The 71,250-nt window shown below is 33.6% G+C and overlaps 6 protein-coding genes and 2 long non-coding RNA genes across 15 annotated transcripts in view; 3 read left to right on the plus strand and 5 right to left on the minus strand.

The window, feature by feature from the left end:
- Positions 1-12,589: 12,589 nt before the first annotated feature.
- On the minus strand, positions 12,590-15,634 carry LOC130970044 (uncharacterized). The gene is made up of 4 exons (XR_009081989.1): positions 15,462-15,634; positions 15,320-15,376; positions 15,176-15,235; positions 12,590-13,088 (listed from the first exon to the last, which is right to left on the minus strand). It is a non-coding gene; the product is annotated as an uncharacterized LOC130970044 (long non-coding RNA).
- Positions 15,635-28,558: 12,924 nt separating this feature from the next.
- LOC130969585 (uncharacterized) lies at positions 28,559-32,645 on the plus strand. Its single transcript, XM_057895368.1, has 7 exons — positions 28,559-29,216; positions 29,309-29,361; positions 29,556-29,648; positions 29,879-30,102; positions 30,710-30,776; positions 31,863-31,973; positions 32,112-32,645. Exons 1-7 carry the CDS (start codon positions 28,808-28,810, stop codon positions 32,133-32,135), a joined length of 981 nt encoding a protein of 326 aa, XP_057751351.1. The 5' UTR covers positions 28,559-28,807; the 3' UTR covers positions 32,136-32,645.
- Positions 32,646-32,707: 62 nt separating this feature from the next.
- Positions 32,708-42,907, minus strand: LOC130969586 (DEAD-box ATP-dependent RNA helicase FANCM). Its single transcript, XM_057895370.1, has 23 exons — positions 42,768-42,907; positions 42,392-42,662; positions 41,964-42,107; positions 41,661-41,743; positions 41,474-41,588; positions 41,268-41,359; positions 41,137-41,191; positions 40,922-41,043; positions 40,733-40,846; positions 39,692-39,885; positions 39,312-39,442; positions 38,607-38,667; positions 38,446-38,516; positions 38,027-38,076; positions 37,799-37,964; positions 37,541-37,668; positions 37,097-37,429; positions 36,903-36,957; positions 35,967-36,350; positions 35,427-35,849; positions 35,237-35,288; positions 34,558-34,698; positions 32,708-33,925 (listed from the first exon to the last, which is right to left on the minus strand). The coding sequence occupies exons 1-23, from the start codon at positions 42,810-42,812 to the stop codon at positions 33,445-33,447; spliced, it is 3,711 nt and encodes a 1,236-aa protein (XP_057751353.1). The 5' UTR covers positions 42,813-42,907; the 3' UTR covers positions 32,708-33,444.
- Positions 42,908-44,668: 1,761 nt separating this feature from the next.
- Positions 44,669-46,236, plus strand: LOC130969587 (uncharacterized). Its single transcript, XR_009081882.1, has 2 exons — positions 44,669-45,073; positions 45,446-46,236. It is a non-coding gene; the product is annotated as an uncharacterized LOC130969587 (long non-coding RNA).
- A 387-nt stretch (positions 46,237-46,623) lies between these two features.
- On the minus strand, positions 46,624-52,128 carry LOC130969588 (uncharacterized). Of its 7 annotated transcripts, none has more exons than XM_057895372.1 (7): positions 51,896-52,128; positions 50,472-50,614; positions 50,167-50,236; positions 49,582-49,838; positions 48,990-49,106; positions 47,307-47,364; positions 46,624-47,153 (listed from the first exon to the last, which is right to left on the minus strand). In XM_057895372.1, the coding sequence occupies exons 2-7, from the start codon at positions 50,571-50,573 to the stop codon at positions 46,696-46,698; spliced, it is 1,062 nt and encodes a 353-aa protein (XP_057751355.1). In that variant the 5' UTR covers positions 50,574-50,614; positions 51,896-52,128; the 3' UTR covers positions 46,624-46,695. The 7 variants fall into 7 exon arrangements, with proteins under 7 accessions (XP_057751355.1, XP_057751356.1, XP_057751360.1 ...); XM_057895373.1 differs by having other exon boundaries at positions 50,472-50,826; XM_057895377.1 differs by lacking the exon at positions 50,472-50,614.
- Positions 52,129-59,205: 7,077 nt separating this feature from the next.
- Positions 59,206-59,715, minus strand: LOC130965548 (uncharacterized). The gene is made up of 2 exons (XM_057890308.1): positions 59,496-59,715; positions 59,206-59,414 (listed from the first exon to the last, which is right to left on the minus strand). Exons 1-2 carry the CDS (start codon positions 59,713-59,715, stop codon positions 59,206-59,208), a joined length of 429 nt encoding a protein of 142 aa, XP_057746291.1.
- A 3,438-nt stretch (positions 59,716-63,153) lies between these two features.
- On the plus strand, positions 63,154-65,704 carry LOC130969784 (uncharacterized). Its single transcript, XM_057895671.1, has 4 exons — positions 63,154-63,389; positions 64,346-64,426; positions 65,080-65,184; positions 65,281-65,704. Exons 2-4 carry the CDS (start codon positions 64,382-64,384, stop codon positions 65,377-65,379), a joined length of 249 nt encoding a protein of 82 aa, XP_057751654.1. The 5' UTR covers positions 63,154-63,389; positions 64,346-64,381; the 3' UTR covers positions 65,380-65,704.
- Positions 65,705-65,825: 121 nt separating this feature from the next.
- Positions 65,826-71,250, minus strand: part of LOC130967826 (uncharacterized protein At5g08430-like) — a 7,046-nt gene continuing 1,621 nt past the window's right edge. The window contains exons 4-11 of one of the 2 annotated variants that reach the window (XM_057892851.1): positions 71,024-71,229; positions 69,314-70,205; positions 68,771-68,880; positions 68,424-68,483; positions 68,087-68,137; positions 67,590-67,661; positions 66,921-67,314; positions 65,826-66,620 (exon numbers count right to left, since the gene is read on the minus strand). In XM_057892851.1, the coding sequence (XP_057748834.1) occupies positions 66,187-66,620; positions 66,921-67,314; positions 67,590-67,661; positions 68,087-68,137; positions 68,424-68,483; positions 68,771-68,880; positions 69,314-70,205; positions 71,024-71,229 (2,219 nt within the window). In that variant the 3' untranslated portion in view covers positions 65,826-66,186. The remainder of the gene's footprint in view (positions 66,621-66,920; positions 67,315-67,589; positions 67,662-68,086; positions 68,138-68,423; positions 68,484-68,770; positions 68,881-69,313; positions 70,206-71,023; positions 71,230-71,250) is intronic. The other variant, XM_057892853.1, reaches the window with a different exon arrangement.

The raw sequence follows: 71,250 nt of genomic DNA on the forward strand, positions 1-71,250 counted from the left end.
AGGGTGATGACCCTCCACAACCTGGACCTTGAAAAAGAAGTTCTTTAAATCGTGGAAGGACTCATCAAAAATAGAAAATACTTTCCGGCCTTGAATAGCTCAAAAAGACACCCACTGTTGTTTATTTTATTTATTCGAAGCGCTGAAAGGCTTGGTCAAGTGGAAGAGGTAGAAAAAGATTTGTAAAGAAGTCGGGAAGTCAAGTTCACGGCTAACAAGTTGGTATATCTTCAAGAAACTCCAAGAATTGGGGTGAAGTTGAGTAGGGGCTACTCGACAATGAGATAAAACCTCCATCTCAAAATCGAAAAAAGAAAAAATAACCCCCAAGCGGGTGAAAAGGCAATCATACATGAAAAGGAAGTGGGGTCAGAAACATTAACCCTCCCACAACAAACTCGATCTTCAGGGTCCGGAGCCACCAGTGCATATTTTGGTTCATCAGCATCAAGACTATAGATCCTATGATGTTTTCGAAGTTTGGTTATAAAAACATTATCCATTATAGAATTTTCAGAAAAAATAGATGCATCTACCCATCTCAAGAGAGTCTCAAGGATACAAGAAGAGATTTTTCAGTAATATAAGATATAAGAAGATATACCTACATGGCACAAACAAGAAGGGGCAACATCAAAAGCCAATCCAAAACACAAAGTCTTCTCAAACAATAGAAAGGAAAAAACAACCGTCACAACCAAAAATGGACTTCCACTAAGAAAAAAGTGCAGAACTTTAATTTTTCCACTACGAATAGTAGGGATACCGCAAGAAAATCTCACTCTCAAAACATACAGTATATTGGGCAGGAATAGAACATATTGAAAAAGAAAATAAGAGAACGAAGCTTTGTGAAGAAGAAGAAGACGAAGAAAAGATCCCAAATGTGATGATGGCAGAATACCGAAGAGAAAAAGCCCAAGGGTTTGAGTAAGAAAACGAGAGAGCCAGGAAGAAGAAACTTCAAAGAGAAGACAAAAGAAAGAAAAGAAAGATGAGGGAAAGGTATTTATAAGGAACTAGGGTCATTCTCGTCAAAGCGCCCCCTCGTTAAGAAAAGTGCATCATTATCAACTAACCTCCCTCACTCATAAATGCGAAAATCAAAGTGACGCGACGGTTGATAAGACGCAATGATTGACAATTCAAAAAGCACGTCGGTTTCCGGTGTGATTGCAAAAGATCAACCTCGGTACCCCCGAGCTCTATCCATACCTGAATCCAACCTTTAGCTAAGAGATCGAATTCGAGTAGGGGCACTGTTCATACCTTGGCTCAATGCAATGACCAGACCCAATTGAGCCAACGAGGTCATTAATCCACCCGACCTCCTGAAGAGGTCGAATTCGACACGGGCTGGCAGATTCAAATAAATAACCGCCTCCTCAAATCTCTCACCCACTTTTGGAAGAGATATCTCAACAACCCTAAGATAAAGGGACGATTATTCACCATCAGAAGTGGAACTACTTCAACGGTGGTTATTGGTTCATCACCTATAATACATTGACACACTCAGATAAAACTAAGTTCCAATACTGTAAACTTGCTTACCCTCTTTGCTAATTTAGGCATCGAAGTGTCTTTACAGGTACCACACCCCATTCCTCAAAACATACAGCTCGGACGGAGAGGCCCAAGCAGTAACAGTTTGGAGACTACCTTCTTTTAACGTTTGAACCTTTTATTTGAGCTCAATCATCCGGTTCTAGATAAACTCCAGAATAAATTATATACAAGGATTTTGAGTGTGTTGTACAAGTGACACATATGATATAAATTTAAAATTTAGAATTTAATATAGTGTTTAAAATTTATAATTTATAATTTATTATTTTTATTCAGACTGTATTTTACTTAAATTTTAATTTTTAGGAAGATTGGTTTTGTGCTTTAGATATATAACAGGTAGAAAGTATGAGACGTTAAATTTAATGATGTATTTATTGCATTTATTTAAACTGATTTTAATAGTCATTTGATTGAATAAAGGATATATTTTAAGTTTAAATTAGGCGCAGTCGATTTTACGCGAAGTTGATAATTGAAAGTCGTTAGATGAAAATTTAGTCAAATCAGTCAAATCATCTAATGACTCTCAGTTATCAACTTCAGTTAGTCAAATCCACTATGTTACTAACATCTCACTGAATAATAAAATTGCAATTAAAGATCTACTAATAATTATAATAATTTAAAAATTTTAAATACTAAGAGTAAGTTTGAATAGGCAACTTAAAATTCTTTGAAAAAAAAATTTAAGGATTTATATTAAAAGTAACTTACAAAAAATTATTTTGTATTTAATTTTTCAGTTATAAAAATATTTATTTTAAAAGAAGAGTGATAATAACTTTTTAAAATATTTTGAATAATTCTAAAAGGTTCTAGAATGTCCTGAAAAGTTTTGAAAGATTCTAAAATATTTTAAAAGAATCTGAAATGTCATAAAATACTTAAAAGAGTATATGTAATAAGTAAAAATTGGCTTAATAACCCAATTAAAAAATTATCACTATTAGCATAAGTTAAAAATTTCTCATAATATTCATTAATAGTATCAGATTGATTTCTAATTAAGTCCAATAAACTTCCATGAAAATAGAAAATGGTGGCCAATGAAAACATCATTATAAGAAGAAAGATTTAAGAGCTAGAGATAGAATAATAAATTTCCCAATGAAGGGCCAATAAAGAATAGAGAGAATCTCAATTAGGGCCAAAGAGGAAGAAAATCAATCATTAAAAATCATTCATTACAATTACATTCTTACTATATCTATTTATAGTAGATCAATTACTAATAAAACTATTTTAATATGGTCTTTTGACCACTTTTTATTCCCTATACTATAGATATATATAGATAGAAATATAAAGGATGGTGCAAAATATTCTATTCTTGTAGCCGCCACCGCTTAAAATCTGGCACCTTTGCAATTTTTGGCCCATATTTTGGGTGTGCCATGAGAGAATATTTCCGCAATAATGAAATACACGCTTTAATAATCTATGATGATTTTAGTAAACATGTTGTAGCAAGAATCCAATTTTTTTTTGCTTATTCCGACCTTTTGGATTTTGAGATATGTGATTTATTATATAGTTTTAGTGAAAGTACTGGATGCTCAACCTAAATCATTGATTAAATTAAATTCTAACCGTCCGTTTAAAAAGTGAAAGATTATAAATAATGGTAAAAAAATTTTATTTTGAATGAAGGGGTTAAGGACCCAAAAACAAGAAAAAACAAAAATAACAAACAAAAATTAGTCTCTTCTCAATCTAAAAGTGACAGAATGATTTCAACTCAAAGCTTGCATAATGTCTAGAGGGGGACGGTCAAACAAATGAAGACTAGCTAGGAGTTGTTGTCCCTTTTTAGCAAGAAGATCAACAACACTATTTGCTTCACACAAGGCATTTGTTTCACGCAAGACATGGTGCCAGTCGACAATCATCAGCCTATTCACCAGATTTTCAATGTCAATTAGAAGAGGTTTGCATGGATGGATTATAGGACATTCTCTCTAATAAGATGGATGGCCAGCTAAGAATCTGACTCCATCACAAGGTGTCGAAAGTTGTGTGCACATGCCACTTGAAAGCCTTTTACAATACCCCAAAGTTTTACATGTAAGATTGAACAACTTCCCAAATTACAAGAGAATTCAGTCATATATCTCCCAAGATGATTTCGAAAAACTCTACCACAAGCAGCACTATTAGAATGGGATAAAAGGAGAACCATCAACATTCAACTTGGTAATATCCTCCGCAGAAAAAATCCATCGAATCAACCGAGCTTCCTCCCCCAAGAATCTGTTGGGAAGAATATTACTTCTTATAACATTCAGAATTTCAATACTGCAAGCTTTAGCGGACTTAGAGACTATAACTGGGAGAATACTTTAAAAATAAAGCAGTTTCTGTGGTACCAAAGAAAAGAGATTGTTACCTCAGAAAGAATTGGTCCAATCATGATTACTAGATAAATTATTTATCAACCAATCTCTTAGGTCTAAACTAAAGAAGTCGCGAATTGCTTCAGGGAGCCTCGTGAATTGCCAAACATGTTTTGCAAAAGAACAATCACGAATGACATGACGAGTAGTTTTATCATGTTCAGTGCATCTTGGGCAAGTAGCAGAATTTGATAGATGTCTTCTTCTATCAACATCTGTAAGAATAACTTCATGCGCAACAAGCCAAATGAAAGCTTTGATCCTTTTCGGGACTTTTCACTTCCACGCAAGTTTAAAGACTTGATCAAGAGGTTCATAATCACCAAGCAAGGATTGGTAGACTGTTTTAAGGCAAAAAGTACCATTTTGCATTCGGCTCCAAGCCACTTGGTCAGGCCCTTTCCAAAGTGATGGAGGCGACATAGCTATAATTCTCCTGGTAGTAGCTTCCGAAAGAATTTGTTTAAGTTTTTCCTCATCCCACTCACTTGAAATATTAAGAAAATCCGTAAGGTTTGAATATAAATAAGAATATGACAATACCTATGTCGCATGATCAGAAGTTTTCTAAGATTTGACACTCAATTGTGATCCCAAAAATTAATTTGATGACCATCACCAATGCGCCAAATAATATTTTTTTTCCACATTATTCCACAAGAGTAGATTTCTCTCTAAAGATTAGAGTTGCTGCCTCTCCTAACAACCTTTGGCAAGATATCATTTTCGCAATTATACTTAGTGCGGAGAACTCTGACCCAAAAGAAATCTTTTTTTCTCAATAAGTCCCCATCCTATTTTCATCATGAAGGTGGGGTTAACATCTTTAGCATGTCTTATTCCTAGGCCACCATTTTACTTTGGCTTGCTAACTTCTCTCTAATTCAAGAGATGAATCTTCTTGGATTGTTTAGATCCTCTAAAAAGAAAATTTCTGCATTTGCGATCAATCATATTACTAGTAGAAGTAGGTAACAAAACAGTTTGCATAGTATAACTAGGAATTAGATGATAGAACAGATTTCACCAGGGTAATTCTACCAGCAAGGGATATCGAAGAGGTTTTCCAATTGTTAAGTCTGAAGTTCATCTTGTTGATGATGCTGCTGCAAGTATCACTAGACACTTTAGAATGGTAGAGAGGGATTTCAAGGTACTTTCCAAGATTATCAGTTCTGGTAAAGAGCAAAAAGTTGCTAATTTCACTTCTCACATGATTCCCCACATTCTTAGAAAAGAAAATGCAGGTCTTCTCAATGCTGACTTTCTAACCAGAGCTCTTACAAAAAGTATCAAGGATCCAGTTGATAACATCAGCTTGATCCGTACTAGCCTCTACAAAGAGAATGAGGTCATCAACAAAGTAAAGATGAGAGAGTTCAAGAGCATCCTTCATGAGCCAAATTGGCTTCCAGAATCCATGATCAATTGTGGCACTTATAAGTTGGGACAACCTTTCAATATAGAGAACAAAGATGTACGGAGAGACAGGGTCTCCTTGCCGGATACCACGAGATGGAGTGAACTCTAACAAAGCTTTTCCATTCCACAAAACCCTCATTTCAGCAGTGGATATACAGCTACTAACAAGATGAATAAAGTGGGGAGGTAGGCCAATATCCCTCAAGGTGTCTTTAATAAAACTCCATTTCAATCTGTCATATGCTTTTTTTAAATTAATTTTAATCGCTGTCTAACCTTTTTTTTGTTTCTCATTGAGTGTACCACTTCTTGGACGATGATAATATTATCAAAGCTATGATGCCCTGGCACAAAGCAGCACTGCATAGGTTTAATCAATTTCTCCATTACTCTTCTTAAGCGCATGGCAAGAATTTTGTTAACCACTTTATAAGACATATTGTATAAGCTGATCGGCCTCATCTACTTTAAGTTAGTGGTAGGCTCCACTTTGAGAATCAGAGTAACAAGGGTTTCATTGATCTCTTCAATATTGTGGGACTCACAAAAATATTCTCCACCAATCTGCACAAATCAACCCCAACCACGTCCCATTTATTCTGGTAGAAGACAGCTTGAATACCATTTTTTTCGGTGCCATGAGGCTGCTCATACTGAATAAAGAATCTTTGACCTCTTGCCAAGAAATGCCTCCTTAAATAAGACTCAAATCTGAAGCACTTAACATAGGAAAGATCCCTTTAAGGACAAATTGCTCTTAGGAAGATCATCATGATACAACTTGGTATAAAACTCAGTTGTCATGGCTTCTAGCATAGCGCCATTCGAGATCGAATTACCCTCTTCATCCTATAAGAAGACCACTTTATTTCTTCTTTTTCTAGCTATGTTGGTGCCATGAAAGTACTTAGTGTTTCTATCACCATATTATATCTAATTGCATCTAAATTTTTAAAGCCACAACATCTCTTCCTGGGACAACAGTTCTTCATATTCTTTCCATAAATTCTTTTGAATTTTTTCCAAGAAGGAATTATTATTCATGCTCAGACATTTAGATATGCCATGAAGTCTTCTCAAGATTTTGCTCTTTCTCCTAAAATTATTACCAAACACGGTAGCATTCCAGGACTTAAGGGAATCCTAAAACTTAACCATGCATTGAGACCATGAGCTAGATATCTTCCAATTGTTGTTTACTAAATTTCCAAAATCTTGTTCACCGAATTTTCAAAATCAATATGAGTAAGCCATGAAGTGAAAAAGTGGAGCGCTTTCTCCTTCTATTGGATGGAGGCATGTTGAAAAGCTAAAGATAAAGGGAGAGAGTGATCAGACTTTAACATAGGTAAGTGTTTAATCTTGACTTCAGAAACCTTATCTGCCAATCAATATTACTTAGATCCCTAGCACCAAGGGATTAAAATCCCCATCAAGCACCAAGGGAGATCCATATTTGTACTAATGGACCTGAGATTATTCCAAAGTTCTCTTCTAGCAATTTTCTGGGGACTACCGTAGATGGAAGTAAAAATCCAAGGCTAAGAATTTCTTCCCGTCGCTCTCAAATTAAAAAATTGGGGGTGATTATCAAAAACATCAAATCCCTAATAATTTGATTTTCAGATACACCAAATGCCTCCGGAATAACCTCTGGCTTTCTCAACAAAACAGCCATCAAAATACAATTTATCTCTGATTTTACTCCCCCGATCCCTACTAATATGGATTTCAAGAAGAATAATGAAATTAGCATCATATTCTCTACACAAATCTTTATTCAGAGAAGGAAAAGTACTTCTCCTCCCCCACCATACCACGGAAATTCTAAACTATGAAATTCATTAAAAACATGAAACAAAAGTAAAACGATCACCAAAAACCAACCTCAAATTTTGGCAACATCCTTAGCACCCAAATTGAGTTTAACCTTCATGACACTATGATCCCCACTGCTAGACATTCCCAGGTCTATCATAACTTCATCAGGCGGACGGTGGTGCTGGATTCCGCCTTCTCAACCCATTTCATCGACTTCCATCAAAACAGATTCGGAAGAGGGATTTTGCTTTCGATACAGGGGATTATTGCTAATCATTTGAGTCCTTGGTACATTTTTCATGGCTTTCTCTACTTCAAAAGCCTCCTATTGTTCGCGTTGCATTATCCTCATTCTTTCCATAATCTCATGCTTTATTTTGTTCCTCTCCAAATTCTACGAAGAAGCGTTTACTGAGTCTTTCTTTGGTGATTGTTGTTTATGATTCGGGTCCATAGGAGCTCCAGTAAGTGGTGGAAAAGTGATAGGATTCTTACCTTTATACTTATTTATTCTTGCTTGACTATTAAGCCCAAGCTTGGAATTGATGCCATTCTTTTTAAAACTTTGGATATTTTTTCCAGCCCCAGGTTTTAAGACCTCTTTGACAATTTGATTTATAACTTCTTTTTTTATTTTGGGATTCCACACTAATAGGGGAAATCGACCCATCATGCATGGTTCCATATTGGCTCTTCATGCACATTATTGTCTTGGTACAAAATATTTCCATCCTCATTTAACACTTTAAACCTCGTCACAGTCTCATTAATATTATTTTCTTCCAAATTTGCGTTGGATATATTCCTATGATTTGTTTCCTTCTTTTCGGTGTGTACCTCTTCCTGATTTGTCTCCTAACCATCATCTAAAGTCCAAAATTAGGAGGATCTTGGTTATTCTTGCTTGATACAAAAATTCCTTAATTGGCGTTATTGGCTTGATTGCCAACGATAGTCTCTGTCATTTCTACTTCACCACAGTCGATAGCAATTAGTTCCACTTGACCTCCACTTTTTTCTGATGCCTCCATACATATATCGGATCGGTGACCATATTTGCCACAAGAAAAACAAACAAGATGCAATCCTTCATACTCCGTGTTAAGGACGTTTCTCAGAACTGAGGTACGAGGCACCAGCTTCTTTGACAAGTCTAACTTAACACAAATCTTAGCAAAACGCCCCCAAAAATGAATGGAGGTAGTCCGATCAACTTTTAACACAATACCAATAGTAGACCCAACTTTACATAAGAAGCGATGATTATACAATCCAATCGGCAAGTTAGGAATACGGATCCAAGCAGCAATCTTTTTAACTTCATTCTCAGACAAGAAAAAGAAAGGTCTCCATCATTGCACAATCAGATAATGTCTTGCCACCATCCATGGTCCTCCAAGAAGAGCATTAGAATAATCTTCTTTATTTTAAAAGTGAACCAAAAAATAGTCACAATACATATCGATCACATTTATCTTACCTTTCTTAACCTAGTCTCTATTCAATCGTTGTTCCATGTAGCCCAAATCCACTCTCTTTCCTAAGACTTTGACAATGAGCACGACATGCTATGGTTTACACCATTCCTTGAACTCATCTTTTCTGATCGGTATAGTTGGGGCACGGGTCAAAGAGTTTATTCTCTTTGGAGAGATCATCATCCTCTTTGTATCATCAATTCTCAGGATCAGAATCGTCCTCTGCAACACTCTCTCAAGGGTCAGTAGGGATCTCCTTCCATGTTCCTGGCATGGTCAACGGTGATTTCTTATAAGAAATCTTAGACACAACATTCTTGTCAATATTCTCTTCAGCTTGGATCTTCATGCATTCAATCGATTTCTTCAAATCAACTTTATCTCTTATTTTGACTTTTTTCGTACTTCGTTGCATTTAGTTAATCACTTAAGTAGAAGCCCTCGAAAAAATGTTCATGAATTTTTTCTTTCATGATGGCTCGATTCTTAAATAAAGGTAAAAGTTGAATTGTGAATGTGAGAATTATTTGTAATAAGAAATAAGTGTTAATAAAGAGTATTTTTACCAAAATTTTATTTTTCGTTTTTTATTCTTAATTTTTTTATTAATAGACTGAGTTGATCTTAATTCTTAAGTCTTAATAAATGATTATTAATGCGTGTCTAAGACCACGACATTATTTTTGGTTAGTTTGAAACTTGCTATTTTAAATTATTTTATTAGAAAAAGAAAAAAGTTATTGAGTTATCGATTATTATTTAGAGTCTTGCTGGGGAGTCAATGAGATATTTGTATAATGTGTACAATCAGCTGTTTATTTGCCTTAATATGAGTTGAAAATGAAAATTACCCACGAAATAATAAATTTAAAAACTCTTATTTATTTATTTCACATCAAATTTTAAATTTCAAATTTTTAAAAAATCTAGTTAGTTATTTCAGAAAAATAATCATCTGAAATCCTCTAATACTCTCTTCTTTTTCAACCGGCGGCCACCCCACCTTCATCAATAATCATCCCATTTCACCATCGCTACTTGGCTTGCCACATGCCACTCACCCTTAATAAAAATAACCATTCACTTAAGGATAAAAATAATCATCCGCATACTTAATGAATTGAACATCTAACATATTTTAATGAGGAAATTATTGTAAAGGACCGTTAGGAAGATTTAATTATTAAAAAGGACCTTTAATATTAAAATTATTAAAAAGGACCAAATCTTCTTATAATATTTAAGAAGAAGAACCAAATCTTTTTATAAAGAGACAAATATATCTTTAATTATTTTTTATTTATTTTTTATAATTTTCCCTTAAATAATAAAAATTATTAAAATAATAATAAAAAATAAAATTTTAATAACAGTTTTACTAAATATTATTTTCTAAAAGTGGTCATCTAAAATTTTAAATTAATAATTATTCTTCAGATACTTACACAATAATACTTATTTCGTGTTATGTATTATAGTAAATTGAGTTTATGAACTGATTCAATTTATCATGTATTTTCTATAATAATAAATTAAATTGGATTGATTAGATTTATTAAAGAATTTAGTACAGATATAATTTTTCACTTGTTTTAATAAATTGAAATGGCCTAATTCGATTTATTTAGATATTTTATCTTATTAATAATTAAATTTATCTAATTTAATTTATATAGATATATTTAAAACAGATGTGTAATCAAATAATTTTATGTAGGACATCTGTCTAACTTTAATCTCTATTTATTAACGTAAATTATCTTTGAATTTATATCATGTTTTATTATTATAATTCAATGGCTAAATTAACATGAATGCTTTTTTTTTTCCAAAGATAGAAGACTCGAATCCGTGACCTCTTAATTGAATATGGGGAGACCTCTTAAAAAAAATTAACATGAATGCTATACCCCAAAGAAAATATAAAATGCAGGGTCTCTAAAAATTATAATCTTTATGTTGATAAATTTTATTTTTCTTAAAATTTTAATAATTTTTATTTATTTTTTTAATTTTGTGATCTTTACCCAACAAGAAAAATAAAGCTAAAAAATCAGAAAAGTAAAAAAATACATAAATAAATAATAAAAATTACTAAAATTTTAGAAAAAAATTTGTTAATACAAAAATTATAAAAAATAAATAAAAAATAATTAAAGATATATTTGTCTCTTTATAGAAAAATTTGGTTCTTCTTCTTAAATATTATAAAAAGATTTGGTCCTTCTTAATAATTTTAATATCAAAGGTCCATTTTAATAATTAAATTTTCTTAACGGTCCTTTACAATAATTTTCCCTTAAATTAATCCTTATAATTAAAATAAAAGGTCTGAATTTGAACTAATTTATCCACAGTTTATTATCTTAAAAAGTTTTTTTGGTAATTTTTTTAGAGACTAATATGTCTAAAATGTAAATTTTTAAAAGTTTTTTTATTATTTTATTTTTTATATGAAAAAAGTAATTGTGATTTATGTTAATATTATTATATTTTTGTATAATATACTAATATAAGAAATAATTGGTATAAGTAGAAATCTTAAGTATTAACTTTAAATAGGATAAACAATTAAATAAAAATCGTAGGTGATAATTCTCAAAAAATAAAATTATCTTTAAAAAAATTGTGACTAACGATTTTTATTGAGATGAATATTAAAAAAGTATATGGATATCAATAATTTCTTTTTAGAAGAATATCAAAATATTTAAATAATAAAAATAAAATATTATTCTAACATAGTTAGTAACTATTAGCAATTCATTTTTCATTTTTAATTTAGTACTTGTTTGGGCGTTATTATCTTGATAAAAAAAGATTTGAGATTTTTTTTATTTTTTAGCGTGTTTAGCAAATTTTTAGTAATAAAAGTAAAAGTATTAGAAAAATAAAAAAAAATATCTTTTTTGAGAAGTTGTAATTTACATCTTTTTTTAAAAGATATTTTTCCTTAAAAAAGGTATTTTTTATATAATAAATAAATAAAAAAGTACTTTTATATTGTTATACTCAAACATAATTGACTGATAAAAATATCTTTTTGTATGAGATATCCAAATATAAAATTACTTTTATTTTTTCATAAGATCTTTTAAAAAAATATAACTCGAAAAAAGATCTTTTTTTAGAATCTCACCCAAACAAGCCCTTAGAGTGGTCATACAACGCATGTTTTTTTTTCTATATATCTTTTTCTCTTGGTATTACCTTTCTAAACCATGACAGAAAGTGGAGAGAATTTAACTGATTTCGTTTCTTTGAGTAATAAAGAGAGTGACGATATAAGAAGAGGATATAAAGGGGCTATTCACAACTGCAATAATAGTTTGGTTGAAAGACTTTTTGCTGATAAATCATTTATAACCGGAACTATGGATGGGGGACTCAAAACAATCTGGGGAGAGACCAATAGGGTTTTAAGTAAAGGAGATTTATCACAATCAATTTCAATTTTTCTTCGATAACGAGTAGGATGTTATGAGAATTGAGAGAGACTCCCCATGCCTTTTCAAGGACTATGCTCTGTATGGCCAGCGCTGGAAAGAGGGGTGTGCATTGGAAAATAACTAATAAATGAGATACCAATATGGGCCCAAATTTGGGAGTTCCCGAAATATTTAAGATGCTGGATGTAACGACCCAATTTCTTGTACGTCATGATCATACTAGAAACTGAGCGCTACCAACTTGTCTTCCTAATTATTATCTATTATTTATCATATGAGCCTGATTCGTTGTTAAAAACGTAGTTAATTTGCGAGGTACTTTTTTTTTTGAAAACATTTGGATTAATAAACAGAATCATTCATAAGCAATTCACAAATAATAATAGATAAAATAGTTATAAACAACCACACATAAATACATCTCAAGCAGTTGATAATATTCCGTGATCCAGCTTTATTAGAACATAGACCGTTAGTTAAAACACCCCTAGATATAGCTAAATAATAACTATATACATATATATACATACAACATCCTAGGCCCTGACCTGTTCAAGAAGTCCCTAAGCTGGCGCCCAGGCTAGCCTAGACTCTATACTCATCTAGTCCCTCTAACCTACCAAAGCGAGGAAAAATACGTTCTAGGTATTCTAAACTCAAGTCAGGTGAACGTCACCAAAGGTAGGACATCATCTGCTATTCCTCTGCACGATCAGACATTGTCATAGGGCGTCCCTCTGGTATCTCATCAAGTAGCCACACAACGGGAGTCTCGTACACAGGATTTAGGTTAAAGTGTGCATACGAACGGGGTGTAGACGTTGGCTGGTTTCACAGTATATACATATAAACAGAGAACGATATTCACCATAGACTCAGAAAACTATCTAGAGCAGAATCCTCTTCTTGCGAACGGTCATCAGCGAACTACGGTAAGGTACTCTTACTTCCATCTGAAGGGGGAAGGGAGAGAGAAGGGGTAAGAACTGGGGAGTTCTTAGTAGGGTCGGGGTTATTAGTTAAGTTCATTAATTCTATGTTGTTTGGCAGATGAATAACAGAATATAGATGAGCAGTAAACAGAAGACAGATAAATTAAAAAAATAGAGACAACAGAAAGCAGGACACAAACAAAAGAATACAAAAAAATACAACACAAATACAAAGAATAGAATACAAACAAACAAAGCATACATTTACTCAACAATCATGACAGAGGAAATGCACAACCAAGTATGATGCATGTCTGTCCTATGCAGGCCATGAGCTCACGTGTCGGTTTACACCCTGCATCCCGACATTACCTAGGAACAAGTCCCAGATATGGCTTCCCTTTGTGTCCTTAGTGCATATGTGTCGGTGGTAAGAATACCACTCCTTCGTGACTACCGGCAGTCGGCGCAAAGCCCGACCCCATAATATACGCACAAGGGGAAACAGTGATCCTCAGTTCGTGGGCGTCCCCGAGATCAATTCACAACAATAAAACAGAGATCTTCAGTTCGTGGGTTATTCCCCGAGATCAATACACGATAACATAGTGATCTTCAGTTCGTGGGTTATACCCGAGATCAACATACAACGATTCATGGGTTATTCCCGTAACCGTGGATTTTTCCCGCTTATAAAACAAATAACAATTTATGGGTTTCCCCGAGATCAATGATCATTCAGTTCGTGGGTACTTCCCGAATTCAACCAATTATCAGTTCATGGGTGTCCCCCGTAGTTAAACAACTAACAGTTTGTGGGGTATTCCCGCCTTTTATCGTTTTTCGTTATCCTTTTTCAACCTCAACAAATCCACAAATCAATCTTCATTTCCTCTTTCCCTTTGAATCCTTAACACATATTCCTAAACCTTTCTTAACTTTCTCTTTATCTCTTTACTCTGCTCTAATTACTCTGTTTTCTGTATCTCTTTATTTTTCTCTGATTACTATTTCCTTTATATATATGTTACTCTTCTTCTCTTTATCTCTTTCCTCAACTCTGATTATTCTGTTCTCTGTGTTTCCCTACTCTGCTCTGATTTTCTCTGCTTAACATATATAGTTGAAGCTTATGTAAATTTCGGTATGAATAGTTAGCTTGTCCCAAGTATAGGTTCATTAAGTCTATACTGAAACAGTTTAACTTTTCATATAATACCTAACCCTAGTCGCAACTCAAGTACTATCTAAGTTGCCCTAATTCGTTCACTAATCTCTGTCTGTTTTCTGTCATTAAAACTTTACAGACTTTTTCTTTGACTTTTATCTTTTCTTCAACCTTTATCTTTTCTTTATCTTTTCATCACTAACATGTTATTACCACTCCCTAAGTGTTTTATGAAGGTAATTATGAGATTCTGTACTTAAAGTTGTCTTTCTAAAGCTTTTACAGAAAACTGCCTTTGCTGCATTATTTTATTATTTTTATTAAAATATTATTTTTAATTAAATATTATTATTTAATATTTTATTATTATTTATTATTTTATTATTAAATTTTCGAAAATTAACTCACTTTTACTTTTAACCTTTAAAATTCACTTTTTACCACCCGTAACTTTTAATATTTCTACTTTTACCACCCTAACTTTCAGAAATTACAAAATAACCCCTCAAACACCAAAATAATTACTTCCTTGCCCTTTTATGAATCAAAAAGGTGTTCTTCATTGTTCTTCACCACACTCAAAGTGTTCTTCGTGTTCTTCATAAATTCTTCAGATTCTTTCTCTGTTTTTACCCGTTTTTCAATCTTTTCAGTAACCGATTTTTACCAAAATTCATAATAAATTAGCAGCTACTAAAACCCCATATTTTCTACATGATTTCAACACAAATTGACCCTCAATTTAAGCTTAGGGTTTCGTTTTTCCAGCTGCCCAAGAACATGAACTTTAAAGCTTGAATTTCATCAAATTTCATCAAAATTTCACCAAATTTTCACCAAGAATCATTCATATATGCAACCAATTTTTAGCACAGACAAATAATACAACATTCACACATCTCAAACACAAATAATCAAGATTAATTTCGTGACACCCTACCTTGATTTGCTGCCTCAAATCCGGTTACTCTTTCAGGTGGTCCTTAAGCACTTTTTCTTCCTAAATCACATCAAGAACAACTTTAAATCCAAAAATCCTCAACTAACCAAATCTCACTCAGAATGTTAGGAAGTGATTTCTAACCTTATACTTTCTGGAAAGTCACGTTTCTTGGCCCTCAAGTCAAGTTAAGCATGATTCCTAAGGAAGAACATCAAGAAAACATATGTTTTGCATGGTTTTCCTTGAAAACCGAATTGAAAGGGGAAAGGAACAGCCATCTCACCTTATTTCCAGCCTTGATAAGTCACATGGTTATGTAGAGGAAGAAGAGAGGATCATTTTGGTGAAATCGGAGTTTTGATTTGAGTTTTAGTTCAGAAGAAATCAAGCTTTGAAGATTTATGAACCAAGAACTTTCTCTCCTTTTTCTCTTGGTGATTTTCGGCCACAATGAGCAAATGAGGCAGCCTTGGGGGTTTTGGGGGTGTAGGGTGAGTTGTGATTGGTTGGCTTGGAGGTGGATTAAAATAATATTAAAATATCTCTGGTGTACAACTACTAAAACTTGGTGTATCGGAACACTCGTAAAAACATCTCTAAAAATTATTTTCTGAGCTACTAGCATAAATGACACTAGTAACATATTTATTATGAGAATAAAACATGAATAATGAGGCCTTAGCATTGCTAAAGTCATCAGAGAGTGCTGGTGCTAAGCTACACCAGTAAACTGTGAACCCGGTTAAACCGATTTTCTGTTTTTAACTAAAACTGACCAGGTAACCTTATAATATCATTCAAGAAGCTTCTAATACTCATATAATGATGATATTACCCTATTATCTCTCTTTTCTCATGAATCGAGTCCGGTTCGTCAAACTGAGACTATTTACGGAAAACCGGATCAAAACTCCTAACCGATACGGTTCAAAAACTATGTTCTTCGTGACTGCGTTATCGAGTTTGACTCGGAAAAGGTTCTAGCTTAAAGATGACATAATGACAATGAGGATTGAGATACTTGATGATATATCAAAGGTTCTCCTTTTACTGATCCTCCGGAGTTCTCCGTATCTTTAGAAAAGATCTCACGTACTCGAAAATTAGGGTTGTTACACTGGAAGTTGCTCGAAAGCTTGGTGAAGGGCTTGGTAAGGTGATGGATGTGGGACTGTTTGATGTTAAAGGGAGAGAGACACGTATCATCAAAGTAAGGGGTGGTTATTAATGGAAATCAAGTTACAAAAGACTCTCTTAAGGTTAGTGGTCCTGACAAGTCTCCAATTGGAGTGACAGTTTGGTATGAAAGGCTAGGGATGGGGTGTACATATTCTGCAACTATAGGTCATGACCATAAAACATGTGTTGTGTTTTTGGAAGATATAAAAATAAATAGGATAAGATAGGAGAATAGGTTAGAACTGGTCAAATTGGTATAAAAGTAGAGACTAAAGAGAATGAAGGGAGAAATGGAGAAAAGAGTTTTCAAGCGGGCTAACCCCTTCGCAGAAAGAAACTGCTCGCAAACTGGCTGGTAGATAAATTTTTAAACTTGAGTGTCAAAGACAAAAAAAATACAATCCAGGAGTCAAGAGTTCTGTCAGGAACGAAAGATGTGATGAGAAAAAGAAGAATGATAGAAGTATAGAGTATGTTATGGTTATAAGCTCGAATCAAATTCAATTGGGAGGAACAAGTAGTTTCTAAACGAAGCATACTAACACAAGGGTCCTAACTGAAAACCGCATGCCAAGTACTCCTGCTTCTTAATATTCCGTCAAATGTTAAAAATTAAAACAGATGGCTAGATTAAACCATGAAAGGATAGAGATGCTATCCGGGACTAAAAAAAGGATGGAAGATAAATTGGAGATAGTTTTAGAATCATTAACTAGAGCAGTTGTTGGAGATATAGATCAAGAGACGGTGGAGGGTGCCAGTCATTCAGTGGCACCCAATGCACCATGAGAGTCCTAATGTGAATTGTCGAAGTTTGGAGAGACCTCTGACTGTCCATAGTCTTAAAGGGATATGCCAATCCCACTCTTTCGAGGTGGTGCCAATTTCGGATGGTAGAACGTAAAGTTAGATCATGCAGATATCAAAGTTTTATATTAGTGGACAAGAATGAAACATCAGGAGGAATGACTGTAACATGAAAAGATCATGTGGAGGTACACATTCTGTTTCAAAACTCTTTTCCATAATTACTTCGGTTAAAGATGAGAATAAGAATGTGAATTGGGGGTTGGTTAGAGTTTACTTGAGCACTAATGAGTTGATTCGAATCAATCAATTCGAAAAACTCTCTTCTCGACTTCAGCAATTTGAAGGTAGTTTTATCATCTTGGGTGACTTCAATGTAACTACAAATTATGGAGAAAATGAGAGAGGGAATATGAGGTCTGATGCCTTCATTAAAATTTTCAATCGTTTCATTGATGATAATCAATTGGTTGATCTTAAGATGATAGGACAGCGAATCACATGGTGAAATAAGAGGGCTGGGGAGGTATTAATTAGGGGGAGGCTTGATTTTTTATGGCTGGAATGACTTGAAGAGAGACTTGTATAAATGCGGTGGTAAGAAGATTATTAGAGAATTGTTTGGATCACGCTCCTCTCTTACTTGATTTGAATCCTTCAAAATGATATACCAAAAAAATTTTAAATTCCAAGATCAATAGTGTGAGATGGAGGATATAAGAGCACTGATAGCAGAAGTTTGGAGTATGAAAGTTAATGACTCACCTATGTACATTTTGGCACAGAAATTAAAGTATTGTAGGCACCGTCTAATGCAGTTGCAATAGCATAACAAATCCAACTCTAAGAAGGTAATTAAAGAATTAAATTTTAGGTTAGAACAGTTAAAGATAACGTGTTATTTTGGTGGCCAGAAGTGTTAAAGGTAGAAAAAAAATTGGAAGATGAGCTATCAAACCAGAGCGTATCTCACGAGATTGTCCATATAGAAAAAATCATGGAGAAGGTCAATCTCAACAATAAGGTTGAGGTAATCGTGAGACGAGTAAGTATGATTGATTTTTAACTACTTGACATAATATTGGAGTGTTGTGGAAATAAAGCGGAAAGTGAATTAGAGTAGAATCCCTTATGATAGTTGCCTAATTACAGATTAGTGAGAATCTAGGATAAAAATATTGAGATATGGAGTTTAGGATTGCTTAGTTGCATTTTCTCCTGCCTTATATTGTATTTATTTAGCATTTTTACCGTACTGAGAACTCATGCATCGGGAGTTCTCATTCCGTACATATCTATTATTTTTCAGATGCAGGTCCTGGTGCTCTACAGTGAGTTAGAGTTTGTCTGAAAGGCGACGAGTTTATTCTGATTCTATTTTGTACTTTATTTAGCATCTCTTCCCTTATTTTGGAAAATCTTTAATGATATATGTGCATATATTTCTTTTGAAACTTGCCTATAGAGGCCTTGATGTATATTTTGAAAGAGATAGAAAATGCTATTGTCAACTGATTTTTTAATTTATATCTGTAACCTTAGCTAACCTCAACTTCGCAGGTCGTGACTAACGGCTATTATACTTATGTTTACATATATCCTGTCTTTATTCTATTCGTCCCACAATGTTTTATTATGTTTCTGTTTTTTAAATGCATTTTATCTTTTTCTTCGTCGATACGTGAGTGTTTCTGATCGCAATTTTATTTTACTCATTTTTAGACTTGTCGTTTAATATTTCCTTTCAATTATATATATGTATTATAAATCCACCTTGAGTCGTACCACATTATTATCATTGAGTTATGACTCGAGCATAAGGAATTGAATATTAGGGTGTTACATTATCAAAAGAAGAAAATTTTTGAAAGAAAAATCAAGATGTAAATGGCTGAAAGAAGGGGATAACAACATAAAGTTCTTTTATCAGAAGATCCAAGCTAGAAACTGAAAAAAAAAAATATGAGGACTAGTTCGGCACGATGGTGAGATGGTTTCAGATCCATAAAATATTACTCTGGTGGCTGAAAATTATTTTAAGAAAATATTTTCATCAACTAACCCATTAGAACATGGTAACATATTCAACGATTTCAGTCCTCTGGTTACAGCTTTCATGAACCAGAGGTTAATAAGATCAATCTCTATGGAGGAAACCAAGAGATCCACTTTCAGCGTTTGTCTTCAAAGTGCTCCAAGTGAGGATGGCTTCACAACACGATTTTTTCAGTTTTATCGAGATATTGTGGATGATGATATTTTTAAGGTAGTTCGTAACTTATTTGGTAGAGGTAAAATTTTCAAGGTGTTTAATCATATACACAAATTTACTTTATCCCTAAAATCTCGGATGCTAGAGACATGTCATAGGTCATATCTATTAGCTTATTCTCAGTTTTTTATAAGATTATTTCCAAAATTCTGGCACATAGACTTCAGGAGTTTATGAATAATTCAATAAGTTAAAACCAAAGTGCATTTTTAAAGGGTAGATTAATTTCTGACAATATTCTAATTGCTCATGAATGTATGCACTACCTTAAAACTAAGAGGTGCGGATTGGAATCTGAAATAGCTATTAAATTGGATATAAGTAAAGTATATGATAGAGTTGAGTGGAGTTTTTTATGGTTCATCATAGAGAGAATGGATTTTAAAACCAGATGAATTTCTTGGATCAGAGAACTAGTCACTACTATTTCTTACTCTGTTCTTATGGAAGATCAATCTTATGATTTTTTTAAGCCAACAAAGGGTATCCGGCAAGGAAATTTCTTGCCACTTTTTCTATTTCTATTCAGTGCAGAAGGATTATCCTATCTATTACACAAGGCAAAGCGAAATAGGTCCATTCAGGGGATTTAGATTCATAGAAGATATCTCCAACAGTCAATCATATTCTCTTTGCTGATGACTCTATCTTATTTGGGAAGGCTAATTAGGAATCATGTAACAATATCCAATCTCTACTCAATGAATATAAGATACTTAGCGAACAGAAAGTTAACCTCCACAAATCAGCAATCTTTTTCAGTCAAAACACCCTACTCACCAGAAGATAATAGCTAGCAAAGTTACTTAACATAGAGTATATAGGAGCCTAAGATGAATATATAGGCCTTTCATCTATTATTAAGAGGTCTAAAAGGACTACATTTGGTGTAATAAAGGATAAAGTTCAGAAAAGAGTTCAAACTTGGAAGAGGAATCTGTTATCAGTAGGTGACAAACATGTTTTAGTCAGAGCTGTCAAAAAAGCTATTCCAATATATATGCTTTCATGTTTCAAGGTTTCAGATTCTTTAGTGGAAGACATACACAGAAATCTAAGACAGTTTTGGTGGGGTCAAAAGAGAATAAAGAGAAGAATGGCTTAAGTTAGTTGGGATTGTATGACCAGACCCAAAAAAAAGGTGGATTAGGATTCAAGGATCTTAGAGCCCAGAACCTTGTTTTCCTGGATAAATAATTTTGGCGAATTACTACTAAGTCTAATTCGTTACTTGCGCGTATGCTAAAAAAAATACTATAGATACACTAACCCCCTTTTGGTAGATAAAGGAAACCAACCTTTTTGGGGTTGACAAAGTATACTGGAGAGAAAAAAAGTCATAGAAAAGGGTATGAGATGGAATATAGGATCTGACACAAATGTTCGTATCTAGGAGGACATATGGTTACCCTTAGGGGTGGCAAAGCGAGCCGCCCCGCCCCAACCCACCCCGCCCCGCCCCAACCCACCCCTCCCCGCTAATGCCCGCCCCGCCAACTAAAATGGGTTCAAAATGTTAGCACACCCCACTTTATGGCAGATTGGCGGGTTGGCGGGTTGGGCCACTTGACTTTTTTTAAAAAAAAAATAAAATTCATTAAAATTAATCAAAAAATAATAATTAAAATAAAAAAATAGTCAAATTATAATATAATTTTTTTACTATTTTTTTAATTTTTAACTTCAATAAAATTGTTCAAAATAATATTTGTCAATAGAATCATCTTTATTTTAAAAAACAAGTCACATAATTTGAGCACATATACGAAATTATAAAATAAAATAAATAAAGTTAATAACGAAAAGAAGAATAAAAACAAAAAATGAAAAAAAGGTGTTTAAAAATTCTATAATTATTAATTTTATAATAGTAATCACTCTTTTATTTAATAAAAAAAAGAAAAATAAAAATCTTCGACCCGACGGACCGGCCTGCCCCACCCCGCTAAAACCTGCCAATTTGGCGGTGCGAGTTTGGCGGATTTTTTTAATTTGGCGGGTTTCAAATCCTAGCCCGACCCGCCTTTTTTAGCAGGTTTAGCGGATCGGCCCGACGGGCTCGACCCGTTTTGTCACCCCTAGTTACCCTTACCCTACCCTTTTAGACTCAGTAACAATAACAATCCAGTAACAAATATCAATTGGGTACATGATTTACTTACAGTGGATGAAATATGGAATAAAGAAGAAGCTTGAATGGGTATGGAACAAGAAGAAGCAGTACGATGTGGCTTCGAGGTACTGGATGGCTTATGATTTTTTTTCACGCGCTAATTGAGCACCACGGCGATGACAAATTCAACGCTCTGAAAATTAATTTAGGGGTTAAAATTACCATCGAAAGTAAAAAAAATTTTGTGGAGAGTAGTCCATAAAAATTACCTGTACTCAATTTGATTAACCAGATATTCTCAGATACTTCAGCAATGTGCCCAAGATGCAGAAATGAGAATAAAACAATCGTTCACGCCTTAGTGCAGTGTAGTCTCGCTCCTGAGATTTGGTCTTCCTCTCTTTTTGTGAATGCAATAATACAAAATGGAACTATGGAATTTGTAGTCTGGTGGTAAACGGCAAGTAGAGGCATTGAAAGAAGATAATCTTCTATGACCCTCATTGCATCTCTGTGTTGGACATTGTAGAAAGCGAGAAATTTGGAGGTTTTCGAAGGTGAGAAGCTGGCGGCAGTAGTAATTATAAAAACAATAAGAAAGCTCCAATAAAAAATAACTCAAGTTATAAAGCATGTTATTTGTGAATCCCATTCTCTTCGGTTAGTTTTTTTTTTGTTAGTATTTAGTGTTTACCAAAATAAAAAATCTTCTTTTTCTTTTGTCTTTGTCCGTATAATAAATCGTATATTTTTTTTTACAAAGCAATGCAATTATATCTTTAAAAAATGAAAATATTAGCAACCCATTTCATATAAACAACAATCGTAACAACTACAAATTATTTTAAAAAGTGATGTTTGTGTTTCCAGTCTATTTTTTAATAATAATAATAATAATAATAATAATAATAATAATAATAATAATCTCACCTTACTACTCTTCTTTTTCAGAAAATAATAAGAACAAAAATGAGAGTCTTTAATTATAAATTCACAATAAATAATATATTAATGAAATACTTTTGAATTTTTTATACATGTACTTTGTTCTCACTTTTAAATAAAAATATTTTAATCTCTTAACTGCATGAGGAAAAAATATTTAACTATGAATTTAGGGCTTCTTCTTTATAGAATCTCGCTAAAAATTTTAAATACAAAAAGTAGACAACAACAACTCCTGATAGAAATATAACTATATTTTTTCTTGTTACCTCATTGATAATGTAATTCAAAAAAAAGTACAAAACTATTATAGTTTTCAAGATACCAATTTTCGTTTTTATTTTAAAGAAATATAAGTTGGGTGAAATAAAAAAATATTAAATGACTATTAAATTTTATTATTTTTAATTATTAATTAATTATTAATATTTAAAAATATAAATTAAAAGTATATTGTTTAATAATTAAACTAAAAGAATTAAATTGATAACTAAAAATAATGGTAAAAAATAATAAATTTAGATAATTTCTACATAAATAAATTAATTGGGCTTTAAATTTACGCAATTGTAACTTTTTGAAACAGATTACATCTTTATCCTGTTTTAATTCTATGTAAACTACTACAAGGTATAGTAGTTTATAATTTGCACGTAATCCGCTACATGGTAGCATGGATTACGTTGAATTTCGTGCCATGCAGAAATCATTAGAGGATGTCGTGGTTTCTGAAGAACTTGGATCATGCATAAATCACTATAGGGTCTAGCAGTTTATGAAAAAATATTGATTAGTGTAATTTACTGCACCCTATAGCGAATTATGTATCCATGGATTCTCTATATATATAAATGGAAGGTAATTATGAAGAAGCAGAGTGTCATTTTTACAATGGATACTGAGGAGAGTTTCATAGCTATAGTGCATTGCTCTGGAAAAATTCAAAAAATCAAAAGGCACGGTTTAAGTTTAGTGATAGGGACCCACAGAGTGTCGTTACCCGGTCATCGAATATCTTGTCAGAGCTAAAAATTAGTATATTGCAAAAGTTTGGGGTGTGTGGGATTAACTCGGTGAAAAAATTGTTTTACAATATTCCTATTACTGTTGTGTCAACTGGCGTGAAGTATGACACATTTGTAATGGGATCCAACAAAGATATGCAGGTTTTATTTCATTGTCTGCGAAGTTTTTTAGTAGTAAGAATACACGAGTTGTATGCAAAGTTGGAATATGGTATCGACAGTTCTGGGACATAAGCTCCGAATCCTCAGTTGACTGTGTTGGGGACTTGGGGTCCTTTCTACCTCGATGCCTGTGGCTGCACCTACTTGTCCATTGGTTGAACCTTCATCTATTGTAGTTGAGATGGCTAGTTCACCTCGTCTGATTTCTGATTTTGCATGTGAGGGTGAACCGGATCGAGTTGAAAATGCGACGCGAGATGATGATTTGGACGAAAAACCTGTTGACATACTTGGGGACAATGATGAGGATACTCAAAGCAATTCACCTATATAATATGGCCCATCAAGTTCTAACACACAGCAACATCCTCCACATTTCTCAATCTTGAACTTGGAAGCCATTGGCCAACAGCCAGATGTAGATCCTATCTTTGGGGTAAAAAATTACATGATGGAACTGCTCCTATGAAATTTCAGATTGGCCAATCTTTCTAAAGTAAAAAGGAAGTTGTGTTCAACATAAAGGATTATAGCATTTGTCATGGAGTTGAGTACAGGATATTAGAGTCAGATAATTTTAAGTACCATGGAAAATACAAGGAGTTCGGTAAAGGTTGCACGTGGTTGATTTGCATCACACTTTGGCAACGAAAGGATACCTAAGAGGTTAGAAGGTACAACGAGCCTGACACTTGTTTGGCTACATCGATTTCAAGCGATTACCGACAGTTTGATTATCATGTCATTTGTGCAAGAGTCTTTCCGTTAGTCAGAGCAGATGCTGCAGTTATGATAAAGGTTTGGCAGTAAGCTACAGAAACAACCTATGAATTCAGGCCTACTTACAGGAGTGTTTGGCTAAAAAAGCAGAAGGCAGTAGCACAAATCTATGAAGATTGGGAAGAGTCTTATGGCAAGTTGTTCCGTTGGATGCTTGGTGTGCAATCCACCATAGAAAGAACCATTGCACTGTTGAAGATTTCTTCGGTTAGAGTTGGTGATCAGGTTAATGAATCTACCGTGTACTTGTGAAATGTGTGTGTTTGTCAAGATATCACCTCTTAATGAATACGTTCACCATGGCTCATCCAACCAGAACCAATGAGTGTTCAGTCTAACCAAGTGATACAAACCAACCCTTTTCAAACAAAGTATAATATGCTCATGTAGAAGCATATTCTGTTGCCTTTGAATGCTGTAAATACACCATCATATGATAAAAATAACCCCACCAAATAAATTTTAAAACACAAGCCTAAATAATAAATTATTACTAAAAATGTCTTAATCCAGTGCAAAAATACATAGCTATTATCTAACTAAGCTTTTAAAAGTGAGAATAAAAAATATAAAAATTCTAATATATTAAAGCTTAATAAATAAATTACTGATAAAAAAATTTTAATCAAAGTTCACATACATGAATGTGTGTTATTTATCCAATCTTTTAAATACACAAAAATACCAAAAATGTTACATAATAAAAAAGAAAATAAACTAACCTCTTCATTAATGCTTCCGGCAACGTGAGTAACATTGTTGAGTCGATACGAGTGATTTTCGTCCGCCATAGTCCCACTTGAATATGATCTCCCCAATTTTTTCAAATTTTCTCTCAGCCTCTTCCTCTCTCTCTCAAGCCACAATTTTCAATGAAGAATCAGTTGTTGGTTATTGTAGTTTTTTAGCCAAGTTACATATAAACTGCTACACCCACTAACAAATTAGAATAGTCGCTATTTTTTCATAAACCGTTGGACCTTTCTTATAACAACTTATGCATTGTGAAATTCTTTCATAAACCGTGGTACCTTCTAGTAATTTTTGTATGGCACAAATTTTAACATAATCCGCACTATCTTGTAACGGATTACGTGTAAATTTTAAACCGCTACAGTCTATAGCGATTTACATAGAATTAAAATAAGACAAAGTTACTAAATTCGAAACCAATTTAATTTCTTTATATAACTTGTCCTAAAAATAATGTTGTAGTTAATACTTAATTTAATTTTTCAATTAATGTGCTAATAACAGTATAAAAGATATATTAGATTAAAAAATTTTTGGAGGTCAATAAATTTTAATAGTTTTTATTAGTATAAATATTAAATTATTTTTAATAAATAGATTTTACTAATATATGTATACAAATTTAAAAAAATATGAGTACAAATTATATTAATTTATGTATATAAAATTTTAATAAATATAAATATAAATTATATATTTTATATATAACATATCTATAAATATAAATATAAATTATTATTAATTAAATATTAAAAAATAATATTTACTGGTGATCTAACCTTTTTTTTGTAAACCCTTGCGGGAAAGGGTAGGTCTAAAACGAACACAACCATTATATGTTTATTGGATGCGCCACATTTATATAGACCATTAGATTTGATTAGATAAAAATCAAAGGCTAATATGAAAGAAGAACATTGATGGACTCTAATTAATACAGAATATCTTAGTACATAAATAAATGATTTAAATGACAATACTTTAATACACAATATTTTAAATGGTAACAGAATCTTTTATTCTTAAATAATTAAATATAAAATATATAAATACAAAAATATGAATATTCTTTATTCAATAAGATTAATTATTATGCAAGAAATTTGTATGATATTAAAAAATCATATTAAAATAAAATTTTAAACTGTAACATAAAATTATAAAATAATTAAAATTTTATTTTATATTACTTGACAAATAATTAGATTATTATATTCAAAATTTATTAATTAACTAATTTTGTTAAAGATGTTATTTATATAAAATAATTTTTCATCAAAATATTTTAAAAATATAATTTATTTAAAATATTATATATAACAGATGAAAATATTAACTTTTTTATTTATTTTCATTTTTTTTATAGAAAAACAGAATAAAAATAATATAATTCTAAATACATGCTTATCACATTATATATTTACTTATATTAGTAAGACCTAAACTAAACAAACTTACATAATTAAAAATATAAAATATATAAATATAAAAAAATAAATATTTTTTATTTATTAAAATTATATATTTATAATAAGATCATTTTTTTATTTTTATTATTATCAAGTATTTTTTATTATTTTAGTTAAATTTTTTATTCTCTAACTCGACCAAATTTATATATAGGTGAATTTTATCTAATCCTCTCTAAAACAACATGTAAATAGCCTCTATGACATCTCACGCATTTAATTAGATGTTTAATTTTAATTTAAATTTATTTAACTCAATGAGAATTAACATCTTAACTAAAGTAGGACCATTTTATAATTAAATATTTTTTTAAGATAGATAATTATATAATTTTGTAAATATTAAAAAATAAATTTATATTCTTTTACCAAATTATTATTATTTAAATTCATTCCACCCTTTCATTGAAAAACACCTTCTGTATTGAGTGAAGTATATTTTCTTCCTTCCACTATTTCTTCATCACTCAAAGCGCGTTGAGAGCACACTGTAACTCGAAGTAGGATGGAGAATAAAGATGCAAGTATCCTTTGAATATCTAATGTAACCGATCTTGTGTACGATCCAATGATCCATAGCCATTCCAAAGAACGGCTTTGAACTAATTGATATAGTCCAATTTAAATTCTAATAGATGGATGAATCAAATGCATATCTAATTCAAACATCACTTTAATATATGTAGTAGTTGTCACAACCCTAAATCATAGATTAATGCATCCTGATAATACAAAATTTATATGTGACACAAAATTATGTGAACTAAAAAGTAAAAAACAACTACAAAATAGCAGCACGATCAAATACACTCTCTTTAACTAATCGCCGATCCACTACAAATTGAAATCAACACAGAAGAGCAATCAGAGAGAAAAACAACGAGGTTACAAAAAGTAAAGATTCAGTTTTTAGTATTTTATCAAATTATACATTTATTCTTTTAAATAATTTTTAATTACAAAATAGCTTAATCATAGTTAATATAATAACCAATTAAAAAGTGACATGTTATAAAGGGTAATTTACATGTTAAAATATAAAAAATAGAGTAGAATTTACCATATATATATATATATATGAAAAATTAGTGTACAATTGCCATAATATTTCTAAAATACTTTTATTTTTTTTGATATTTATATGTTTTATATTTTTAATTACGTAACCTTAATTAGTTTAGGTCTTACTAATATAAATAAATATGTAATATGATAGGCATGTTTTTTGAACTATGTTATTTATTTTTTTTAAATTGAAAAAAATAAAAAAAGTTAATATTTTCATGTATTATATATAATATTTTAAATAAATTATATTTTTAAAATATTTTGATAAAAAATTATTTTATATAATAATATCTTTAACAAAATTACATAATTAATAAATTTTGAATATAATAATCTAATTATTTGTTAAATAATATAAAATAAAATTTTAATTATTTTATATTTTTATGTTACGGTTTAAAATTTTATTTTAATATAAATTTTTAATATTATAAAAATTTCTTGCATAATAATTAATCTTATTGAATAAAGAATATTTATATTTTTGTATTTATATATTTTATATTTAATTATTTAATAATAAAAAATTTTGTTACCATTTAAAGTATTGTGTATTAAAGTATTGTCATTTAAAATATTTATTTATGTACTAGAATATTCTAAATTTATTAGAATCCATCAATGTTCTTCTTTCATATTAGCCTTTGATTTTTATCTAATTAAATCTAATGATCTATATAAATGTGGCGTGTATCCAATATACATAATAGTTGTACTCGTATTAGACATACCCTGCGGGAAAAAGTAATGACACGAGGGCCTGAATTATCGTTGACACAACAAACTGCGTGTGTATTGGAGGAATATTCGAGATGAAGCATTTGGACTTTGGAGCGATAACAGATTAGGGGAGAGAGGGAGTCTGCTTTTAAAGGGGAGCCACAAAAATAATAATGGGAAACGCAAACACATGAATCGAGCTAAGAAGAGTGAGGCACAGCAACAGCAAGAACCTTCCTTCATCTTCATCTACATCTTCATCCATCCACACTCTTCTCTTCGCTTCTACAACTGCACCGTACAGTGTAGCCGGCATAGCTAGCAATAGCATATGCTATGACGCGCACACTCTCATTGCCATGCCTCTCCTCTTCCATTCTTCACACTCGCAAACCCACCACCTCTTCCTCTTCCTTCATCTTCACTCCCCACGGCCATGGCCACCGCCGCTTCCACTTCCTCTCTCCATGCTCTTCCCTCAAGCAGACCAAGAAGAAGCAGCAGGAGCAGCTCCGCAAGGTCACCACTGCTCCGTCCACCATCAAGCGTCTTTTTAGCCCCAACGACGACGTCGATGTCGAAGCCGATAAGAATAACGAACCTGACTCCTCCTCCTCCACCTTGACCGGCACACTCCTCGCCGGTCTGTTGCTTGTCGGCGCCGTTGGCGGCTTTGCCTCTGTTGGCTATTTCTACAAGGACCAAATCAACTCATTCCTCAGTCAGTTCTCCGTCTTCATCGAAGGTCTAACTGATTCCAGCTTCCAACCATTCTTCTTCTTCTTCGTCTTCGAATTCTTCTTCTGTTTTAACGGTTTTGTTTTCTGTGCGTGCCAGGTTATGGTCCAGCTGGATATGCATTATTTGTAGCAGTTTATGCTGGATTGGAGGTATCATTTTCCTTCCTTCAATTTCAATGCTTAATGCTTCATATGCAAATTCGGTGTCGTTATGTGCACATTAGTTTGTTCCCTTCAAGTTGTATTGTCTTTCTTGTCTCTATCATTATATTTTTGTTTTCGTCTTCTGCTGTGGATGTTGTTTTGACCTGACTTTTTGTGTTTACATTTTGATGTTGTCCCAGATACTTGCAATTCCTGCTATTCCTTTAACAATGTCAGCAGGACTTCTTTTTGGGTCTGTTATTGGCACCATTATAGTCTCCATTAGTGGAACGGTGAGTCAATTTCTTTTTCGATTCATTTGTGTTGGGTCATTTGATTGTATTAACTACAAATCTGTGTAATTATGTCGATATTTTCTTGTTTCAAGTTAATGCACTGTTGTTCATAAGTATACTAATCATTAATTAAGAATCATGCTATTTGATCAAATACTTGTTAGTACAATTACTTATATAAGTGGCAGCAAGTGTTGCTTTGATTCTAATACTTGAAGGGATTGCAGGTGGCAGCAAGTGTTGCTTTTTTAATTGCACGATATTTTGCTCGTGAGCGGATTTTGAAACTTGTGGAAGGAAACAAGAAGTTTCTTGCTATTGACAAAGCAATTGGAGAGAATGGGTTCAGGGTTGTAACCCTCCTTCGTTTGAGCCCTCTGCTCCCATTTTCTTTGGGGAATTATTTATATGGATTAACATCTGTCAAGTTTGTTCCATATGTATTGGGAAGGTATGGTGCTTATTATTAGTTAATATCGATTTTATACTGATTTCCGTTGTGTTTTTAAACATTATGCTACTTATCTGGAAATAATATTTTGTATTTAAAACTAGTTGTGGAAAAGTTTCATAACTTCTCGTGTCATTAATGCTAAAAAGTAGACTGGATTAGAAAACAAAATTTTAACTTGCTATGAATGGTAACTTATGTAGGCAAGTCTTATACGCTACTCAATATTTCCTATAACAAGTGATGCAACACTTTAGCGACTCTAAATTTTGACAGTAGCCTCATCTAGATTCTAGTTGAATTTGGAAGATGCACTGGCTTTCCAATGATTGTTAATGTTTGGCAATGTTATGAACTGGTGGTAAAAACTTAAGACCACAGCTTTTATGATCAGGTGCTTTCCGATGAATTTTATTGTAACAATTTCAACTAGGCACAACTTCGTGAAAATATGTTTGCATTGATTCATCAGAGGTTATTTTATTATAAAATGCCATTAATTCATTGTTCTCTAAAAAGTTTAAACTGGGAAATCTGTTATTAAGTTTATATTAAATGGAATTGCCCTGAATGTCAAATTTGAAGCTAACTAATGATTATCATGCAGTTGGTTGGGGATGCTTCCAGGAACATGGGCTTACGTTAGTGCTGGTGCTTTTGGAAGAGCAATAATTGTGAGTTCGCACTTAGTTATTTAAAAAGAAAATGGTATTGTGTTCTTGTTGTGCTAGTACTTTAGTCATTATCATTTTATTGCTTTGCCCTACAGTACCTTCATGTTGTTTTGTTCTCTTCATCTTTTTTATGCATACTGTTTGGTATCTGTTTTCATTAACAAAAAGTAGATTACATTGACTTTCCATGAGATTAGGTGATATTACATAATGTACCCTTCTATTTTTAAAATTATATACTAACTTCCCATAAGGTTTATTTTTGATGACTTTATGTTCCTGTATTTTGTAAATGTCACATTAACCTCCCATATAAATGCGAGGTTAGTTTAGGCATGAAAAAATAATAGGTGCCATCTGTATTGTAAACCAAATCTCAAGAGATCAGTGTATTTACCCTTGATTGATATTGCAATTTCACGAAGCTCATTGGAAAACCTGGTACAGCATTCCTTGGCAGATCTACAGCAAAACTTAAAAAAGTTAAGGTTATGTGTAGAAAGATTAATTTTTGATGGGAGATATAGTCAGATCAGAATGTTATGGGCATTAGCATATGAAGTATACATTGTTAATTTTAGTGGTTGGCACTTTATGCACTTTATGTCCTGGTTGGATGACATCCATAGCTGCAGTAGGTATCTGTTATATGGTATCAAAGTTGGTTCAACGAGTTTATGGTTTCTTGCCTCCTATATGTCGATATTCTTTTGTAGGGGAAGACTGTGACATCTATTTAATTTGTTGATGAATCTCAAGTTCTTTAAGGCTGTCTCTCACTCAGATTATTTTAGGCACAAGTTTGGTTTGAATGGATAACTTCTCTGCCTGGACTACACCAGGAAAAAGGAAATAGGTACAAATGAATAGATTACACTTGAAAGAGTGAAGGCAGACTATGCTAAGAATCCTAATATCCTGACAGGGTGAATGAAATTATGTTGGTGAAATCATATATAGTTTGTTTACACTAGTTGCTGTTTTTAAATACAATAATATCCTTTTAAATGCAATAGTTGTTTGCCTTCAGGACCTCTGTTAATTATTGATTGGCTGCTTGATGTCACTTGTGCTTTTCATTGACAGCAAGAAGAATCTGATCTTAATGTACTTGGAGGAAGCAATCAGCTGCTGACGCTTGGGCTAGGACTATTAGCCACTGGATTAGCTGCTGCATATGTAACTCGACTTGCAAAGGTATTGCCTAATGATAGTCGCATTTGCAATTTTGCATTCTAAGATACATGCAAAAGTGATCATCATTGAGAAATAGAGAAGTAATTCACTTGTTACATTACCGAGCCTGCGATCTGACTCACCAGTGTTAAAATGCAGGATGCTATAAAGGATATTGAGTAGTCTTTAGAGAGTAGACAGAAGTCAGCATTTGCCAATGAAGACAAAGTCAACTCAGCATTGGGAAACTGATGTCTCATAAATAAAGTATCAGTAACCAAAGATAAAAATAAAAACGAAAAAAAAGAAATAAGGAAATTGATGTACACAGCACGTCTTTGTAAATTAAAATATTCTTGTCGATGAATTAAGGTTAAGGTAGGAAGGAAAATCATGTTTCCCTTTTGTACCCCTTACATTGTTGGAATAGTTTGCCTGCGTCATCTATAATTCTACAACGCGCTGGCAGAAAGGGAATATACACATAAAAATAAGTCAGGTTGCTGAGAAGTGGTTAGGGCTCTCGAGAGACAAAGAAAACCTGAAAAACCCCCTGAGAAAGCTTCTTGTTAGTTGTTAGGTAGGTAGTATGTACTGGTTTTGACTTGTTTCATTTCTAGGTTTCATTGATAATTATATGTATAAAAAGATTTTATTTTTCAAGAACATAATAAACTTTTGTTTACTATTTTATGTGAAAATATAAAACAAAAATCACGCAGTTACTTTTTATTAATGTCTCTTCAAATGGGAGTTTAGTGTCACTAGGAAAATATTGATATCCATCTTTGTAATAAACTAACTATAATTACAGATGAATAGACATAATGGTCTTATGTAAAAATGAATAAATATCCCTCATGATAAATAACAATATTGCGTGCTGTATTGCATTAACCAAAAGCCTAGTGATATGATGTCCATTTGTTGTGCTTATAATTCATCACCATATCAACATTGGGAATCCGAAGAGGCCAGATCGCTAGCCACATGAGCCTCGACAGCAGTCTGGGCTACATATGGAACCTGTGGACTCAGCCGTCCTAAGCATGCAGCGGAGTGCTGAATGAACTTGACGATAACCTTCCATTCTCACATAAGAGCTCATGTATCTTCAGTACTGTTAACCAAAGAGAAAGCATCAATGCTGTCTTTCACACGAGATTCTCCTCAGGCCAGACGCCCTAGTCAGCACCAGACCTCCTCAAATTGCAAATAGCTCACTATGTAAGACATTAATTTGTGACAGTAACCCAAACAGCCCTTGATCCATCTACTTGCGCTTCACAAATTGCACAACCAAAGCCAGCCAAATACCAATCAGTAAAAACACTCCCGTCGCAATTGACCTTAGCAATGTCCATAAGAGGGGGAGCCAAACAACATTGGGGCGTGAATCCGCATAAATGAATATACAGAAAGGTGAATCATAAAGATTTATCTAATCTAACCAATATACAAAACAGAAGTAGCAAGCTGCATCAATTGTTTCTCATATGCCAAGGTCAAACGATGGAGCCCAAAAGCTATCTTCCTTCAGAGAGGGAGGTAGAGGGATTGCATCTTGCTTCTGAGTTGACAAACTTAATTTCTTTTTATGAAGTGAGATTGCTTGTGCCTCCAGCTCATCAAGATCAAGGTCGTTATAAAATTGATCATCACATTGATAATCCACAGTAAAATCAGGGGCATCCACCAAGTCTTTCTTTGATTGAAGTGCAAATTCTTGTTCAAGGTTCATAGTTGGAAGGTGTCCTCCTGAATGATAAAGGGATAATCTTTTACGACTTGTAACGTTTCCTGTAAGGGAACTAGTTGATGGCACTTTTTCTTTGTCTATGCAGTTGCCATGAACATGACTCATTACTGTCTTGCCTGAAGAGCTCCCACTTCCATTAGTCACACTGTCAGGGCTGAACATGGCAGAAGAGCTGTAACTTCCATTTATCTGCGTTTGACTAAGCAAAGAACGCCTGCAGCAGAGTTGATTCTAGTGAGTCATTATGCAACTTTAATATCAAGTTGACAAGATTCTATATACTACAAACTAGCAAAGAAAGAAACAAGGATAATACACGAGGTAAAGGTATGTACATTGTGAAACGCCTCGCTAATTAGTCACAAGGTTTCTCTTTGAAAATGTGACATTGCTTTTTTAAAACATACACTAGCCTTGTCTCTTATCATTCTTATCATTCTTCAATTTCATCTAGTGTGATTTAAAAAGCAATTTCATCTTTTCATTCTTCAATTTTTTTCCTTCAACCTTAATGGTTGATTAGGAAATTTAAACTTTCTTTGTCTTCGTAGCTCATTGATATGTCAATTATTCAACAGAATCACCCAACCAAAGGTCAACACCTAACATTACCTATACTTCGACTAATCTGTTCAGTAGCTTGTTTTTATCTTCTTATTTTCATTAATTCATTTACCAAGTTTGAATCCTGCAATCTTATTCAAGGGAACAAGTGTAGACCACTTGAACCAACCAGCCCACTTTGTTTATTTATAAGACGAATTTATGAGTTATTTTGCTACCATGTCTGGAATTATGCATCCTCCTATAGAAAGCTGACAAATAGGAGGAATATGAATAAAATACCTGTAAATTGCCATCATGTCCACTCTACTAACTTCAGGCTGACTTTCTCCTATAGGATTTGTCCTGTCATCAATGAAACTGTCATAAGAAACATCATCTTCTCCATCTTCGTCACTAGATACATTTGCCTCTGCAGAGACCCTGCAGACATTGAATAGCTCATCATATTGGATATGCTTTCACAAAATGTCCATGATATATGCACTTTCCTTGCATAATATTTCAATATATCTTTTAGGTTGAATATAATGGTACTGGAAATATCGCAAATTTTGATTTTGATTCCTTTTTTTATTTTTGGTTCAAATTTTCTACAGATATTTGGTTCACTTCCTACCATTTTCTGGGTCGTTTTTTATTGTTAAACTGAAATAATATTCTTTTCATGTTTAACTCATTTAAAGAATACTTTAAACTTCTTGAAACAAATCCATCATAAGTTTTAAGAGCCAATAAAAATTTGAAAATGTTGGATCAATATCAAAAAACAAAATTATATAGTCAGTCAAGCAAATAGTTATGAATTTTGAACAAAAAAACATTTAATCCTATCTTCAATCATCAATGAAAAATATGTAACTTCAATGTTAATTTTCAAACAACAACTACAACATCATCATGATCATCAACAACAACATTGATGAATGCAAGATTCGGCAAATGTTTGGCTTAAACTTACTCAGCTTCCTCCTCAATGAAGTCTCTCACATCATTCGTTGATTTCCTTTTACCTAAAATGCAAAAGTAGAACAGCTTAACCTCTTAGTTTTCGTATATATTCATTATGGAACTAGTTAAAAATTATGTTCAACGTGGTAGAAATACTTCTACAATTAGTTCAACAAAGGAAAAGGGTGCATCAGACTCACCAAAATGACTTTGAACATGCTTATATCGGATGGGATCATTGTTTTCCTGATTAGCTTTGCCGTCACCATCTGCAGCTTTCCGCAACCTTTTAAATTTGCGCAAAGGTTGAATGCTTGCAGTTCCAGGCATTTTACCAGAGCTTAAATGTGATTCTTCCCTGAAGCTTGGGTCAGACATGTGTGAGTGACCTTCCTCAGTTTGGGAAATAATGATGCGTCGTCTTTTAATTGCAGAATTCTTCAGCTCAAGTAAAGGAGTTCGAGTTCCATTATCTACTGGAGAATTAGAGACATTCTTGCCAGTACTGCCCTCAATTACAACTTTTTCACTTCGCATAGAACTCAAGGGACTCGTATCCTGTTCTTCGTGGAGTCGAACAGGCAAAATACAGTCTCGAATTACAGACTTGCCTCTTGATTTCTCTGGAAAATTAAATGTTTCAGAATTAATTATATGTCACTGTGAATAAAACACACTCAATCGTATAAAAAAAATTCAAATATAGTGTGCAGAGGTACATTATGATTGAAGACACTAACCTTGTTCATCATCAACTGGAGACTCTGGAACAACACCACTTGTAATGAAATCAGTTAAGCGAGGACTAAATTCTCCTTCTCTAATGCCATTAATGCATACATCTTCTGGAAACAATGAAGTCTTGACCACAAGGTTGGTCGTTTCACCAGCATCATCTCCTCCATTTGATGCACTTTTATTAGCAACCGGAGTCTCGGGAACTATCTCATCACCCTGGAGTGAATCCTCTTCATGCTCAATCAAGTCATCGAAAGTACTATCTTCTTGTATAGTTAGATCAATAGTATCTTTGGTTTTAATCCTCAAAGGATGGGAATCCAAGTTCATACAATTTATGGTGTCAACATTCCTTTCCATTGTATGCCTATAGCATGATTCAGTGTCTGAAGTAGAACATACAAACAATAAGAAATTCCCACTAGCTACTGAATTATATAAATTTCACATGTTTTTTGGTATTTGGGAAATTCTCACACAAGTTGAAAATGCTACTTCACAGAAAAGGATAAGTCCCATCAAGAAAGAATTAATATGGAAAATAAAATCTGTAGTATTGCACCACCATTTTTTTCTATCATGTTGACAATTTTGTGAAACATAAATTGAAATGACAATTAGAGGAATAATAGCACACTTAGAAAAGCAAAATATTATGGAATTTTCACCCAAAAAACCTATATTTTTCACATGAAATTGCAGAATTATTTCAGAACAAAACCCACGCACACAGAAGGGGCGGAATAAGGTGGGGTGGAGAGAGAGCAGTTACTCCACATTTTTTTAAAAAATGGGAAAGATAAAAATGAAACAAAATTAATCCCCATTCCGGAATCACATTGGATACTTTATCTAAAACAGGCCTTGTACTTGGTGTGTTGATTCTTACAGTCTTTATTGTCCAAGTTAGGGCAGAAAAATGAACAGATGATAAGTACCATGTTTGGCCACAGAAATGGAAAACGGCTTGCTATTTCCTAAACACGAACCTTCCTGAATTAAACAGAAGACATCATCATTTTACCGAACAAAAATAAAATAAGGAAAAAAAACAGACCATAGCATGACTGTGAATCTATGGTCATATTTAACAGTATGGTAGTAACACTAATTTTAGGAAAGGATGTAAAACCTGAAGAGTAGTTTTGTCATTTCCTGGACACGTTTCTAATCCTTGCAAATGCTGCATTGCGTCTATAAGCATCATTGTTCTAAGGGAATGCTTGACTTTATGAACTCTAGAAGGAAAGGTTTGAAAGTAAGGAAAGGCAATGAGAGACAATCTACTTGTATTTTCCTCAGTAGAATGGAAATACATTTTAAGTAAATCCATTTCAGCAACAGTGAGTTTATCTTTGGATGGAGAAATTGGAAGAGGGACATCTTTCACATTCTTTTCACGGGGAATAAATTTCTCAATTGACATCTCAACATATTGAACTTCAGGTTTGAAGACATGGGGAATCTACAAAAGTATTTAACAGGATTTAGATGATAAGCATAGTAGACGTGCCAACATAAACAAAATCACAAAATAGAGAATAGAGGAGTTTAAATTTATCAAATAGTTTCCAACCATTCTTGGACTAGGATGAAAGTTGAAGCTATCTACACCCCCATTTCGCATGTGTTTACTTATACTCTTGCTCTTTGCCTTCTTCCGCAAGTAGCCGTTCAACTCTGACCCTTCACAAGCTAAAATTAGTAAGAATTGTTAAGGAATCATTAACAAATGCTTAAACTTCTGTAGAACATGAAATAAGATTTCCCCATCAACATTGATTGCTTCTCATTGTTAACAAGCCAATACACAAAACTGGAAACCAAAGGATATCAACTCGTCCATCATGCTTTCTTCCAGTTCTTCCCATTCGCTGAATCATTCTAAGTGGTGAAATATTTGCATCAAAAGATATGACAAGATCAACTTCCATTATATCTAGACCTTCTTCACCGATTGATGTAGCAACAATAACATTGTAGGCACCGGACCGAAATTTCTGTGGTAAACATTGTAAGTACATGAAAGAGTTTGAATACTAATACTAAATGAAACACTTACCTTCAGCACAGCCTGTTGAACTTTTTGGGACTGACCTTTCATTGCTTTCCCTGTAAATCATTAAAATGAAAATATTCTTTCATGAATGACATAATAATAATAATAATGAAGGAAACAATTTATATGATCAAGGATAAGATATTTCTTATGAATAAATAAACAGAAGAAGAAAGATGCATATGTCAACAACAATTTAACAACTAGGCAAAAATAAATTAAGAGGGGAGGACGATGCAATCAGCTTCCAGTTCTGGATAGAGGCCACAACAAAGATGCAACAATATATTCAGGAGGACAAGACTGGGATGACATACCTCAGAGTTAGTGTTAGGCTGGCTTAGTTTGTTTTACTTTTACCTCTCGTGTTTTTTGTTTTTTGCTATTATTTTAATAAAAAAAAGGAATGTCACATCAAATACCTGAACTTTGACCAATAAACTCTGTAGCTCTGACTGGTTCCCCAATGTTTCCAAGTGCACCCATAATGTCCCTATTGTACAGTCGAAAAATTTCAATTTGGCAGAAGGTCATTTGTAAACTACACAGAATAAGATACAGAAATCACACAATTGTATTTTACCTGACACTTTCTCTATAATTGGAGAAGATAATTACCCTTGAACTTTTGGGATCATTGGTTTCTGCAACCACAACAAAGATGGTATTCACTGATGCGCATTACATCCATTTGCAAATTTTCTGGTTCAGAAGAATGGAATAATGCTTCTTTCACATTATCAAGAAGCAATACTCCTTAAATCACGGATAGGGTGACAACTAATCTTTATAGTACTAGAAAAAACATTCTGCAAGTTTTCTTGCTTCCTTAGTTCCTTTGTTTCTTTCTATTATAAAATCCTCATCTCATCAATTTCAACTTTCAGCAAAAATTCATAAAATAAAGCAAAAGGATCATCTAGAGGAAAATATAATAAAAAATATAAAAGCACCAAAATTTGATCATTTTTTCATATTCATCTTAATTTTCACAAACTCTGAAACATAAAACCAAGCCTCCTTAATATACACTTCTATACCAGCTAAACATGAAATAAGCACAAGGGCATCTTTTTATAAAATAACCAGCATAATAATATTGCCACATACGTCATTCTGGCTGTACAATTCTGGCAACAATTCTTTTTTTTTAGCATTTTTATTTCTTTGTTACATTACTGTCAGCACTCAGCAGCATAAATAAAAAAATCAACACCCTTGATATTGATAAATGATAATTAATCCAATTATTAAGATACACATAATTGACAACAGAAATTTTACATACTGAAATGATCATGTAGTACTTCTAGCATTTTGGAGAGCTTAGGACTAGATGCTCCATGAGACAAGCTTTGCTGCATCAGTTGCCTTGCTTTCAGCATAACTTCATTTTTACTCATATATTTTGCGAAAAATCTTGTATTGAAACTTTAACGAGGTTAGCATAGAACAATAAATGCAAAAGATAATGAAAATATCCTCAAAAAGCCCTTAACGGGATAAATTTACTAACAAACATACAAGCATAGGGACCAATAAAATTCAAAATATTTTAAAATTTATATTGCATACAGAGTAGGTTAAAAAAAAATCATATCTGTATATAATAACCAAAAGCAACTTTTTTTATGCGCACTTATGTATAAATGTATAACAAAGGCCTACCCTTGCTTCAATTTTCTTTCAAGCATTTCTTGTGCTGGCCTTACTCCATGACTTGAAAGTAGCTTATGGATGTAATAAAGAGTGATAAGAACCCCAAAATACCCTTCGACATCTACATTGTTGATATTAGAAAGGTCTTGCCTATGTCCTTGACGGAACTTTTCCCTTATTTCAAGTAACGTACAAGGGCTCAACTGTCCATCATTCAAAAGATAAAGTGTAATTCGTGATTAATGTGTCTAATCAAGTCTTCGTAGTTATAGTTCAGGCCAAAAGAAATGCTAGATAACAATGAGAAGAAAACGAAGCTTAATAGCAATAGCTAAGAAAAACCAATTAGAAATAATCAACTTTTTAATTGTTCATGCAAAGCAGTTGGATAATAAACATCAGCGACAGGCATATAATTTCCTAGAAGCTCGGCAATGTGACTAGAAAAAGAAATGTCCAGGCAGTCGAACAAGTCTAAAGGAATCCAAACGAGGTTCGTCGTAGAAATTACAAATTTATGAAACAATGCTACTAATCAATGCTCCTGCCATATCATTATCACTGTATTGAACTTATTACTCAGAACAGCTCTGGACAAACTATTATTTAACATCTTGGGTGTAACGCACAAAAAGGCTTTCTAAGTTGACAATGGGTGTCGCGAGAACAGTTTGACAGAAATGTAGGAAAGAAAGAGAACAGAAAAAAGACAATTGTAAGCAAGGACTTACTGTTGTTACTTTCCAGTATCATATATGTTAAGGATTAAAATGCCTTATTTATTGTTAAACATTTCCAAAAAATTATCTGACTATGTTTACACCCTATGATTTTAATAGAACTCATTAAAATAAAAAGCCAACTTTAGAGTTAAAATGGTTCTTCAATAGGTGATTAATACCAAAGAAGGGGGAGAAGAAGCACAATCCATTCTTTGAGGAGCTTCAATGAAAACATTGCTAACTCGTGTAATTATTTGCTATTAAAAGGTAAGCAAGAAAATCTGAAACCAGGAGAAAAATTAAGAAATTAGTGGGTAATGAGCCATACAGTACGATAATTTCTATTCTGAATGACCCCAATATCATTAAGCCTTGCTACTATTGGACGAATGACATCCAAAAGCTTATCATTTATTTCTGCAGCATCTTGGCCCATTGCAACCTGGTAATATGGAGACAAAGATCTCAAAAAGGTAAACATATAACCTTAAATTCCACATAGGTATGGGTTGACTACCTCTACCAACTCTATCTTCCTGTTATGAACATATGGAATAACGTCATGGTTAACCTCACTGCGATATTCAAGCTTGGAGACATGAAGATTATCAATAACATGCTGGACTGTCTGCTTCTTTGCTGAATATCACACTTAGAATTAGAGCACAAACTGGTTTTTCAAGTAAACAACAACCAAATTAGAATTTGGTTAATACCAAGTTACCAACATACATCCTGGGGTTGCAGTTAATGCTAATATTCTAAGTTGCACTGGTACAGCCATCAGCTACAAAGAAAGACAACTGGGATAAATCAACTTTACATAGTATAAATGAAGAATAAACATGTACTGAAAAACAAACCTCACGAACAGCTTCACAATAAGAGTAATTTCCTGTAGCTCTGTGAGCTTCATCAATAACCAAACACACCAAGTACTTTACTAAGCATATACCTTAAACAAATCACATCATGAACAAAGTCAGTGGATATCAAATGAAGCAAAGCACAGAATACAAAACATTTAAATAATTATCCAGATAAATATTGAATAGATTAAGAACTTCACCAGAATGAATATCTTTCTCCAACACTTGTGGGGTGACAAAGAAAACCCGCTTTGTTTTCCAAAAACAAGCTCTTTTGGGAGGACTTATTTGACCCGTCATATCAATTGTCCATTTCTGTAATTATGTTCACCCAAAAATTTTCAGAATTATCCTTCAAGGAAAGATGAAGGAGAAAACAGTTCCTACCTGGGGTATTCCAACAATATTATGGCATGCTTCTATCTGCTGCATGACAAGTGGTCGAGAAGGAGCAGCAAAGACTATTTTTCCTGTTGCAGAAAGAAACAGCAGAAAGCAAATATGTAAAAGGAGCCACCCTTGCATTAGGACTTGTGTTGCAAATTCTGAGAATGGCTCTCTCCTTGCATTTATAAGGATGTAAAACATACCAATATACTTGTGTTGCACGTAAAATTGGCAATCACAGACAAAGATATAACCATGTATAAAAAGTTGTGGATCCACAGTGACAGTTACTTAAACCATTACCTTGAGGAAACCATCTGAAGTAGTTATACATAACAACAGCAGCGATGAGTGTCTTGCCTAATCCTGTTGGCAATGCCACCAATGTGTTTGAAAAAAGTGCGGATTTCGTGATGGCAAATTGATAGTCACGGAGAGGAACATTAACTGAAAAAAAAAAGTTAAAAAAAAAAGTAACATCCTTGTTCAAGCTGAGGTGAGCTAAAAACATCTCATAACACAGTATGGATAATCCCTAAGGATAATCAATTATCTATCTATATATTACATATTTATCTCTAACTAACCGGAATACCAAAAGAAAAATTAATAATGACAAATTCCTCTCTAGATTTTACACTCTCCCTTGGCTTCTCCTTCATCTGAATTCTGTCCGCACTTTCAAAATGAACACTTTTAAAATTTAAAAAATAATGAGAGACACAAAGTACCAGGGTATATCCAAGTTTTGGCTGCGTCGGCATCAATGTGGTGGATGGAGGCGGACGTTGGGACTTCTTCTTCTTCGTGTTGGGCCTGAAGCACTGGGGCTTCCTTCTTGGCAGTGACCACAAACTGATCGAGAGTGGATTGCCGGGATGAGTCGCCATTGTTTCCCTTCGCCTTCGCCTTCCCCTTTGCATCACAGCCACTGCTGCTAACACACTTGCTTTGTTGGCAAACGACGTCGATTTCTCTTGCAGCTGCTTCCCAATCAAACCCCTAAAAATGATAACTAAGCAATTCAGAGAGAGAGAGAGAGAGACAGAAAGCTGCTAACTTAGGTAGTAACCAATTGTGAATTACCATCGAATTCCACATCCATACCTCATCATCATCGTCTATGATTTCGTAAGGGTTATTGGATGTCATTTCGATAATTTCAGATTTCAAAACTCCCACTCCGATTTTAATTCATCAGCAGCGAGGAAGAGGCTCGGTGACAAAAATTAATAATTAAATTAAAAAATGATGATTATGAATTTATGATTATGATTATGAAAAGTGACTCTCAGCCACAGCTCGTGCAGTGAAACACTGAAACCAGAAATAAAATTTCAATTTTGGCGCTAAAGGATTCTCTGGCGTACAGCTCAAATTTTCGTTCGCCGTCTGGGCTTTTGTGTTTTGGGGTCCGGGGAGCTCTGGAGTCGCCATGTGCTTCAAATCAATAATGGGATGGCCCAACAATAAAAACAAGCCGATTTGTTCACCTTATTGGCTTATTCTTATTGTGAAACTAATAATTTTAATTTTTTCTTACATAAAATAAAATAAATATAAAATTACAGGATTAGAGCAGAATTTTAAATGATAATCATTATTGTGTTCAACTATTCATAAACAAAATACACTCAGACAAATCATAGATAAAGATATTAGTGGTCGCCTTATGTAAATTGACCTAAAAAATAAGAAATGAATACGATAGAATAAAATTTATGTTTCATTTTAATTCTATTTGTATATTTAAACTTCTCAATTCGAAGTCTACCGCATTATAAATATCTCAATTTAATTTTAGATAAATTATTACTATATGGAAGTTTTACTATATATTTGCCTTATTCATAAATTATTATTCTTGAAAACAACAAAAACAACTAAATATTCAATATAAAAATAATATAAAAATACTCATAATACAATATGATAATAATTATAAACAAGTAAATATATTAAATAAAATAAATAATAAAAATACACCAAAATTTTAACATAAATTTTTTTTTAATATGAGACATAAAAATCACGAATTACTTATACCAATAAAATAATTTTATTATAATTAAATATGAGATATAAGAGAATTTTAAATAAAGTGCAAATCATACATACAATCAGCCAAAACACTAAAACTTATATATGAGAAACAAAAAAATTTTTTAGAAAATGATAAAGCCAAATTTTTTTTATTACAAACATATATCTCCACATCTAAAATAAAAAATAAGATGAGACGATCCAAATTTTAAACTGATTTAATGATAAATTAATGAAAGACTGCTATTTAAAAATGACTAAACCAAAAATTCTTTTTTCACTCTTCTATCTTTCTTTATGGTTGCACACACTTTCTCAATCTCTTCAAAAATCTGATTAAATTAATAACAAAAGAGTGGAAGAAGGCAACTAAAATAATTAAACATGAATCTTACATAGAAAAAAAACAACCCCAATAACTTTTTGCTATTATTTATATTCAATTACTAATAGGCATTTTAAATTGTGATTTGCATATAGTAAAAGAGAAACTAGATGTAACAAAATTCACTTTAGAGAAAATTGTGTAATTTTTTTATTTACTCAAATAAAAAAATCTCTAATAATTAATAAATCAAATAACATGACAAAGAAAAAAAGAAAATAATTTAACCAAATAACAAGAAATATATATTTTATCATGTACTATTTGGTAAGATAAATTGGATTTATTAGTATAATAGTTTTTTTTTGAATGTCAGATTATATCCAATTTTTTTTAACTCTACTAGTTATCTCAATCTCATGAGTCATTAGTATGATATTAAATTTATAAAAATTCATAAGATAATATGTTATTTTTTATTAATAAAGCTGAGGAAAAATGAAAATAAAGAGTGCAAAAGTGTCCTTAAAATTACTAAAATTACATTATTACAGTCAAAAGAATATTGTAAAAGCTAAAATGCGCATTAAATGTCATGTTAAAGACCAAAAGGGGTAGACTCAGATAAATCCTATAATAATTAATACAATCTTACAATCTCATCTTATAATGTCTCAACAATACTCTGAATGAATTTGTTAAGTGCTGCTGATCTAAAAATTGACACCCCAAAACAGCAATATCTATAATCCTTTCGAAGAATAGAAAAACTCCCCAATATTTATTGATTCCATGCTTCTTAGTCTTCCCCCATATCCAGATCCGTTATCAAGAAGTTTTTAATCTTAAACAAATTTTAATTACCAAATTATCCCTAAAGTTTGATGCAAGATCGCAATCGGGATCGGGCACTCGAAGTTAACACTTCAACTTCATTTTGTTGAGCCGCGAGAGAGAGAGAGAGAGAGAGAGAGAGAAGGCATGAGATCTCTGCCATACCCAGTTCTCTTAGCCTTGATCTCTCTGCATCTGCAAATCCTTTCTGGTACGGTTCTTTATTCATGCTAATTTTTAGGGATTAATTACCTGCTAAATAGGGTTTTCATGTAGGTTTTGCCGATTGTACTGATTAGATTGGTCTCAAAATTTTTGTTCACTCTTGTTTTGATTTATATTGTTTTATGCTTAGAATTTAGAAAATTTCATAAACCTTGAAAATTTCACCGTGTTGATGACATGGTAGTAAGCCTAATATTCTGCCTTGAAATAATAGCTTGATAGCTATGACTTTGGGATTTATTATTCATGCATAAGTACATAACCTAACATAATACTATTGGGAATCATAAATTTATTTAATTATCTATATAGTTTCTTATGGTTATTACTGGCTCATGAAAGTTGGGTGTTCTTGAAGGACTTGTTGAGGCATCTGGTACCAAAAATGAAGATAAAGGTGTAAGTCATAAAAGCTCTATGGGGATCAAGATAATTATAGTATGCCTCAGTGTGGTGGCTCTGTTAGCACTATCTGTTTTTCTTTTCAAATTATGGCAAAAGAAGAGGAGAGAAGCGCAGCATGCTCGTCTTTTGAAGCTGTTTGAAGACGATGATGAACTCGAGGTTGAACTTGGTATGCAGGATTGAACACTATTTCATACATTTTGATTTTTATTGAAGGGTTCCTCTGCTCTATTCTCGGTTTGATTCGACTCTAGCTCAGGCGATTTTGAATGTTGAAATCGGACATTGAATTCTTGCTTTGTCCCAAGTTGTTTCCTCTCGCGGTTAAGCAGCGGCTGGCCATGGAGGACTTTAGGATTTAATTTTGTCAGTTGACACAGTAACTCCGAGGTCTCTTAGTTTGTCCTGTACAAATATATTCATAGTTGATTTCCTTTTGTACCATAAAAGTATTAAGGCATTAATACTACTGATCTGCAAGTATTACACTATACAATTTGTTACAATCATATATCTCTTGTTCTTTTTGTTGGGTGATACAGTTCAACATAAGGAGGTTGAGACGTGTATTGTTTTTCTGGCAGTCTTGCAATAAAGTTGTGGAAATTTCGTTAGTCTGTGTATCTTTCAGCTTTGTAAAATTGTATAACTGAATGGTGCTCTGTACCAAGGCCAAGGAGAATCATTTTAACTCCATATTCTTTTTTCATTGATAATTTGATAGTGTTTTTAATAGTTTTGCAATGTGAACACTAAATTGACTGAGATTTACCAATTGCAATCCAAATTAGCATGTGCTCTTTTTTCTTTTAGTCCTTGATTTAAATGGCTAAGACATGGCCACTGGTTAATACAAAAGAACATTTTCTTTTTTCTTTCGTTTCTCATGATATCTCACTATTTTCCAGTCTGACAAGCTAAAGATTAATTCATCAAAGATCGAACTCTCATTTAAAGGTTTGTAACTGATCAATAAGTTACTGTATGTACAAAACAAAATTTTAACTTCCATCACTTACTTAAATAGGCTAACGAGATGTTTGTTTCTTTAAATCTAATTTCTGGAACTTTTGTTTGGGCTTTATTTACCCGTGTGAAGCAAAATAAAACAATAGAAAAAAAAACAATGCAAAGCCGAAAATAGGAAATGTATACTATGTATAAAGTATTCAACACCAAATCATATTAGCCTGAGGTCTAACATTAGGTTGCATGGTGTTGGGAAAATTCCCAAGATGGTTGCTTAGTACATGAAGATGGAATCCCAAAATTCAGTATACCCCTTAACCATTTGATCCTATTTACAAGTTCCTCCAAGTCCAAAACTGCTGCTTCTATTGTATTGGAAGACATGCAATTCAAACCAAGGCTATCGCTGCTTCTCATCTTTTTTGAGGGATACTCATGATTATTGGATTCACCATTTGTGGGAATCCTTTCCGTATTTCCAATTGATGCATCCATACTGTGTGAACTTGAAATGCTATCAGAAAAACAAGTTTTTCTGATTTTACTGTCAATTTCATCAATCTCCGTACGGTTTCCAGTAGTGTCAAATTGCTTTCTCTTCACTATTGAATTCTGAGAAGAGTGTGAAGAATATGTCCTTACTGCAGGCTGACCAACCTCCACTGCTCCGTCCGAAGCATGGATGTTAATCCCTGCGGTTTGGTTTAGGTGAAACAGAAAATTACAAGTTCTGCTCAAATCTATAGAAAAGAATGTCTCAACAACCAGAACAAAATGCAAAGTCAGTTAATTTATTTCCTCTAACCATTTGATAGTCCCTAAATGTATATTTTGATGCTGTTTACCTGTACTTGGTGGATTAACTATCTCAGCACAAACACGCCCGTGTCCACCCTCCTGCAACTTTTGCACATTAAGTCGTTAACAAATCTTTGAGAATACAAACTCGGCAGAGTGTAAACGATCTTAACAAAACAATCTTCATGCAAAGCAGAAAACCATATACCATATTAAGACAAATGATTAATGGAAACAAGGATTGTGATACTTTTCACTATTCAAAAAACAATGAGATCAAGTGACCAAAATTACAAAATTTAGATACCCATGTGACGTACCCAGTTGATGAGAAAAGACCGTAATTGTTTTTGCTTTAGTGTTTTCAAGTTTCCATTGTTTTGATTCTTTTCAAAAAGCATTTTGTGCAAAGCAGAATTCCTCATTTTCTTATCATACACCTATATGCATATAACCTAATTGTCCATATATGCTATTTTAAAACAATTAGGCATGGTTTCCTCCCATTGAGATTTCATTCCCCAAGCCTAATTTGATGAATGACTCTTTGCAAGAGTAGATCAAGGAAAAGAAAGCTTTGGCAAAGATAAGGAAGAAAAAACACTGGAAAGAAGAGAAGAAAAACAAAGAGGCAATAGAAGAGCTAGGGTGACAGAGTTGCAGAGTTGAAAGCCTCTTTCTTAAAAGAGGGAAGGTTCCTACTTTTCCAGTAACTGGAAATTTAGAAGTCCAACAAAACACATCTTTGCAAATCATTTTCATTGTTAATGAAAATCTATACAGATCTCTCGGGTGAGTTATTGCAAACAAGAATTAACATGCGTTTTAAACCATAGAGATGCATACAATGATTACAAACGTATCATTGTTGCTTTTCCACAGCAAACAAATGACTATTAAAACTGTGCCACTAGTTTCAAACCCCACATAGTCTCACAGATCCTTGCTTTCTCTTTTTCAGAAACATCATTTTTCCTATGAATAACTGAGCCCACAACTTCTTAACAAAAGGAAATTTATTAGAAAGCAAAAGATGTGTACTGGAGGACAGAAAAACAAATCCTCAAAAGTGAAGAACAAAAGAGAGAAACTTAACAAAATAAAGGAAACTACTAAAAGCTAGCTGTATAGTGTATAGCATCTGCAAAATACTTCTGCCTTTAAGAAGACCATGTGCTGAGCACCAAAGAGAAGCCATAGAATAAATTCAACAAAAGAAATTCAGAAGAAAGAAAATGCTCTTAATATAGGCAATCCTCTCCCACCCAATAATAGCACATTGCCACAATATTTTCATTCTAGAAACCAATTATGCAGAAAGCTCATATACTGAACTTAAACAAACCTAAAGGCTCCATTATAAAACAGATAATCCTAAAGAAAATGAAAGTTGGGCAAAGATGAAATAAGTAAGGCACGAACACAGCTCTATATGGGACAAACATGTCTACAACTGAAAACAATACCAATAACATTTCCCTGGTGAAATTTTTTATTCCAAGCACATAATGACATTCAATCAGGTTTACCAAATTTGAGGACCAAATTGAAATTGAAAATAAAAAGTAAATAATATAATCATTTTAACTTTTAATATCATTTAAGTTTAAAATATGGTATAATGTAACATCATTTCACTTATAAGGAGTAAATATCGTACTATGTATTGAATATTAATTAATAATTACAGATAGAAAGATAAGCCAAATTATGGGATTATAAGTACGTACAGTGGGCATAGGCACTGTCCAACCCTTTTCCGGACACCAATCCAATGAAGGGCGCAGGTCCCTGCTTGAAGCTACATCAGACATCCCCTCGCCAAATGGAACTGGCAGCAGATCAATCTATAAGGAGAATTCAGGCATAAGTTGGATATACTAATTATGATATTTGCACTACTAAAGTACCTACAATTATATGGATAATTGTTCTTTGAAGAAGAAAAGGAGTAGGCAAAGGCTAAAAGTTCAGTGTAAAATTCGTTCATTGGATAATACCATTAGAAGATAGACAAAGATCAAATAGAAGGTTCAAAACATGGACTTTCAGTAAATCTGGGAGATGAACTTGGATTTTTTGGAAGGATCAGGACAAAATTCAACATGACCAAAAGTTACAGCAAATAAATTAGAGTTTGACCATCGGAAAAGAAATGAAGTGCAACTTAAGAAACCTTCTAGAAGATTGAAACAAAAAAAATTATAGCTTTTGTTAGACAGGACAAATCCTGGAAAATAACTTTCCTTTCGGTTTCTAGAATTTAAAGCTAGTTAAAAAGTATCACCTTAGCCGGATAAACTGCAAGACAAGAAGTATCACCTTAACTTGATCATTTCTCAGTATTTTAGTCACTCTTCCTGACCAATAGCAATCATCTTTCCACCAATCAACCAAATCCCCCACCTTCCATGTGTTATCAACAATAATGATCACTCCTGAGATGGCACTGATATCGGGCTTTTCACTTTCTCGATAGATGGTAGGAAATGAAGGTCGCACCATCAACTCCATATTGGATCTCTTTGATTTGCTAATACTAGTTGGGCCCTTCTGATATATCTTGGTCCAAATAGGCTCTGGAAGCAAGTAGCATAGCAATTATAACTAAAAGGCTTGCAACTATCATGGTATATTATAATTGCCAGGCATTTTAACTTTACCATTTACTAAGGCAAAAGAAGAATGATGGGATTCTATGACATATGTCAATAGTTAAAGTATTCATAGTAGGCAATAGCAAATAGCAGCCAACCTAGAAAACACTATATTTTCTTTTCAAGAAGACGCATTAATTTTGAAATGGACCCAAGTATGAGACACTATCCAATATAAAAATAAAAAGAACTTACGCTACACAGCATATGAACGTGCAATAAGTTGAGTTTTAACTCCGAAAAGACATACTTTGGTCAGGATAGTCAATATACTCCAGCAGGTAGGTCACCATATCATTTTTCTGGCGAATTTCTCTGATCTGAAAGAAAAGTGGTAAAAATTAGAAGGTTTTATATATACAAAATGTTATATTCTTAATATAAACTCAATTCTAGAATTTCCTCAAGAAAAATGATGAGCATATTAATGGAGCGCCCTACTGCCAATTGCCATATGTTTTGGGAAAATTTGCATGCATAAGAAAAAAAATGTTTTGGTCCCTTTGTTTAGAATCTTATCTCTGCAAAAAATTAGACCAGAGAAGAGATATACACCTTGCACCGAAACCATGCACCACGATAACCTCGCTGGAAGGACTTTGACTCTAGTGAATCCCCAACTTGAAATTTAAGGTTGTGCAACTTTAATGGAGGCATTTGCACTCTTCTATACTTTTTTCAATAACAAAATCTAAGGGCTGCAAATGTTATTACAACTCAAAGTGTTAAACAGCGTACTCAAATATCTCTATCTGTTTGGCTACTTCAAAAAGCAAAGTCCGAGCCAACTAAGTTCAGTTGGTTTGGAATTTAGGATGGGTTAGTTCAATTTTTGCCTCCCATTAGGCCCGAAGCCCAAGCCCATTTGTAACCGAATGGAGAGAAAGGAAAGTCCAATGCTTCTATTACCCTGGGGAATAAAAATGGGCAGCCGTGGAGTAAAGCATCAAGCGTTTCACAGAATAATCTATAGCCTATGAAACTAAAATACCAAATACTATAAAAATCATGTAAGTTCCAAATACAATTAAAGTGGCCACATTGCAAATCCTTAGCAATCTTAAAATGTTTAAATTCATCAAATCCGATAATCTATCTCAAACACTCATTTGTGTATGTTCGGGGTGAGTATGAGACAGATATGGGGCGGGGCAACCACTACCCATCTCCGCTCTCATATCCAACTAATTATCATCAAGTAATACCTGTACCCACCCCAAAACCCAGTCAACAGTTGAAAAACCCGTCCCATTTGGGGCGGAGTAGGTCAGGTCGGCTCAAGTTTCATCCCTATTATGCAGGGTCCGGATAAGGGCCGCACCAAAGGGAAATAGAAGTTACAGCATTGCAATGCCTTAGCCTTAATGATTTTATTCAGACAACAACGAGTTTATTCTCAGAACTGAAACCTAATCACAAGGGCTAAAGTAGCATTTGATCAAATGACTTCATCTTATGAATGTCTAGACTCTGGAATGTCACTTATGTCTGATTTCTTCGGAACCGCAGGCATCCAATTGTCATAAATGGTAATAGCAACAGTCTTACTCTACTAAGGATAATAATTCTAATACTAATAAGCTTCTCAAGGTCATCCCAAGAAATATGCAAACAAGAAGAAATAAGAAAAATGCACGTCTAAAAATAACTCCTTTTGAGCATGGCAACTAGACTTCCAATGCAATTCTTTTAACAAATAATCCTCAAAATATCTTCAGATAATTACTAGACTATAACATGTTTCATCAGTCATCACAATCCTGCTTTTCAGAAAATACATCAAGAAGTAATTCATAGGCATAGGAAAACCTAGAGAGAAAGGGAGAGAAGGAAAGAGAAAGAAGAGACCAGCGACGATACTGCATTGATCAAACAAAATCTCAAGCTGGATTCTACAAATTACTATCAAGAACTACCCGCCGGGGGGGGGGGGGGGGGGGGACAACTTTGTTAGAAAGAATTACAGATGGAAAAGAAACCTTGTCGCAAACCGCAGCCGCCGCTGTTGATAACAGGAGAAGAAGGCAGCGAGATTCAATGCGTTACTGACTGCGTCGCGGCCGTTGTTTGGCGGTGGCTGTAGCTGCCGTCGATGGTGGAGGAGTCGTAGCTGGCGAGTGAGGGTTTGGGCTTTGCTTGATCTAACGAAATAGGGCGGGCTGGGCGCATAACGAAATTATGACGATAAATAAATGTTTAACTCTAGTTCAGACTTTCGGTAGTTCCTCGTTTATCATCCTCCTCTTTAATCTAAAAATCTTAACTTTATTTAAGTAGCAATAATAAATAGGGTAAATAAGGGATATTAATTTCAAACCTTTTAGAAAAAAAAAAGTTAAGAAAGCTTTTAAATTTAAAATCTATATGATTTAAATAAAAAATATATCAATTTTATCTTTTTAAACGATAAAAAAATATATTACAAATATTCTTTTTTCAGTTATCTAATTTACTTATCTCGTTTATCATGTAAATAATAATACATTCTAAATTAAACTAACATATATATGATTAAAATAGAATTTCACCATAAAAATTATTATAGTGATTATAGATTTTAAAATTGAAATCCTAAACCCTAGAAAATAACGATGAATAAAATGAAAGAAAGAGAATATGAAAAAAAAAAGATAATTCAAATAACAAACACAAAATTATTTCTATCATCACTCAGATACTAAAAACACAGTTCAAACAAATAATTAATAAAAGATCTAAATCTTTACTTTTCACCTTACAAATATCTAAATGCGATGATGTTGACGGAGGTAGAGAACTTCACTAAACAAACAAGGAGATATTGTGAAAGAGCGTCGGCCATTCACAACGACGGAAAAAGTTGCAGAAGAAGACGAAAGGAACGTCTTTGAATTTTTTGTGAGAAAGAAAGAAAAAGGAGGTCATTTGAAAGCTTTTTTATTTAAAAAAGAGATATTGTAATTTTGAAGCGACGTTATCTTTTTGTAATTCGATCCTAAATTCTAAATGATGTCATTTAGCAAAGTGCCAATTTGACACTTAACAACACAACATCCATCAGTAATGTTAATACTGATGGTGATTTTTAGAATTTACGTTTCTAAATATAGAAGATTCATTTGATCATTTTAGAAAATAAAAGACTTAATTGATACGAGTTAAAAATTTGAGAAACCATTTCGATATTTTCTCATTTATTTTCTATCTACCATGTTCTTAAGATTGGATATAGAACTACTCTAAAGAATATTTTAGGTCACATTTAATAACGGGTAAACTAAAGTATTTTGGGCCCAAAAAAAAGACAACAAATTTTAAACGGCCCCTAAAAATAACATCAAAAGATAACGAGGCATCTAAAAAAAACTTCTTTTTGGTCCCTGTTTTTTAACTCCGTCAGACAAGTTATTGTGATTTATGAATACATACAATTATTGTAAATACATTCAATCATGTAAAAATTTTGGAAACATAACCAACTTTGGTTGGTCGAGTGGTTAGCTCACTCGTCCGCTTAAGTAAGTGTCGGGGGTTCGAATCCTACCTTGTGCATGCAGCAACCATTGGCCAGCGGCAAACCCTTAAATGGAACTCAGATCCAAGATAGATTAGTCATTAACCTGTCGAGTTGAGGGATACCGTGGTCATTAAATGGGCCAAAAGCAAAACAAGCTCAATTTGATCATTAAATTAATTAAGCCTTGTGCAAAATTAATAGTGGTGAATCTGGAAGTAAACGAAGAAAAGTCAAGCCCAAATCACAAGATCAAAAGCCAAGTATGAGGAACCAAAGAAAAAAAATCAAATCCAATTAATATAGAACTAAAGTTTCATTCTGACGCCAGAATGTTGCTTGGGCCACCAATCTTTGCGAGGTTAATAACCCAACTATGGTGAAAGTAGCTGAGAATCCACCTTGGTTGGCTAAGCCAAGGATGCACATCTTACTCTCAAAGAGTCTAGAGAAAGATAAGCACACAGCTTATTTAAATATATAACTCAATCAATTCAACTCATAAACAAAAGAGGTATATACGCATATTTATACTAGTAGGGGAGGGGAAACTTTCATGACTCGGGCAATGTGGGACTAACTCATAACACAATATAATAATATATGCTAAACTAGACTACTTTAATTAACGACACAAAAATAAAGATACATGCTCCCACATCACATTCGGTTACCTACCCCTTGGTTAAAGTGACACATTTCCCAAGTTTCAACTCACATTGCAAAGTTTCATTTCTTGGTTACTGGGACTTGGAATTCAATTGAGTTTAATTTCTCTGATAGCTTCCACCGAAAGTTTTTCTCTCTTCTCTCTCCTCTCTCATGCTTCGGTCAAATTATGAAATTATCCAAGAAGAAGAAAGAAGGAAATAGAAAGATCAGAGGCTAGATTTTGAAGAAAGGCAAAAAGGTTTTTGCCAAATAAAAGTGAAGAAAGAAAGACTACAAACTGTAGTTACTCTCTTGGTCAAAATACAACAAAAGTTTATTTCTTCATTTGTGCTTCACCGAGGTTCAACAAGAAAGCTTCAAGCTCTTATGCATGGAAGAGGCAACCATGGAGAACGTGAAGACTTCAAGGGTCAGAACCACATCAATGGTCAGAATCAAAGTTTGGGGCCAAAGTCAAACTTACAGATGGTGAGATGCAAAAGAAGAAGAAGAGGAAACTTTCAAAGCATAAGGAACTTGAAAGGGCAAAGAAGTTGGAGGAAGAGAAGAATGATCCTGAGGAAGGTGAGGCTGCTGCAAAGAACCAATTGTGGAAAGCAGCAATGGATAGAGCTTTGGGGATTAAGGTCCATGATGATCCCAAGCTATTAGAGAAAATCAATCGTAAAGAGAAGAAGAAGCAACAGAAGAATACAGAGAAATGGAAAGAGAGAATTCAAACACAGGACCAGTTGAAGGCAGAGAAGCAGCAAAAGCGATCAGATAATATTTCTGAGAGGATTCATCATCAGAAGATGCGTAAAATTGCAAAGTGAGAGAAAAAGCTTTTTGCGGCCTGGCTTTGAAGGTCGCAAGGAAGGGTTTATCACCGAAGGTTCCAGTTAACTTATTCCAACGTTGATTGGTATCTTTCCTTCATAGAATCATAGTATTTTGAGTGTTAGAATATGACAAATACAACAAACAACAACAACAACAACAAATCTTTGTCCCACTAGGTTGGGTCAGCTACATGAATCAAACGACGCCATTGAGTTCTGTCATGTATCATGTCTACAAAGAGACCGTTTACATGTAGATCTCATTTGACCACCTCATGGATGGTCTTCTTAGGTCTTCCATCTTCCATCTATAGAATGCATCAATTTCTGTTTGGTTTAGTCTGTCTCTTAAAATTGAACAAGTTTTTTTCGATTATGGGTACTCATATGACATTTTGGCAATTCAGCAATTCATATAATTGGTTATGGAATACATGCATTTTATTGAATTCAACTGTGGCTATTTGATTGAATCATATCATCATAGACTGATGAGATCCCGTTCTCCTTTTTCTTCCTATTAGCACTGCTTGCATTTCCTTTATTTACATTGGTTATTGTATTTCTTTCGTGAGTTGCTTTCAAACTTGCCTACAGTATTGAACTGTTACTTCTTCACCAAATCTTTGGGTATGCTACATTCCATGTTTGAAATCCAAAGTCTTGATATAAGACTAGAAAAATTTCTGCCCGTGTCTAGCATGAATCCTACAATTATGTTACTTAGATTCCAATTGTGTTCATTCTTAAATGTAGTAAAGAGTTGATGCTATGCTATATTAGTATATTGCATTTTATTATTATCCCTTTTTAGTGATCATCTACAACATCTCCTGTATTTTATGACATTTAATCTATTTATTTTCTATCATAATTGGTTTCACAACAATTATATTGGTGGTCTGTAGAGGGTAGACCATTTACAGGCGTGGATATATTTTTGGATAATGGTATAATTAATTGAATCTGTTTTAAGTGTTTGGAAAGATCAATTTACAGCTTTGTGGCATTTAGCTTAATCTCCCGTCTCGAAATCCTGTTTGCTGCTAATGAGTGTCACCAACGAAATGGAAGTCAATGCACTTTGCCTCCGTATATAACCATCATTCTAGCAAACTCCGATATAGGTTGATGTTATAGAATGACAAATTCAGGGAGAAGAAACATCACCAATCAATTTCTATCTCTAGTTTGGTATAATTTTAATAGAATAAGTTCTTTTTTTCTATTGTTAATCATGCGACTTGTCTTGCAAATTCAGCAATCCGTAAGACCGGTTCTGATTATTACTTGAATATAGACATATATTGAGTCATAATTCATTACTACCACAAGCTGTTTGCTTGATTCATATCATCATAGACTAATGTACTGTTCATTGAATCATTTTTCTTTGTGTAATATGTTGAGAATGCCTATCTTGATGATATTATTTTCTTGGGGCACTTAAACTTGCAATGTTTTGTTTTGTATCATCTTTTCATTACTTCATTTATAATGGTTACTGCATTGTTGAACTGTTACCTTGTTGACTAAAATCTTCTGGTATGTTACATGCTGAGTTTATGATCTTGTATTTAGTTATTGAGCTGGGAGTTAGCAAATTAAATGTAGAAATAGATTCTACATGTGCTTTTTGAAGCTCCTGGAGAGGGACTCCAGTGACCATCATTAGAATTCCCCCTTAATCCGAGCGATTAGGGAGCTGCAGTCCAAATTAACAAGTTTTTTGTTCAATCATGTGTTATGGGAAGCAAATTTTTTTCGTTGATAATAATTTTAGCGACAATTCAAAAAAGTCCACAAATAAATAAAAAAAAAAGTGTGAATAGACTGTGTAAATATAAATATAATTGACAATAGACTAACTTGATCAAATGAAAATATGGAGAATTAATTTAATTAATGAGTGAAATTTAAAGAACCATTTTAGAGTGAACTACTAACTCAGTCTCTATCCATTTCACAGAATGACAACGTGATTCCTCAAGAAAAAAATAATCCACTTTGGTCTTTATCTCTTACTTCCGTGACATAACGCGATCTCTGTGAGTGTTTTTCCGTTAACTTCGAGCGGAAAATGTTGAGCTGTCACGTTAAGCGTGTGTGCTGGCACTTATTCTTGGTGAAGTGGATCATCGCTGCACATGTGGACACCTCGAAATGCTCAGGGGGTTAATTGTCCCCTTCCACGTCAACAAAAAAGTCGTCATTTTGATGGGAGACTTCTTATACATTGTTGGTGTTCGTCTCCCTCATTTTGACTAATTTGTGAAGCCCTAAGTCGTCATGAGCAGCATGAGAGAGCTTAGTTCAACGTCCATTCGCAAAATTGGAAGAGACGTAGTCAACGATGAAGGTAGGAGTGCAATCACTGGCTCTGTTGGAAGTGTTGGACTGAGAAAGACGAAGAAAAAGAAAATGTTCAATGCTCCGCAGTGCCATTGTGGAACTAATGCAATTCTATTCCTATCTTCAACAGAGCTAAACCCTAATAGGTGATTTTATGGTTGTCCAAACTTTAAGGTGATTTGGATTATTGTTAAGTTCGTTTAATGTGACTCCTTTTAGCATGTTCTTACCATTATTTATATACTGCAAAGTTCAGGATCACACTGCAAATACTTTGCGTGGCTTGATGATTACGTTACATTGTTTGATGTTGAAGGCACAAAATCCTTTGGTTTTGATAGTGGGAAGCAAAATGAAGATCATCATTTGGATGCAGCTGAGATGTTTGGTGGAAAAGTGAGGGAGCTAGAGCACATAGTATATGGTTTATAATTGCAAGTTAAGAGATATACACATATGCATAGTGGTCATAGGTGTTTTAATGTTTTAGCTGTTGTTGCTTTTTTCTGTGGAATTGTAATTGCAAATTTCTTTAGGACTTTAAGTTAGAGGATTATTATGTGAATTTATGTTAAGACCGTTATCATGTTATAATATTATGTTTGGAGGCAATGAAGCTAAATTGTCGTTTAATATTATGCTTGTTAGTTTGTACCTATACAAAGTTGACAGTAGGCTTACGAAAAGCAAACACAAGTCATATATTATATTAATTTGTTGCAGTAAACAACCTCATGATATTCAAACATAGGGACAACATATAACTCTTTAATAAAGCATGTTCTAAAAATATAGCAACATAAAAAAAAGGGCAGCATATAACCCTTTACAAAAGTGAGATCACACATAAACTACTAGTGGTCCATTAGGGACCTAAGCTTTCCAACACTAAGAAAAATAAACATTGGTCTTTGTAACCAAAATAACAGACAAAACATAACAAATTAGTATGTTATATCCCTGCATAGATTATTTCTTTCTAGGTGGGTTGAACCCAGGAGTAGGGATAAACTTGAATAGCCTTGAAGCAATTCCAAAGCTTGCTACATTCATTGTCTCAATAGAAATGCCACTTGTTCTTTGTCGTTGTACAACATTGGTGGTTGCATTCTTGGGATGCATATGTTGTGGTGGTGGAACACAGGGCCTGATCCCTATTGTTGGTGGAGCAGATGTGGGAGGCATTGGAGGTGTGGGAGGCATTGGGGCCTAATAATAGTATGCTTCATCCTTTGTGTATGATTTAGTTGTGGTGTAAAGTTGGGCTGTGGTGGTGACTAAGTCAAGTTAATTGCTTTAGGTGCAGCCTGAAACAACAAAGCAAGACAGTTAGATATTTAGATGTTTTGAATTTAAAATGTGCAATAGTAATATCATCATAACTTTACCTCTTCTTTCTGTGGTAACTCATCTATTTGATCTTGAGCATGTGAAGGATTCTCCTTTCCAACTGTTTTAGGTTGCTTCTTCTTATGTTTCTTTGCGTTTGCCTAGCACAACTACTTTATAGTTAAACCAAAAATATCAACAACATCATTGTAGGTGAAAGAATATTTACCAAAAGATCCATTTGAGCTGCATTAGCATTGGTGCCCTCCTGTGTCTGATGCTAATGATATGAATAATCAAACATAAATTAGACAAATCGAACTTTTACCATTAAATTACAAGACACCTAAAACCCTAACAATGTGTATAATATGACAAATCGAAGCATAAGATACATGTGCTATGTTCTGGCTTGATTCATTAGCAACTACAATTTGCAAGTCTTTTCCCTTAGCAGCCCTTCTCTCCTTCTTAGTCTTGGGTGCCCAATTAGGGTCTTTTGCTTCATTTTTGCATGTCTTGTAGTAATGCTCGGTTTTTTTACATTTACAGCATGTGACTTCAAAAGACTTCTTTGTTTTGTTAGTTTGCATTTCTCTCTCAACCGAGTCCACCTTTCTCTTCATTTTTGGCGGTGTGCATGCCTTTTTATTGGTGGAGGATCACATGGTGGAGCAGATGTTGGACACCAGTATTCTTTACTGTTGACATGTTTGATGCAATGTTTGTAAGTTGCCTTTATGGATTCTATGGTCAGCCACTTATACACAAACTCTTTTGACCTCAACCCAATCTTATACATGGCTGCAATTGCATGCCTACAAGGCATTCCTGAAGGAGTGTACAATATTTTAGTTTAGAATAATAAAGGGAAATAATATGTATCAACATTTACATAGGAGATAAAATTACCAGTGAGTTTCCAAACATTGCAGGTACAGGTCCTTTGTTGCAGATTTACACCAACCTTGTGGCTTTTCCTATCCACTTCAAAAAGAGCTCTATCGTTGTCTCCAGTCCAAATTGCTCTCCACTTATTGGCTCTAAGTTTGATAAACTCATCTAACTTCTTCTTTTGTACTGGGGTCAACTGACCAGAATAAGCCTCCAATTTTTTCTTGTGTGTGGCCATTTTTCTCATCAGGTAGCACCGTATGTCTTCACACATCGTCAAAATTAGTTTTTCTCTGTATTCGACAATCTTGGCGTTCCATACCTCACACATATTGTTTGTGATATTATCGATTTTGGGCCCATGACTGAAGTAGGCATTTGATCACACTGCAGGCTCAAACCTTTGAAGATGCTCCCAAGCTCTCACATTCACTTGCTTCATTTTCGTCATTGCACTATTGAATTCTTGAAAATAGTGCATTGTGTACATTTTCACACCATTTATTTAGTTTGTTGATCCTTGAAATGCTTGATAATTTTTTTTTTCAGATATGAAGCACGCAATTTCTGTGGTGTGCATTAGGCATTATTTCTTTTATGGTCAACTCCAAACCCTTCATGCATCATCCAAACATATCAGTAAATAGCAACCACCAGGAACAGAGTAATAAGGTAGAAACTTTCATGCATATAAGTTAATATCAAGCAACCATTAGGAACATAATAAGTTAATATCAAGCATCCACTAGCAATCAGAAAATATAAAATAGTTAACACGTTACCTTTTGTTGGTCCAAAATAAAATTCCATCCAAGCTGTGTCACATCTCCCAAATCCTCTTGTAACAGTGTCAAAAACCACTTACATGTGTCTTTGCATTTGTTAGGAACGACTACATAGGCTATGACAAAAAAATGGTTATTGGCATCTTTCCCCACTGCATTCAAAAGCTGGCCACCGTAGTACCATTTCAAGAAACAACCATCTAGTTTGATAAAAGGTCTGCAACCCTTTTTAAAACCCTTCTTACATGCATCCAAACTAATGTACAACCTATCAAACAGTAGAAAAGACTCCGACTGGATAATTTTCTCCATTAATATTGTTGATCTGGTATTACTCTTATGTAATTCCATCAGATAATCACGCACCTTTTCATATTATGCCATAGCATTACCAACTACAACTTTCTTAGAAACTTTAAGTGTCCTTGCAATTATTCTTGGGTTCAGTTGGACATTATACTATTCTATCATATGGTTCATTACATGTCTTGGTTTCATGTCAGGTTGAATGAGTAGCTCTTTAATTAGCTTAGAAGCAACCTAACCCCAGTCAACCATGTTGCTACTATAGTCCCTAGCACAAGTATGCTCATCAAATAAAGTCTTCACTTGAAAACATCTACTCGCAGAATTTCAAGAAGTAAATATCAACCAAGGACAAGCCTCAGCTGCACATGTTGCCCTTAATCTATGTTTTTCATTCTTAATGTATAAGACATTATTTTCTTCATAAACAAAATAGTCTTTTAGTGCCTTTTTGAAAAGGTCCATTGTTAAAAATATTGTCTAACCTCGAACTCAATCTCACCATATTCAGTATTCATCAAATGCATCATATGCTGTCTTACTCTCATCCTCTGAAAAATTAGGTTGTTGAAGGCCTCACTCTCATACTCATATGACTTATCATAATCACTATCCATCTCCACATTGGTTGGAACTAGACCGAACTCATTAAGCCTTTGACCAATATTACCTTTTTCACCATCATCTGCCCCTCCTATAAGCCTATGTTTCTGCCCTCTTCGTAGGCCCTCAACATTTGGCCTAGGCACAGAATTTTGACATTCTATGTTCCCATTAGATATCCCATCTCTTAGTATATGTCTTCTTCTAACACCTGAATATTTTCTATAGGTCCCATTCTTAGTAATTTTTGGTGTCAGGTTAGACCTAGTATCAGATGAAGAAGTCTTATTACCCCCGCTCTTCTTCTTAGGTGATACTCCTTTTCTCCTCTCACTTTCTGTATTCCTAAATTCTTCATCACTGTCCTTGTCATCTATCTCATAACCAACAGCCTCTTCATTCACTTTCTTCTTATCTGACACTGATTTTTTTGGCCTTCTCTTCTTCTTATTAATTCTTTTTTCTTCATCACTGCTACTGTCATCTGTCTCATATCCAGGAGGAGGAGACTTGTAGGGCACATCCTCAGTAGTCTCATATCCATCATCAGAGGAAGATGATGATGAACTCACTATAACAATCTCAAAAACTAAACCTTTATCAATTATTTCAGGTAAATCCACTACGTGATCAAAATAAATATACAATTCACCAGTGTCCCTGTTCATCAGTTTATTTTTTCTCATATGATTAATTTTCATATCCCCTTTAATGTCACGAAGACCAGCTTCTATGTTGGGTGCTCTCATATCAAGTCAAAATATCTCTTTATACCCTGTGTAACCTAACTCTTTAAACAATGTCACCAAGTCAAAGAAATTAACATAATCTAGGTCCAGTGAAAAAAATCTCTTTACTTTTTCATGCAAGTAGCAGAGATCTCCTTCAAAATCTCTATGAAATCTCCCCCATGATAAAACATAGGAATAATTAAATATTCAGACATATGCGAAAAATATATATGTATTAGAATCTTAGTGGCATATCGAAACAACAAACGGTTAACAAAAATTTCAATTTTTCCTAATTTCATGACCGTCCAAATTATTGGAATCTGTTTCTAGATTTTTTAATGTCCTATAAAATAATATATTCTCAAACCTGAGTATTTACATTGGACATTACTTTAATTAGAAAAAATTATTTAACAAATAATTAATCAGATTTTATGTTTTCTTTATCTAGGACCACAAGTGGATTGCAATCATCAATGGTGGTATGTTAGAGTCAATTAATACGACTGCATAAAACACAAGAGACGAAGAGATATATGAAGAATGAGGCTAACTTCGACTGTGACAAACATCGTCAGTAAACTTCTCCAAGCGCCGTCAGACCTCCATCAACAATAATGACATTAACTTCGTCAGCGCTCTCGCCAGTAATAACGTCAACACGAAATTCCACCTCCCCAAGATCAACAATGGTTATAAATGTGAATAAGGTTCTCCCCTAGAATTTTCTAGTAATTCTGATAAGTGATTGAAGGGTTTTTATAGAATGCCAGAATGTGAACAAAAGTGAAACGTCTCCTTCCATCAAAATGACGACATTTTTTGTTGACGTGGAAGAGGACAATTAATCCCTTGACCATTTTGAGGTGTACACGTGTACAGCGATCATTCACTTCAGCAAGGATAGGTGCTAACAAACACGGTTGTTGGGATAGCTCAGTATTTTTCATTCAGAATTAACAGAAAAATACCCACAAGATCGCCGTATTATATAATAGAAATAGAAGACGAACCGAAATAAATTATTTAAAAAAAAAAGTCGTGTTGTTATTCCACAAAATAAACCAGAATCAAATTAGTCACTCAAATATTTATGCTAACCAAATATAAGAAAAAGAAAATATTGAATATAGTAGAACTACTCGACAAGGAGAAAAAGTATTTTAATTAATTTATGTAATAAAATACTTTAGGTCACATTTAATAAAATATTTTAGCTTATTTAAGTAAAAAAAAAAAAAAACTAATGTATTTTTGCCCAAAAAAAATAAAAATAAAACAAGTCTTCCTCAGCCTCGCCGCCTTCCTCGCTCTGCATTCTCAGTTTCTCACTCGCACTTCCTCCGTCTCCGCCTTGACTCCGTCGCTCTCCGCGCAGCCGTACGCGAGTCTGCTGATCCAGTCGCCGAAGCTCGTTGGTGCTCTGGTCGAGGGAGCATCGCTCTCCTCTCCTGCTTCTCTGCTCCGCCGTTACGTCAGTTCAGGTAGGCCTTCTCCGCTGTGATTTGTTTCTGTTTCTGTTATGCTCAACGGCAATTGAGATCATATATATAATAATTAATCTTAATAAGAAAATCAAGCTGGTATCATATTAAAAGCTTTGATCTTGTACTTGGACCCTAAGCCCTTTCTATTAAAAGGATAGGTTTACACGAGGTGTGTACAAATCTAATGGTTGCTCAATTATTAAGTTAACATACTGGATTAAATATAAGAATGAAATAATAGAAAACATTACAAATTGAAAGCCTATAGGTTTAGCCCTGCTGGCATGTGCAAAAGTGATATGAGAGTTCTGTAAATTGTAGCCTTGTAGTTATCTCACATCAGTTATACATTAGTGTAAGTTTTGACCATTCAACTTTTGAAAATATAAAGTACACTATTTCCTTTGTTAAGTTTATGCTTATGGATGGCATCTGTTGCTATCTATTTTACGAAAGCATAGACCATGTCTGATTGATAGTGCACGAAATTGCAATTTGAATAATATTGAATTTTCTCTTTATAATAGAAAAGGGATTACTTACATGTCTTGTTATATTCTCATGCAGAAATGATTGTGTTATCATTATCAGCTATGTTGATAATAGTTCAAACATTATTATCAACTCAACCCATTTCTTTCACATTTAGTGATTTGAGTCTTCCAACTTCTCTACAACAATGAAAGTCCAATTTTTCGCATCACCCCTTAAATATAATTTTCAGCTATACCTAGGTTTCAAAGTTCCCATCTTTAGATATATATGCATGTTGGATTTCATTATGATCTATTCCATATTTCCATCTTTGTTGGTTCTCGTTATATTCTAATCTTTGGTAGTTATAAATTTCGAAGTTCTATTCTTTTCCGATTGGTTTCCATTGAGTTGTTCCAATTTTCCAATTATAGTACTCATTCACGAATGAATATAACAATGGGGTGTTCGTGTTGCAGGGTAGGTTGGCGCTACTGGTTCATTTGTTTGAGAGCATGCATCCTCCTTTAACGTTACACAAGCACCCGATGTGTGCTGAAGTGAGTTTATTTTGTTAATCAGTTGTTGCTTTTTGTTTGTTAGATATAGTATTGAATGTATTACTAGTGTGGTTGTTTTGATTTGTTTTGTGTTAATTCCTATGACATAGAATAATCGTAGTTAGTTGTAGGACTTTTGTTCCCAAACACAAGACTCCTGTTGCTTAATATATTGGGTAAGTAAATTCTTAACTGCTAGGAGAGGAAGAGAAAAATTGTGTTTCCTGCCATATTCTGAGTTATTACTATGGCTAACTTTCAATGCATCTTTTTTATGCAATAGCTGATGTAGTAATCTATGAATGAAACAAAGCATGACCTTTTTCTTATATGTAACAACCTAATTTATGGAAGATTAGAATGTGCTAAAGCTGGAGAGATTTTTTCCAAGGATGATGCTGCCTTAGTTGTCATTCTTCATCGAACTTTCCCTTCCTCCTTGCCACTTTTCCTTGCCGTGTGAGTCTACATTTTGACTTCGGAAGAGAAGGCAAAATCGTCATAAATTTGGAAATCTCTTTTTAATCTCTATTCTTTTCCACTGGTGTTAAAGGAAAATTATTTTATTGGTCCTGCAAATATGATGACAAGTAACTGTTGCTAGAAATCTTATTTTAGACAGTGTTGTGACTTGTGAGCCAGTATTTGTGCAGATTATTGAGCAGTTCCAAAAGTGTCATGTGGAGCACCCTGTTGGAAAATTCTTTGGTGAATGTACAGATTTGAAAATAAAGCTGGATCGCTGTTTTAGACAAGAAGTGAGCATTTCATTCATTTTTTCTCCGAAAAAACTGCCCCATTTGTTTTATCTTGTTTTCCCATTGTTTCTGATGATTGTGGATGTGTTTTAACAGAAAGCTTTGAAGCGAAAGGCCAACTTTGAAGAGAGCAAGAAGTTTAAAGAACAACTCCGAGCTTTTAGGAAAGAAAATGCTGTAAGTGGCAGTCAATAGAACAAATAACTTCGTACCAGCTTGATATAATATACATTTTGCCGCCTTCAAAAGAATATATGGTGTATCAAATATTTGTCTACTTGCTGTTTTTGATGAATCAATATGTATGTAGCTCAATTATTTTAACTTTGAACATGAGCAAAACATCCTGTTTAGATTCTACCTAAGAGTTCAAAGTTCTATTAGGATAATGAATTGAGAAGTTATAGTGCCTATTCTTGGCATGTTATATGTTGCTTATGACAATTGATTTTGACTTCTTAGTTGCCTTAAGAGAATATATAATAATAAATTATAAAAGAGACATTCATCAGTTTTGAAATCTTGATGTGTAGTTATGTTCTTTTTTATTTTGTATGCATTTTTATCTAAGGGAAGACTTTTTGGCATCCAACACTATGACATAATCAGGCATAGGATTTGTATGAATTTCTTAATGATTTATAGTTTGAGACGCTTCACTAGGGTTTGACGATCAAACTTGAACTTCAATTACTTCCCCCATTAGTGTTTATGATGCATAATTACACAGCTGGTTTCTTAAGACTAGTATTTTAAAGCCAAAAAGGATGAGGCCTTTAAAGAACCATGAAGAAACCAAATTTGACATTTTTTCATCCGACATATTTCTCCAGATAGTTCCCACCCTCATCTGTCAATCTGTCGCTACTCCCCCTCCTCCTCCCCGGACCCAACAAAAAAAAAAAAAAACAAAAAAACACCAAAACACAAGCACCTGTGTTGAAAACTCAAAATGTAACTATATATTAACAATGGTGATGCAAAAAACCTAAGGAATTTAGCTTAGATGGTGGGGAAATGTCTGCGAAGAGCATCAGTGAGAAATATTGCCTCTTCTTCACTCTGACCTGCCTTCCAGACCTTAAATTGTCCTACAGTGCAAGAGGGCATTTCGCTCCAACGTTTGAGTATAGACATTGAATAGGGGCCTGCTCCTACTCTTTCACCCTTAGGGGTCAGGCAATGCCAAACGGGAATCTCAGGATTCTCCACCACCTGTCTTCTTGCCGTAATATCAGTAATATTTGCATCTTCTTCGTCATCATCACTCAACACAATAACATGTGGAATGGAATTTTGAACTTTGTGTTTTGCGGTCGGCGTACTTGTATCCTGTTTGCCCTTCATACCTGCCTCAACAGAGTTAGCAACTGAAACGCTTTGCTTTTCCTTCATTGTCTGTGTAGCACTCAAAGTTACATTCAGCATTCTGCCATCTATCATAATGAAGAATACAAAAGTCACTTTTACATGAGGAAAAAACGTGTATATAGATCTAAAGGTTGCTCAATCTAAGTAGTTAACAGTGGATTAAATATAAGAATGAAATAACAGAAAACATTTCAAAGACGCATGTAATTCTAATTAATCACGGTGACCAAATTAAAATGTGTATCAGATTCTTGAAAACATGGAGTAGAAATCGGCTCAAATTTGTGCAGTTTAGAACGAACAAAATAAATTAGTTCAGAGGACTCAATAAGCATACAAAGTAAGGAGGGAGTACAAAGGAAAACCTGGTAAACCTGTAATATCTGTTCTACCATTCAAGAGTGAAGCAAAACCATTGTGTTTGAAATCGAGTCCAATAGAATTATGAGTCTCTCCTACAGCGAACTCCAACAAGTCATTTTGCTCAATGTCATCTTTCCTTGGGGAACCTTCCCGTGACGATCTATTCAAGTGAGAAGCAAAACCATTGTGGTTGGAATCGAGTCCAATAGAATTATGAGTCTCTCCTATGGCGAACTCCAACAAGTCATTTTGCTCAATGCCATCTTTTCTTGGGGAAGCTTCCGGTGACGATTTAACATCAACTGTTTCAGGTATTACTTTTGGAATATCACTTAATAAGCGTGATTGTTCTGATGGAGTCTCAAGCTTTGTTTTTCGGTCCATGTACTCAAAAAGTGTACAGGAATATGGTTAAGGGCCACAATGTCTAATCAAACCTATAATATTAGATAATAGAAAACAATGAATTCAAATCAAAACAACAGTAATAGATTTCCAGCTTACATTTTATCTTGGGAGGAGAAGAGGAATTGTTTTTTACAATGCTCGTTTGGACATTACCAAGAGCACTGGATATACTTGATCCAGCTTTAAACTGGGTAACAATGCATATATATTTGGCCTTTAATTGCTATTCTAAGGTAACAATCCAATATTATCATGAAAGGATATTCTTTCCTCCATCCCTTTTCATTGGCCAGAGCAATGCGATTTTGTAACAATTTTATCTCCCTTGGGATCCACTGTCACATATAGCAGAATAGAAAGACAAATAACATCACATGCTATTCGAAAAATGAAGATTAAGCACAAAAGTTAAAATGATAATTTAAAGGGAAAATTACAAAATTGCCAGCCTAATAGGTTTAGCACCCGCTGGAATGTGCAAAAGTGAGATGAGACTTCCATTAATTGTAGCCTTGTAGTATTCTTGATTCAGTTATGCACTAGCATAAGTTTTGACCAAACAACTTCTGAAAATATAAACTAAACTATTTCCTTTGTTAAATTTAAGCTCATGCATAGCATCTGTTGCAATCTATTTTACGAAAGCATAGACCCTTTCTAATTGCTAGGCTACACAAAATTCCAATTTGAAAAATATTGAATTTTATCTTTACAATAGAAAAGGGATAGAGAAAACCCGTAAAGTCGATATGATACATACATGTCTTATTATATCCTCATGCAGACTCCTGGCTTTCTGATCCAGCTCCAGCTGTGAAACATAATGAGGCGGTTATTATCTCTCTACATTACTCTATTAATCTGATCAATTACATGATTTTTCAAGTCAAACTCTTATTCACCAGAACCCTACTGCTCAAACCACAAGTGGTGAAACAGCTAAAAATATGGGTTCGAAGAGACCAACCATAACTAGAAATTACGAAATAGACAAATGGCCCTAAATGTAGAAAAGCATCTATTTTCCAGAAGCTACGGGTATGAATGCCTCTTCCAGCTTCCCTATGATTTACATCAGTGATACACAGGAAACTTACTACAGTAGGCTGTTTGAGCAAGCCATTTCTCATTCTCTCGCACAGATCTTTACATTCTTCCTGCAAATAATGCTGTATGTCAATAATTATGAACATACAAACTAGGATCATTGCTGACTATGTAGCTTAAACCTGAAAACTAGGCACAATTTCTTGTAACAGTTGCAAACAAAACTAACTAATCCACCTTGTTACAATCAACTAACTATTCTAAATAACTAGGTGTCCAAGAAAATATGAAAAAACTGATTTCATTAAGAAATTGTTACTTATTTTGCTCCAATATATCCAAAATTGGGGGTAATATCAGCAGGAAGTCCTGATAGAACTTAGAACAGTATTAATACCTCTGTAAAGTCATCATCTGAAACTTTCAAAATAGGTACATCATTTAGCTCATTTGAAAGTGTAAGCAGAATCTCTCTGTTGATTTCATCATTCTTTGGTCTGTTTATTCCTGTGGTTGATGCAGACACAGAAAGTCAACATATGCATATTGTAATATCTGCTAGCCAGTAAAAGGAATCAACATTCTGCAGCAATGTGCTATGCTATTAGGGAACAAATATTGTGATCAAAGATTTAGATGTTATACCTCATTTTATATTCATTTCCCAATAGTTCTTGTTCTTTAAATTATTAGTTATCTTTTTCTTGCATATTTTACCATAAGCAATCTTCTGCAGCTCTTCACTATAGAACATACCTTCAATGCATTTATATGAGAGCACTCTAGAAATAAGATAATCAAACAATGACCTTAGGTAGAGTACTAACGTTTTACATACAGTAAAATTAACTAGTAACCACTATGATTGCATTAAAAATAAATAAATCAGAAGGCTGTCCCTCTGTGACCAGTAACTTCTGGCCATCCCAAAAACAATTACCTAGTACTTGCTCAAGCTTATGTGGGTTTCTCTGAAATATTTCATATGGATTAGTTCTGACTCTTACAAAACTTCCAATCACTTTGCAATCAAATTTTTCTGGTTGCTTCAAAAGTTCTTCGACTAAACTTCTCTTCAGATACACAAGCTTGAGGTTTGCACTGACAATGGCTGCAAAACAGCTTTTCTGCTCTTCTAAATCTACATTCTTATGAGACTGTGTACTCGAAATCAATTTTCTCTTCCTTGAAAGATTCAATCGTTCATTGGTATCCCTATCTTCTGAAGTAATACTGGTATCAACCTCCATGTCCTCAGAGTTATCAGAAAAATGCTTTGCGAGAAGCTTATATATACTGTTCCTATTCACTGATTTCCTCCCAAGTAAAGACCTTAATTGTACATCACAAACCACCTTTCTCTTCTTCTCGGGGTCGAAAAGCTTGTTCTCTTTGCAGTAGTCCATGATGATAGAAGCAACCTCTTGTTCAGAAAATTCCCTGCTCGTGTCTTTACCAACACTCTGAAGAAAATCCATGAGAATTCTTGAACACCATCCAATAAACTCCATTTGCTTATCTTTCAGCTTTCCATTTATTGATTTTTTCTTTTTGACGCACCTCTTCTTTTTCTTCGCGTGTTTAACTCCAGCAGTGTTATACAGATCATCGTCAGAAACTATAAAGTCACTCCCATCAGATTCTCCAATATCATCTTCCCCTTCACCAATTTCGTCTAGACCAACAACGGACTTCAAGTTTTTACCACTCTTCAGGACCTTATGTGCTTTAGAAACGTGCTGTGACTTCAGCCCTTCCTTTCGTTTTATATTTTCATAATATTCTGAAAATAAGCATTCATATGTACTGGGATCTTTGAAGTCCACCTTTCCCTGTTATTAGGGGGAAAAAACACATAAAAATATATGTGACAAGAAAACCATACAAGAATAAGAGATAAAATTGATCGGAAATCATACCAGATGAGAATGTGCGAGAGAGGAGGAAAAGAAAAAGGAAAGGGGGGGGGGGGGGGGATCAAATAGCACACTTTTTTTATGATCAATGAGAAAAATATTAAACTTGTTGCATTACAAGGTAAATTCCACAAGAGTTGCATCAGAATTTTATTCAGCCGCATGAAACTTTTTGTTCATGTCAGAGTTCAATCCAAGATTCAATACAATAATTCCCTACTTAAAGTTTAATATAAAACTGAGACTTTTGTAATTTCTACAAAATGTAAGATTTTGGATACTAAATCTCCTTTCATGTAAGCCATATGAATATAAATATATTGTATCGAGTTAGTTCCTGTTTCACATTAAGGGTGAGTTTGTTTCAGCCCTTTTTCTTTTACTGAAAAAATCAGTTTCACATACTTCTATAGCTTTTGATTAAAATTAATTTTCAGCTTTTTTCAACTATATAAAAAAATTGAGTTGTAAAATCACTTTGAAAAATAAAAAATCAGAAACAACCGCACCCTAAAACAATAAGCCAATAATGCATCCCTTTTAAAGGCTGCATTATTATTGTCTCAGCATAAAAATCCTGCATAATTAGTATAAACACATTCTAAAATGTAAAAAACTAAAAACACACAAAAAGAAACAAATGGACCTTTTGTTAACTTTGTTTTCAAACATTTTAAGATTTCTTCCTTTCTTAAGTATCAAAAAATTTTAGGATTCTAAATACTAGTTAGGACCTTGGGGCTATATCTTACTCCATCAGAATCAATGTCAACATTTTCTTCAATTAGTATTGCAAGTTTTATGCAGTGATGACAGAGTCCTTTGGTCCCATTGATAACTACAAACTCAGCATCACATAGGCAACGCCCACAAACAGCATTTGGGCAGCAAAAGCATCTAAACTTGGAGGCTTTCTGGCAAAGTGAGCAGATATGTGAATCTGCAAAAAGAATTTGTCTGG

Source organism: Arachis stenosperma, chromosome 3 (assembly GCF_014773155.1).
Source record: "Arachis stenosperma cultivar V10309 chromosome 3, arast.V10309.gnm1.PFL2, whole genome shotgun sequence".
Taxonomy (NCBI): Eukaryota; Viridiplantae; Streptophyta; class Magnoliopsida; order Fabales; family Fabaceae; genus Arachis; species Arachis stenosperma.

What these genes read in the sequence shown, in the direction of transcription:
- LOC130969588 (XM_057895372.1), bottom strand. Translation starts at nt 50,573, where the DNA reads ATGCCTCCATTAAAGTTGCACAACCTTAAATTTCAAGTTGGGGATTCA. An exon ending in GTGCATGGTTTCGGTGCAAG is followed by an intron (nt 50,237 to 50,471) that starts GTGTATATCTCT and finishes CTTTTCTTTCAG; the next exon opens with ATCAGAGAAATTCGCCAGAA. An exon ending in TATTGACTATCCTGACCAAA is followed by an intron (nt 49,839 to 50,166) that starts GTATGTCTTTTC and finishes ACTTGCTTCCAG; the next exon opens with AGCCTATTTGGACCAAGATA.
- LOC130969586 (XM_057895370.1), bottom strand. Translation starts at nt 42,812, where the DNA reads ATGACATCCAATAACCCTTACGAAATCATAGACGATGATGATGAG. An exon ending in CATTTCTGTGGCCAAACATG is followed by an intron (nt 36,351 to 36,902) that starts GTACTTATCATC and finishes GTTCTACTTCAG; the next exon opens with ACACTGAATCATGCTATAGG. An exon ending in GCATGTTCAAAGTCATTTTG is followed by an intron (nt 35,289 to 35,426) that starts GTGAGTCTGATG and finishes TTTGCATTTTAG; the next exon opens with GTAAAAGGAAATCAACGAAT.
- LOC130969784 (XM_057895671.1), top strand. Translation starts at nt 64,382, where the DNA reads ATGCATCCTCCTTTAACGTTACACAAGCACCCGATGTGTGCTGAA. An exon ending in AGCACCCGATGTGTGCTGAA is followed by an intron (nt 64,427 to 65,079) that starts GTGAGTTTATTT and finishes GTATTTGTGCAG; the next exon opens with ATTATTGAGCAGTTCCAAAA. An exon ending in ATCGCTGTTTTAGACAAGAA is followed by an intron (nt 65,185 to 65,280) that starts GTGAGCATTTCA and finishes GTGTTTTAACAG; the next exon opens with AAAGCTTTGAAGCGAAAGGC.
- LOC130969585 (XM_057895368.1), top strand. Translation starts at nt 28,808, where the DNA reads ATGACGCGCACACTCTCATTGCCATGCCTCTCCTCTTCCATTCTTCAC. An exon ending in CAGTTTATGCTGGATTGGAG is followed by an intron (nt 29,362 to 29,555) that starts GTATCATTTTCC and finishes ATGTTGTCCCAG; the next exon opens with ATACTTGCAATTCCTGCTAT. An exon ending in ATGTAACTCGACTTGCAAAG is followed by an intron (nt 31,974 to 32,111) that starts GTATTGCCTAAT and finishes GTTAAAATGCAG; the next exon opens with GATGCTATAAAGGATATTGA.
- LOC130965548 (XM_057890308.1), bottom strand. Translation starts at nt 59,715, where the DNA reads ATGGCCACACACAAGAAAAAATTGGAGGCTTATTCTGGTCAGTTGACC. An exon ending in CAATGTTTGGAAACTCACTG is followed by an intron (nt 59,415 to 59,495) that starts GTAATTTTATCT and finishes ACACTCCTTCAG; the next exon opens with GAATGCCTTGTAGGCATGCA.